This window comes from Struthio camelus, chromosome 17 (genome assembly GCF_040807025.1).
Source record: "Struthio camelus isolate bStrCam1 chromosome 17, bStrCam1.hap1, whole genome shotgun sequence".
NCBI classification, from domain to species: Eukaryota; Metazoa; Chordata; class Aves; order Struthioniformes; family Struthionidae; genus Struthio; species Struthio camelus.
The window spans coordinates 2,809,094-2,881,182 of NC_090958.1; positions in this window are offsets into that span (position 1 = coordinate 2,809,094).

A 72,089-nucleotide genomic window follows, 5' to 3' on the forward strand; every position below is an offset into this window, starting at 1 on the left:
ATTTTGTACCCTTGCTTTCCAGGTTGTCTACAATTTTTCTAACCTCTAAGGCATTATATAACTTTCCCTTTTTGGAGTGTGCACCTGTTTTAATAAAAATAAGTTACCAGTAGAATATAAAATTAATGTAACAACCATCTGACTTTCCCCCTACAGGAATCTTGCTGTTTATTTGAAGGAGGGGGTAGTGGAGAGCAGAAGGGAAAGCATTTCCTAAGTGCAGCTGGATAGACCTCTTGGCACCACCAGCAAAGTGAGGGGAAGATGCAGGCCCTTACTGTGCACCAATGTCTGCTAACCTGGATCCCTACTTTTCAGCTACAGCAGTAGGTCTCAATAGGGAACCCACAGTCTTAATTCATAAGCCTAGACTGGACACCTATGACAACCTCCAGAAAATAATTTGCTGATCAGGTTAGCTCAGTTTCTGCATCAGATTATTTCTCATTGTATTCAGAAAGCCTGTCGCTGTATGTGAACAAATTCTAAAATTGCCCTCTTTCAAGCATGAGTTATCTGCACCAAAGTCACTTTACCTTCATTCTCCATTTTTTTCTTCTTAACCCACATTCAGCCATGGAGGAACAAACCTTCATGAATTAAATCTCATGGGGTAGGGCCCTAGAAGGAAGAGGGGTCCAAGAAAGCTGGTTAATATTCAAGCATCACTTCCTCCAGGCTCAAGAGCGGTGCATCCCTCCGAGGAAGAAGTCGAGCAAAGCGGGCAGGAGACCTGCCTGGATGAGCAAGGAACTCCTGGCAAAACTCCAGCAGAAGAAGGAAGTACACAGAATGGGGCAAAGGGGACAGGCCACTTGGGAGGAATACAGGGACGTTGTCAGAGTGTGCAGGGATGTGACCAGGAAGGCTAAGGCCCAGTTGGAATTAAATCTGGCAAGGGTTGTCAAGGACAACAAGAAGGGCTTCTTCAAATACATCCGTAGCAAAAGGAAGACTAGGGAAAACGTGGGCCCGCTGCTGAATGGGGCGGGTGCCCTGATAACAAGGGATGCAGAGAATGTAGAGTTGCTGAATGCCTTCTTTGCTTCAGTCTTCACTGCTAAGGCCAGCCCTGGGGAATTCCAGACCTTGGGGACAAGAGAGAAAATCTGCAGAAAGGAAGACTCTCCCTTGGTCGAGGAGGATCAGGTTAGAGATCTTTTGTCCAAACTGGACATCCATAAATCCATGGGCCCTGATGGGATACACCCACGAGTGCTGAGGGAGCTGGCGGATGTTATCGCTAGGCCACTCTCCATCATCTTGGAAAGGTCATAGGGATCAGGAGAGGTGCCTGAGGACTGGAAGAAAGCCAGTGTCACCCCAGTCTTCCAAAAGGGTAAGAAGGAGGAGCCAGGGAACTACAGGCCTGTCAGCCTCCCCTCCATCCCTGGCAAGGTGATGGAACAGCTCCTCCTGGAGGTCATCTCTAAGCATCTGGAAGACAAGAAGGTGATCAGGAGCAGGCAGCACGGATTCACCAAAGGGAAATCATGCTTGACCAATCTGATAGCCTTCTCTGCTGGAAGGACTGGCTGGGTAGATGAGGGCAGAGCAGTGCATGTTGTCTCCCTGGACTTGAGCAAGGCTTTGGACACTGTCTCCCATCACATCCTCCTAGGTAAGCTCAGGAAGTGTGCGTTGGATGAGTGGAGAGTGAGGTGGCTTGAGAACTGGCTGGAGGGAAGAGCTGAGAGGGTTGTGGTGAGCAGCACAGAGTCTAGTTGGAGGCCTGTAGCTAGCGGTGTCTCCCAGGGGGCAGTCCTGGGTCCAGTCTTGCTCAGCATATTCCTCAATGACCCGGAGGAAGGCACAGAGTGCACTCAGAGTGCACGTTTGCGGATGATACAAAACTGTGAGGAGTGGCTGATAGTCCAAAAGGCTGTGCTGCCATTCCGAGGGACCTGGACAGGCTGGAGAGCTGGCCAGAGAGGAACCTCCTGAGGTTCAACAAAGGCAAGTGCCGGGTCCTGCACCTGCGGAGGAATAACCCCCTGCACCAGGACAGGCTGGGGGTTGACCTGGTGGAAAGTAGCTCTGCAGAGAAGGACCTGGGAGTCGTGGTGGACAACAAGTTGACCACGAGCCAGCAGTGTGCCCTTGTGGCCAAGAAGGCCAATGGTATGCTGGGGTGCCTTAGGCAGAGTGTTGCCAGCAGGTGGAGGGAGGTGACCCTGCCCCTCTCCTCAGCCCTGGGGAGGCCCCACCTGGGGTACTGTGTCCAATTCTGGGCTCCCCAGTCCAAGAGAGACATGGAGCTGTTGGAGCAAGCCCAGTGGAGGCCTACAAAGATGATGAGGGGAGTGGAGCATCTCTCCCAGGCTGAGCTGGGCCTGTTGAGCCTGGAGAAGGGAAGACTGAGAGGGGATCTCATCAATGTGTACAAGTATGCGAAGGGAGGGTGTCAAGAGGATGGGGCCAGACCCTTCTCCGTGGTGCCCAGTGACAGGACGAGAGGCAGTGGGCACAAAGTCAAACACAGGACATTGCAGCTGAACATGAGGAGAAACTTCTTTCCTGTGAGGGTGACAGAGCACTGGAAGAGGTTGCCCAGAGAGGTAGTGGAGTCTCCTTCGCTGGAGATATTCAAAACCTGTCTGGACGCAATCCTGTGCAATGTGCTCTAGAGCACCCTGCTGGAGCAGGGGGGTTGGACTAGCTGATCTCCAGAGGTCCCTTCCAACCTAAACGATTCTGTGATTCTGTGATTCTGTGTAAATGACAAAACACATACCTTGAATCACATTATGGAAAGTGGCTAGTAGCCAGCTGAACTCTTCAAGGCGCCCTGAATCTCTGAATGACTTCATGCAGATTAGCCAGAGAATCCCTTTAAGAAATGACCCATTTGAAGAAATCTGAACCTATTCACAAACAATTTGCTAACCAGAGAATGAAGCCATAGAGCCTGTTTCTCATAACTTGAATCATCCTGAGCAGTATTTTTTTTTTCCTTCTATGAGCTAACCCAATAATTTGTATGGAGTTGCTAGACTATTTTAAGGGTGTTACTCACCAGCTCAGCATGCAGCTTATAATAAATATAAGGAGGGCAAAACTTTCAAAAAAATGCCAGACTGGATCAGGAGCTAAATTTCCCAGAAGCCTTAAGTGTTGAAAATGCTGAGAACTGCAGGACATCATTTTCAGATTCTGTGTCACCTAGGAGTACTTCTCCTTAGCTTTTGGAGCTGTCTAGACAATGCAGGTATATTTGCTTATGCTGACCAGCTGCAAATGCCCAGCCCCTCTCCAAGCTTTAGGTACCTTTTGCCAGCTTCAGGGATGATTCCCTTTTAACCTAGAATTTTCTTCTAGAGCAAAACATTTAAGACAGATAACTTTAGTGGACAGGCTTGTCCTTTAGTTGTCTCCCTCTCTCCATTGACTAGAAAGGAAATTTAGGAGCTTGCTGTAGGAGGACTGCTTTACCCCAGGATAAGTTTCTTAAACATAGGTGCAGCAGTACCTAATTAGATGCTAAAGTTAGTCTCATGGGATCTCGGTTTTTCATTTGAAATCAGGGAGAGATCAGAAAAATCCTTAGAAAGAGGCAGTGAGTGGGGAGCTCTACATCTCCATCACATTCTTGCAGGAGCTTCTTGGAGCTGAATGTCTTGCTGTACAGTGGATCAAAGCCAATGAATTAGAGCTCAGAGTATGAACAGAGTATGAAACACAGCTCAGACAAATTGTTTATCTCCAACTAGAGCCAGCTTAAGACTTCCTAAAGGATCAGCAACTTTGAATTTTGCTGCTCCAAGGACCAGGATACACTGCAACAGCACAGGTGGGATGGGGACAGACAGAACGAGCCTTTGAAGGCCTAGCTGTTACTCTGGCTGCAGTGGAGGTAAGGACTGCTGCTTTGGGGAGCACAGAACTGTCTCCCAAGGTGAGGCTCTCACCTTGGGAAAAGCAGCCTGTTCTTTCCAGAGATCCAGCAGAGGCAAACCAGACAGCACAGTCACAATCTTTTTGGCCAGAGGAGTTGTCTGCTTGATTTTTGCCCATAGCTGACTCTGCCTCCAAGAAATTTCTAAGCAACACATGGTACCAAAGGTAAAGGAAATTAAGGAAACACCTAGGGTAGGGAAGCAAAGCATTTCTAATCCCCTTTAGGACTGAAACTCAAGAAACATGAACAACAGTTGGGGAAAGCTTTAACAGGGCTTCACCCAGCCTCTGCAAGCAATGGGTGTTTCTAAGGAAGGTGATTGTTAGCAGTTCCCTTTCTGTTTCCCTCCAAGCAATAGCGAGCTTGGAAATACTTAATGCATTTATTAGTTCTCTATTAGCACAGGAAGAAGGAGCAGTTGACCATGAAATAGCAGCGAGTACATCTGAAGATGCCTAAAATGTAACATGTGAATGACATGTTTTTAAACAGAGTGCACAAAGGAAAAGCAAAAACTTGGGATTAATCTAAAGCTGAAAACTCAGTTCGGAGGAGTAAGTGAATTTCAGGCAAAGACCAAAACTGTCAATTTGCTCTTGGGCAAGAGGGAGAGGTGGAGCTATGAGACCTAGACCCCTTCCTGGAGAAAGGGATTGAAATCTTCCAAACAGCGGGCACTGTTGGCAGAAAAGGCATTTGAGGCTCTATACCCAACTGGGTTTCAGCTAAAGCAGTATGCTGATCTCTCGATTGTCCAGTGAGGTTAAATCAAAAATGTCACAGGAAGAAAAACTGGTGGGGAAAGAGCTCCTGAGCTCAGCATCAGAATCCACAGAGAACAAGATTGTGCCCTTTCTGTCCTTCATATAGAAGTCCACTTTTGATCCTACTTCCTGGTTCGTAATTACAGAATCACAGAATCACACAGAATGGTTAAGGTTGGAAGGGACCTCTGGAGATCAGCTAGTCCAACCTCCCTGCTCAAGCAGGGTCACCTAGAGCATATTGCCCAGGATCACATCCAGACGGCTTTTGAATATCTCCAGCGAAGGAGACTCCACCACCTCTCTGGGCAACCTGTTCCAATGCTCTGTCACCCTCACAGTGAAGAAGTTTTTCCTCAGGTTCAGATGGAACTTCCTGTGGTTCAGTTTGTGCCCGTTGCCTCTTGTCCTGTTGCTGGGCACCACGGAGAAGAGGCTGGCCCCATCCTCTTGACACCCTCCCTTCAGGTACTTGCACACATTGATGAGATCCCCTCTCAGTCTTCTCTTCTCCAGGCTCAACAGGCCCAGCTCCCTCAGTCTTTCTTCATAGGAGAGATGCTCCACTCCCCTCATCATCTTGGTAGCCCTCCGCTGGACTCCCTCCAGTAGTGCCATGTCTCTCTTGGACTGGGGAGCCCAGAACTGGACACAGTACCCCAGGTGGGGCCTCCCCAGGGCTGAGGAGAGGGGCAGGGTCACCTCCCTCCACCTGCTGGCAACACTCTGCCTAAGGCACCCCAGCATACCATTGGCCTTCTTGGCTGCCTCATGCTCAACTTGTTGTCCACCAGCACTCCCAGATCCTTCTCTGCAGAGCTACTTTCCAGCAGGTCAGCCCCCAGCCTGTACTGGTGCAGGGGGTTATTCCCGCCTAGGTGCAGGACCCTGCACCTGCCTTTGTTGAACTTCAGGAGGTTCCTCTCTGGCCAGCTCTCCAGCCTGTCCAGGTCCCTCGAAATGGCAGCACAGCCTTCTGGACTATCAGCCACTCCCCCCAGTTTAGTATCATCAGCAAACTTGCTGAGGGTGCACTCTGTGCCTTCCTCCGGGTCATTGAGGAATACATTGAAGAAGACTGGACCCAGGACTGACCCCTGGGGGACACCACTAGCTACAGGCCTCCAACTAGACTCTGCACCATTCACCACAGCCCTCGGAGCTCGGCCCTCCAGCCAGTTCTCAAGCCACCTCACCGTCCACTCATCTAGCCCACACTTCCTGAGTTTCCCTGTGAGGATGTGACGGGAGACAGTGTCCAAAGCCTTGCTCAAGTCCAGGGAGACAACATGCACTGCTCTGCCCTCATCTACCCAGCCAGTCCTTCCATCAGAGAAGGCTATCAGATTGGTCAAGCATGATTTCCCTTTGGTGAATCCGTGCTGCCTGCTCCTGATCACCTTCTTGTCCTCCAGATGCTTAGTGATGACCTCCAGGAGGAGCTGTTTCCATCAGCTTTCCAGGGATGGAGGGGAGGCTGACAGGCCTGTAGTTCCCTGGCTCCTCCTTCTTGCCCTTTTGGAAGACTGGGGTGACACTGGCTTTCTTCCAGTCCTCAGGCACCTCTCCTGATCCCTATGACCTTTCCAAGATGATGGAGAGTGGCCGAGCAATAACGTCCGCCAGCTCCCTCAGCACTCGTGGGTGCATCCCCTCAGGGCCCATGGATTTATGGATGTCAAGTTTGGACAAAAGATCTCTAACCTGATCCTCCTCAACCAAGGGAGAGTCTTCCTTTCTCCAGACTTCCTCTCTTGTCCCCAGGGTCTGGAATTCCTGAGGACTGGCCTTAGCAGTGAAGACTGAAGCAAAGAAGGCATTCAGCAACTCTACATTCTCTGCATCCCTTGTTATCAGGGCACCCGCCCCATTCAGCAGCGGGCCCATGTTTTCCCTAGTCTTCCTTTTGCTACGGATGTATTTGAAGAAGCCCTTCTTGTTGTCCTTGACAACCCTTGCCAGATTTAATTCCAACTGGGCCTTAGCCTTCCTTGTCGCATCCCTGCATACTCAATATCCCTGTATTCCTCCCAAGTGGCCTGTCCTCTTTGCCACATTCTGTAGACTTCCTTCTTCTGTTGGAGTTTTGCCAGGAGTTCCTTGCTCATCCAGGCAGGTCTCCTGCCCGCTTTGCTCGACTTCTTTCTCGGAGGGATGCACCGATCTTGAGCCTGGAGGAAGTGATGCTTGAATATTAACCAGCTTTCTTGGACCCCTCTTCCTTCTAGGGCCCTGTCCCATGAGATTCCCCTACGTAGGCCCCGGAAGAGGCCAAAGTTAGCTCTCCTCAAGTCCAGCGTTGCAATCCTACTTATTGCCCCGCTTCCTCCTCACAGGATCCTGAACTCTACCTTCTCATGGTCACTGCAGCCAAGGCTGCCCCCAGCCTTCACATCTCCAGCCAGACCTTCCTTGTTTGTTAGTACAAGGTCCAGCAGCACACCTCTCCTTGTTGGTGTCTTCCCCACCTGTGTCAAGAAATTATCCTCAGTGCTCTGCAGGAACCTCCTTGACTGTTTGCATCTAGCTGTGTTCTCTTCCCAGCACGGTGGATGTCACGGTGGTTAAAGTCCTCCATGAGAACCAGGGCCTGTGATTGTGAGACTGCTTTCAGCTGTCTGTAGAAGGCCTCATCAACTTCCTCTTCCTGATCAGGTGGTCTGTAGTAAACCCCACCACCGTGTCACCCATGTTAGCCTGCCCTTTAATCCTTACCCGTAGGCTCTGAACTTGCTCTTCATCCACCCCGAGGCAGAGCTGCATACATTCTAGTTGCTCCCTCACACGAAGAGCAACTCCACCACCTCGCCTTCCCAGCCTATCTTTCCTAAAAAGCACATAGCCATCCATGGTATTCCAGTCATGTGAGCTATCCCACCATGTCTCTGTAACTGCAATGAGATCATGGCCCTGTGACTGCACACAGATCTCTAATTCTTCCTGTTTATTCCCCATGCTGCGTGCATTGGTGTATAGGCATTTCAGAGAGCCAATCGAGCACGCAGGCTTCTCAGGAGAGGTGCAAGGGGATCTTTCATAGCCATGTCCCATGCTGTCTCCTGTGGCTGCATGTACCCACAGGAGGCATCCTAACTTGAGCAGTGTTGTATTGACTACCCTGTCTCTGTAGCACTCCCCTTCCCCCGCGTTTCCCATTTTAAAGCCCTCCTTACCAGGCTGGCCAACCTGTTGGAAAAAACATGTGTGCCCCGCTTAGTGAGGTGAATTCGTCATGCAGAACTTCTTAAAAAGGCATTAGAAAGTAAAGGAAAGAATCCTTACTTCAGTAGACATCACTTCTACTACTTCTTCCCTCTCAGTGGATCAGTTATCCTAGCAAAGAAAGGAATTGGTCTAACTTGACATGATTTGTTCTTGAGAAATTCATACCTGGCATTTTTATTATCTTATCTTTCGGGTGACTGTAATCTAATTGTTTAATATTTTTTTTCCTAAAAATCTCCAGACTCTAGAGTTAAACTATTTGGTCTATAATATCCCCTTTCCATTGTTTCCTTTTCTAAAAACAGATATTGTACTTCTCTTCCGAAGACCCTGTCACCCTCCCCTATTCCTATGACTCCCTAAAGGTATAGCTAATAGTTCAGAGAGTTTGTCAGCTGAGTCCTTGAGTATTCTATGGGGAATGTCACCAAGTGCTGTATATTTGAATACCTCTATTCTGATTCACTTGTCTTTAACTCATCCCTTCCCACACCTGGCTTGTCTAATCTCTTTGTAAAATTCATTGTCTCATGCAGGGTGTTACAGTTATCGTTTTATTCTGAGTGTTGAAGAATACACTGAATTCTTCAGTCTCATCTGTGTCATCTGTCGTATGCTGTCATGGTCTCATAGGACTAGACTTTCCTATGTCATCTTCTTGCTTAGAAGGTATTTCTGGAGCCTTTCTGTTGCTCACTAGCCTGGTGCATGTTGGGAGTGCTGCTTCTGTTCCAGTGTGATTGTACTGCCAGTATACACTCTCTGTACTCACATGTCCTTACTCCCATTTACTGTGTGATTCTTTCTTATTTTTAAGTCCTAAAGAACTCCTGATGCAGCCATAATGGTTCTTATTATTCTTATCTTTCTTCTGCATCAGTATTGTTTGCTCTTAAAAGTAAAAGGGAAACATTTTCCACTGCCAGCAACGGAGAATTATTTGGGGAGCTGTCAATCATGTAGACGTGCTCTGAGTGGTCCCTGGGTACTGGGAGGGCACAGTTTAAGATAGCCTTTCATTGAGAGGGTTTGTGGAAGGGAGCAGGCAAAATCCTAGCTGCAGTGTAGGATCATCTGTGATCTGCACTCTGTTCCATCCCTTTTGTTTTGATAATCTCACCTCCTGTCAGTGGCCATCTGGGAACAAACTTCCTGCCAGGCTAATTAACTCTTACGGCACTATTCCCTTTTTCCTCATCATTTTGCTATAATTCAGTTTGGTGCAGATATTGGTGGGAGGTACTTTTAAGGTGAAGCATATTATGCTAATAGGACATGATACCTCTGGTAACAGTGGACTAGCATGTTGATTTCCTATCTCTTTGTCTGTCTCACAAGAGATCAGGCACCTGCAGGGTCAAAGGAAATATAGACTGAGCTTGCCTGAATGGAATTTGAACAAAGGACCAGCTCTTTGTGCTCTAATTTAGGGTATTAATACAATGTGTCTAGGGCAGCATTTTTCTTTCTGGTATCTGTTTAACAGGGATACTTCAGTACAGGGCAAAGCACTGTGATCCCAAAAGTGTTATAGAAAAATGGGCTTAAAGGCATATGTGAAGGTCATTTAAAGACTCCCAAACCGAAGAGAAGGGCTCGAGACATTTTGTGCCAGCTTCAAAGCAGTACTGATACTGAGAAAGCATTTGGTTCATGCTAAAATGCATCTTAATACAAAAGTAGAAGACATAGATTGGAGAGCTGCATAACTGATGTCTAGCAGATACACAGGAATATCCGTTAAAAGTTGATATGTTCTTTGAGGGGGTTATAGCTGACCTGGACAGGTCAGAAATGGTGCCAGAAATACAAGTCTTTAAAAATAGGAATGTAAATATTTACAATCCTTTCCTACCTTTAAAATGGACTTTCTGCAGTCTTCAGCTGGGTTTTCCTGGCTTGGACTTGGATCAGGCTTGGCACAGGAATGCTCTGAAATCATTCAGTTACTTTGTGTCCTTGGACAAAAGTAGGCATTTTTCTTGGGCCAATTTTCAATCCAAAATCTGCTTGGCCAGGAACTTTTAATAGCTTGTAATCTTTCAACTGGTCTGTCGTAGCAGAGACACAGGAAATAGATGTTGATTTTCACTAGCATAAAATACAATACAAGATAGCTTTTCATTCACCGTGATAAACCCAGTATGAAGGTCACGAGGTTAACTTCTGAATTTTATCAATGTAAATGTTGATAATCCAGCTTTCAGCAAGTTAATTCAGTTTTTTTTTCTAGTCTCCAGAAGCTATCTGGCAGTTGTGCTGGGAGACCCCAGTGATTTTTTTTTTAGCATACTCCTGCCTAGCAACTTTGTAAAAGTAGAAGAAACAATGATAGAACAGATCCAAAGGACTGGCTATGAAGAAACTATGACATAATTTCAGTTTATCAAATTGATCCAGGTCATAGTTTAGGTTCTTGAAAAACAAAGGCTCATTCTTGAACTAGAGTTTGGACCTGGAGCTCAGTTTCATAGAATCCAAAAAGCATTGGTTGAGATGGACCTCTGGAGGTCTTTAGTTCAACGTCCTGCTCAGAGCAAAGCTGTCACCAACATTAGATCAGGTCAGGTATATTTTTCTCTTGCCAAATATGGAAAACCTCCAAGGATGGATATTCTCCCACCTCTCTGTGATATATTCCAGAGCTTCACTACCCTCACAGTGAACATTTTTTCCTAATGTCCAAACTACAATCTGGCCATTGCCTCATTACCCCTGTTATATTGTCTGATGCTGCTGAGACAACTTTTACTCTCTCATCCTTGTGACTACCCTTTCAGTAGCTGTAGGCTGCTCTTACATCTCTGCTTAGCCTCTTTGTCACTGGACTAAACAAGCCCAGCTCTCTCGAACTCTCTCAACAAGCCATGTGCTCTGGACCGCAGCCTGGCTGGTAGCCTCTGCTGGACCTTTTCAGGTTTCCCCAAATTCCCCTAGAACTGAGGAATCCCAGAGCTGGACGTGGTATGTCAGGTACAGGATTGTCAGTGCTGAGTAGACAGTGATGATTGCTTCCCTCCATCTGCTGGACAGGCTCCTTCTGATGTAGCCTAGTATGTGGTTTACCTTTTTGCAAAAAGAGCTCACTCTTATCTTGATATTCAGCCTGTTATCCTCTGTAACCACTAGGTTCTTTTCAGCATTGGTAGACATGATTTTGATGGTAAATGAATGGATAAGTTGGGCCTGATATGAACTGTTAAATCTCCAAGGTGACATTTCATAAATTAAATGCTTGCAAAATCATGGAATATTCAAATCTTTTTCAGTCAAGATGTTTGCTCCTATCAGAAAACACAATTGGGATACCATTCTTGGAACAAAAACTAGGAAGAACTTGGATGGCTAGGCTTGTTCAGAGCCTTTGTGGATGTTGTTTTGGTTCCATAAATTTGCAAATGCATGGACTGAAAACTGCATACCTTGAAGTAGTTGAGTGTACAGGGCACTGCTGATATAAACGATGATCTTAGCTGGTTCTAACATTCGTAAAACCCAAGTATGACTCACTGTGATCCCTACCAGGACACAAATATGTAGCAAGTTTGGTTATGGATTCAGGTTCAGCTAATGAGTGAAAACAAGGAACGTGTCCCTGTGTTCTGTAGGGCGTTTCTGTTCAGCTATCAGCCTCTCCAGCATTTCCTGGACTCTTGGCTGTTCCAGGCTCCTGTTTATTTTGACATTTGCAGGCAGGCTGTCAGCCCACGATGAGTCACACTGACCCAAAGGTCCATTTGGCCCCTTATTTCCTTTTTCTATTACCTTCAGATTGGTATTTTTGCTTCTGAAAAAAATTACTTGTGTTAAGCTCATCATTAATCCACTTTGGAAAGCAAAAATATGACAAAAAAAAAAAAAAAAAGGACAAACTTCTCTCTCCTGACACTCTACAGAGTTGCAGAAAACATGCGGTCCAGTGCCAAAGCAGGGAGGCTAATGCTCCAGTGTTGCTGTCTTGAATCTGCTAGGGGCTCCACCTGATTTTTCTTCTTCATTACTCTTTCTCCTGCATGCCAGACGAAGTGTGAATGGGATATTAATGGCAACAACTTTCATTAGAATATCCATGTCCTAGCCCTAGTTGCAGATAGCAGAGGCAGCCATCAGTGCAGCAGTTTATGCAGCAGTTTGTGCAGCAGTGCACAAAAAAGAAGGGCCTGGCAACACATGAAATCAGAAAATGGTTGAGGTTGTAAAGGACTTTTAGAGATCATCTGGTACAATGCTCCTGCTCAAGCAGGATCACTCAGAGAGGACAAGAGGCAGTGGGCACAAACTGAAACACAAGAAATTGCAGCTGAATACAAGAAAACACTTATTCACTGTGAAGGTGACTGAGCACTGGGACAGGTCGCCCAGAGAGGCTGTGGAGTCTCCATCCATGGAGATTTTCGAAACCTGACTGCACATGGTCCTGGGTAACATGCTCTAGGAGATCCTGCTTGAGCAGGGGCCTTGTACCAAATGATATCTAAAGGACCCTTCCAATCCTAACTATTCTGTGATTTCATGATTCTGTGAACTTTCCAACCATATTCCATTTTACTCCTCACTCCCTTTATCTTCCTGGTCCCTTGTGAAAACTCAATTTTTTTTAAACACTTTCAGGATAACAGTAGCCATTGGGCCTTGCCTGCCGAATCTCACTCCTTCTACAGAGGATTCATGTCACTGGCTCTGTTCTCACATGGGAAGGGGATCTTATGTGTCTCTGCAGCACAGTGAACTTCTGTCCCCTTCCAAACCACAGACAGCTCATGGGGAGCTAACTGTGACTCAGGGCCCCCTGCATCTGCTTTGTGGGCCACAGTCTGGGCAGGATACTATGATTATGGCACTATTAGTCCCCTCACTGATGCTGTGCATGGTGCTTATTCACTCTGAAGTCCTGAATCACACAGACCAGGCATTCCTGCCAAATGACTTTTCATAAAACGTAGATTCAGTAAATGAAAACAGCAGAGCTTACAGAAGCAGATTTGTGAAGACTGAAAGCACTGGAGAGTCCTGAACACTCTCAGGTTTGATAGTCCAATGGCTAATTATTCTAACAAAATTGTGTTATATTTCAGGTGGCCTGATCTGATTTCAGAATTCACCCACAGAGTCTAGTTTGTCTTCCAAATTGAAGAGCCCTCTTCACTTGCTTTCAGAAGTATCTTCACCTTCTATCTCATGAGCTAAATAGGCTGAGCTGCTTTGGTTTCAGTTTTTCAGCACTTAAAAATCATCATCTGAGCTCTTTTCTGAACACTTGCCGATTTTTCATCAGCCTTGTGAAAGCATGGACTCTCAATCTGAACAGAGCCCCTTCCTTTTGTCTCACTGGCTGCTGGCTGCAATGCGTGTAAGATTGCTTTTGGGGATATTCTTTAGACCAAGCTTCCTGGTTGTCCTTGAGGCTCAGCACTTGGGGGTTCTCTGGAACATCACTCAAGCACCAAGTAGTACACAGGAGGGGGGAACCTCGAGGTATCTAAACCTTCCAATGCTGGAAGACCTTCTGGAAGATGACCTGCAGTCAGACAGCACCTGTCCATAAAACCTGGAGCACCCGCCCTACACATTCCATAGACAGTATGACATGGCTTCTGCTCACACTCTCAGGACACTGGGCCGCTTCACTTATACCAAGCATCATCAAAAAATCCCCAACATGGGCCACACAAGTAGTCCTTTTGTTTCTGATGCTGTTACAACATTGCTCACAGACCATGGCAGGATTCAGGCATCCTTCGCACACCTCAGTCACCACAATGCACAATAAAGTCAGTGTCCTAGGAAGGGGAAAGGGTGTTAGTCCGTCTCCAGTGAAGATTCCTGATTTCTGAAACATAGATGGAGAGAAGTGATGGAGATCTCAGGCATCAAGCAGTTTTAGCAGAAAAATGAGCAAAATGGTTGCATTAAGTTCTATCTGCTTCTCACAGTGAGAAGTCAGACTACTAACAACTTCTTGAAACAAGTTTATGAATAAGTACTCAGACAAGGACCAATTATGCAAACAAACACTGAACTGGTTATGCTGTCCAAAAGAAGTTATTTGACATCTGACATTCCTAGATGGTCTGATATTCCTGGGTTGATGTGTCCATGTAATACAGTTTATCCTTTCCCTCCAAGCAAAGATTGCAGGTTTTTTCCTGCCTGCAGAGCTCTTTATATCCTGCACTATGCAATTTTTCTTGTAAGGCGTATTTTCAGACTAGAAATTCTCCCAGCAAGAAGTGTTACAGTCATGCCCTGATTCTCCATCCTTATTCAGCCTTCACCCAGGATGCTTGTGGGCAAATGTCAAGGCTTAGCCATCTTAGCATATTTGAGTGGATCAGCAAAGCCATCTGAAAGTGGGATCAGTCCAGCAACAAACTCAGGGCTCTTTGACAAGCATCTTAAGTCTTCATTGATGCTGTGCTGAGGCAAGAATTGAGGGGCTGGTTCAAGTGGTGTCATGACATTAGTGTGCACAGTGTGCCAGGAGCAATGGGTGAAATCCTGGAGTGGGGATGGAAAAATCCTGCTTCTGTACATGGACAGTCCATGTGTCCTGACACTGGTGTTTGCACAGGGCTCTGCCATTTCTGCCACCTGCTAAGATGATGTCCAGGACACTCCAGCGGACAGGGGGGATAGCAGATCTTATGATAATGAGCAAAATCATAACGGACTTGCCAAACTGCTGAGCCAGGGACTGGTACCAGTCTGCCCTGCCTAGCTTTTGGAGGACTGTGTTCATCTGTGCTGGGGCACAGAGATGCCAGGAAAAAGGTGTGTCAGGAAAAAGGAAAAAACCTCAGGCTTGATATCAAGTCTGAAGGTGGGCATCCACTTCTGGAAACAAGTTGCACTTGCTTGGTGGACTACCACACCCGGAGGACAGGCCTTTGGGTGTTGACCACAGCAATGTGACCACCCTGTCAGTGTGCTGCAGAAAAGCTGCCATGTGGCTAGTTCTCTTGAAGGTCCCCGGCAGAGAGGGCTCCATGCGGCCATGTCTGATAGGTCCTTGAGGGGGTTGGAGAGTGTCTAAACTCATAGGGCAAAAAGATCAGCAGCCTTGGGATTTATTTATTTGGACACACATCAGTGTTACAGGACTGTACAAGTATGTGAAGGGAGCATGTCAAGAGGATGGAGCCAACTAACTCTTCTCCGTGGTGCCCAGTGACAGGACAAGAGGCAGTGGGCACAAAGTGAAACACAGGAAGTTCCAATCTGAACGTGAGGAGAAACTTCTTTCCTGTGAGGGTGACAGAGCACTGGAAGAGGTTGCCCAGAGAGGTTGTGGAGTCTCCTTCACTGGAGATATTCAAAACCCGCCTGCATGCAATCCTGTGCAATGTGCTCTAGAGGACCTTGCTTGAGCAGGGGGGTTGGATTAGATGATCTCCGGAGGTCCTTTCCAACCTCAGCCATCCTGTGATTCTGTGATTCTGTGACCTCATGGTAACAGCTATTGGGTGCAAAAATAGGAGACCTCATGAGATGTTAGACCGATACTCAGTGGTGCAGGAAGGAGTCTGTGTCTGTGGTCTGTGTTGGTGTCAGTGATGCAGGGAAGGGGAGGACAGCTGGTCTGTGGTGGCAGCTGTTGAAATGCTGCTAGCTCCATGAGCAATGCCTTAGAAGCAGGGATATCTGTGAGTCTGTGGATGGATGTGAGAGCTGTGCACAAAGGAGTGATTTAGTTATGTCTGAGGTAGGGGAACTTCTGGGATGGGAGGAACCAGAACAGTAAGCCTGGGCAGCTGGCCTTGAGGGCTGCAGAGCAGTGGGAGCTGGGGGAAGCTGACAAGTGAACCTGATTTGTACTGATATGATGCATGGGCAGAGGTGGCTAAAGTTAAATTCATCTCTAAAAGGGGCAGGGGAAACTGAACAGCACAATCAGAACAAAAGAAGGCAGATCAAACTGTCTGCAGTGCCAGGTGTCTGATGAATGTTATATTGAACAAAAGAACAATAGCAAGACTTATCAGTGCTTCTACACCAATGCCAGAATCCTGAGAAATAAGAAGGCAGAAAATATGATGTGTGGTATCAAACAGCACCCTGAAATAACAGATATCTGTGTTCTGGTAGAAGGAGGAGAATCAGTGGGATATAGCATTTTCAGGATAGCAGATTCACAGTAACAGCAGAGTGGAGTACACAGGTCAAGGGGTGGCACTGTGTGCAAGAGAGTATATAATGTGTAATAGAATAAAAAATGGTGGGCAAAGAGATGCATTGGGAGTCCTTTAGGCTGGAAATCCCAGACTGTATTATCAAAAATGTGGTAAAGTAGAACCTGGTGTACTGCTACCTTTGATTAGCATGGTGACAGTGATCAGGAAATGCCCAGTGAAATTAGAGAGGCTGCAGGTTTAGCATAGGTAGTAATAGAGGGAGATTTACAATCCTCATAGAAATTGAGTCACTACGTAATTGAGATGAGATGCACAGAGAGTTCTTGGGCACAACAAGTAATGCTTATAATCCACAGAAAATGCCATTCTGGATTTGGTCTTCAGCAGTGCACAGCACCTCTTTTGCAAGTTGTTAGTGGGTGAGTTGCTCTGTAATATGGCCACAATGCAATTAGATTTAACACTGTGGCAGGAGAGAGCAGGCTATATAAATCTAGCACACATATGTTCAATTTTACAAAAGGGAGCTATGTAAAAATGGAGCAAATTGTCAAGATAATAATAATAAACAAATCCATCCTAAAAGGAGCAGCCCAAAGAACAAGAAGCCAATGAGCAGCCAGGAGATTTTTGAATAAAACAAAGTGGCCTAATCATAACCCTGCCTGACTCAATGGGAAAATTCAGGAGGCATCAGAGGGAAAAGGTCAGCATTTAAGAAATGAAAAGCATGCCTGAGTAAGGACACAGAAGCCTGAAAAAAGGCAGGTAAAATGTAAACAGGAAACTGAAGGCCAGAAAAGATGTTGAAGAGCAGCCTGAAAAGGATGCCCAGGGCATCCAGGGATTTAGTGTAAAGGTGTAAAAGGGGTGCTCAGGCATGTTAGAGAACTCAGTGAATGCTCTGTGTTGGTCTTCACTACTGCAGACGTCAGTCAGGGTCCCTGCCTCAGCAGATAGGCCAAAGGGGGACATCAGAATAAGCTGAGTGCCAAGAATCCCCCAGGACCAGATAGCATGCCCCAAAAGTCGAAAAGGAACTTGAATGGGAACTGCTGCTTGAATGGGAACTGCTGCTTGAATGTAGAGCTGCTGGTTGAGATATGTGACTTGCCACTACAAATGCTGTCATGCCTGGGGACTGGCAGGCTGCCAATGCATCTCCTGTTTCCAAGAATAGCTCTGGAAGTGATCCTGGGAACTCTGAACCAGTGAACCTGAACTCCATCCCAGGTTGATGGAAGATTCTTAGTGATGGCTTTTCTGGAGGGGATAAGGTCATGAAACTAGGTAACGTGATCTAAGCAAGGGCATGATTCCAGCTCAGGAAAGAGCTTGGAACTGTCACAGGAAATTCTCTGAATTCACTGGTTCACAGGGCAGCAGTAGCAGAAAGTCAACAGTGTTGGGCACAGTTGGGAAGAGGTTGGGAACAAGAGAGTGGGTGTTGTTCTGCTGCTCCAGAAAACTTGAGTGCATTCATGCCTTGGATCCTGTAAACAATTTGAGTCCTGCGTATCAAAACAAGTTAGAGCTGGTGCAGAGCTGGCTTAAGGGGACAGAGCTTCTGCCTTGGGAGCAAAGGTGGGATGACTGGGACTCCCCAGTTTGGATGTGAGGAGGAAGGGCTGATATAAGGTGCTGGATCATGAAGGTGGTAGGTGAGCTGACTGCAGAGCTCATGTTTACCAAATCCTACAGTGAGAACTGGGGTCATGTGGTGAAACTGGCAAGTGAGTGGATTGAAGCAGAAAAAGGAAGTTGTTCTTTGCCTGGTGGCACTAAACTTGTGAGATTTGCTCCATGGGCAATCCAACACAGCAAGTGCTTGGTAGACTGGCCAGGGGCTGAGAGGTATCCCTACATAGCAGTTCCTATTGCCACTGTTGGAGTTGGGACACTGGGATATGTGAGCCACTGCTCTGACCTGGTGGGCTTTTATTATATTTCCTGTCCTCCAAGTGACGTGCCCCAGGTCCTAGCCAGAAGAGGGCTGGAAATCCACGCTGACATTAGTCTCCATTCCTTTTCCTCTTTCATCGTAACAGATGGGTCATACTTTTCACTGTAATTCAGCTGGTTTCCTCATGATGAAGTTTCCCAGTCCTCTCTCCTGAGCTGGTAGCATTAACTGAGAACCAGCAATTTAAACAGGCTGATGCTGTGAGGCCAGAGAGCCTGGCCTATGCAATCAGTACCAATCTGACCCATCTCCATGACCCTGAGGGACCATTTGTATTGACTTTCTTTTGTCTGGAGATTTCAGACTCAGTCTCTCCTTATAGCCCAGGAATTTCTAGACTTGATCCTTCACAGGCCTCATCATCTCTAGAACTGGTCAAGAATTTTCTTTCAAGAATTTTGCTCTTCTAGTATCATCAAAACTAAAACTGTCAGTGAAAGGCCTGAGAGAAAACACCTTAAATCTTAAGTCCTCTGTCAAGGAGGGAGATCTCGGTGGTGTGATATCAATGTCCTATGAATGAAACCTAGGAGAGTCTATGGACAGTTATGCATGTGATTGCAAGGCAATAAAACTATGAAGCAAGTCAACGGAGGGCCATCGAGTGAGGAGGCATTGGTCCCTGCCTAACTAGTTAGTCAGCTCTTGGTTATTGGTTTGTGTACGAGTGGTACCTCTGGCTTTTTCCTACCCTGGTGACCATGACCAGAGGTTGGTAGCTTCTAAGGGAAGGTTTTGATTAGGGAGATGCTTTGACAAAGCAGGATGTAGAACTCTCTGCAGCCTGTGTGCTAATGATGTGATAATTTACTGCAAGGGCAGAAGAGCAGAGCAGAGCAGGCATCCAGCACTGTCATCAGCCTTTGCCATCGTTGCTGCTTTGGGTTATGCTGTCAGCAGCACACCTGGTCTCCAGGATGCCCCTTGCCACATGCTGTTTGTGGAACTGGTGCAGGTGCCTGAGGCTGTAGTACCAGGTGTGGGACAGCAGCTGCCATTCATGTGGGTGTTGTGCTGGAAGACACAGCTATATTAACCTCTCCAGGTCGTGTGAATGATAGCAGTGAGGGTGAGCACAGTACATCCTATCTTTTCATATCAGTGAACAATCAGAACAAAACCTATGTCTGCGAACTTCTCTTGCTAGTGGCACTCTCAAAGCACTGGAACTGACTCAACGCATGGGAGATCTGCACTTGCCCCATTGAATTCCCATGGAATAAGGGAAAGCTGGTTAGACTTCAGGGTTTCAGTCTAAGCAGATACCCAGGGTTAGAGAACCAGAACAACTTAGTGTTTGATTTAGGTCAGTAATTATCTCTGTAACACTTCTCACCTGCCATATGCCAGCATAGAGGATGAGCAATCAATGCCAATAAATTAAAGAGTCTGTAATTGATGGTACAGGCTTAGAGGTGATGGGAGACAGCCTGAAGGCCACTGCCCAAATGTGGAAATGGCTGAGTAACTACAACAGGCTGAATTCCAAGTCTGTTCAGTAAAAGGCTTTCTTCTACCATAAGAAGATAGCAGGAACATGGAAATAATCCAAAAAACACAAAACTCTTCTACAGGGATTGTGGCAGGACACAGGACAGAAGTTTGGTGGAAACATTCTCTCCTGGCAGGTCCCATGGGCAGTAGACAGCCGACTGTGAAAACAGGTTCATCTCATCTAACTTTACACTCTTGCAATGCAGATATATGCAAGTGAGCTGGTCATGTGGGGCTCTGGTAGGGTGTGATTCTCCTGATATTTAAAGTCTCTTGTAGAATGAGAAGCAGCACATTTATTTCTCTCTACTAACTGCAGAGGAAGACTGTGATTCAGTTCTAGATGGTTGCATTTGGTAAATGAACTCATCCACTGTGAGAAGAAAAAGAGTGGATAAACTCCTTGCATAGCTAAGGAATCATAAAAGCTTGCTTATGGAAAATAAAGCATTTTGAATTGCTGCAGGACGTCACTGAGACCTAGGACAATGAGAAGGAAATTCTTCTTTCCTGGGAGATGTCGAGTCTCATCTGCTTTGTATCCAACTATCACTACCCTGTTACTGGTTGCTTTCCAATCTGTTATGCACAGACACACAGGAGGATGGTGCTGTTTTCTGCATTTTCAGAGAAAGAGTCTTATAGCACAGAACAGCCAGAATTGCATCTTTGGAGAGTTCCCTATGGTAAGGGGAAGAAAATCACTAGCTGGAGACCTCACCTCAATGAAGGGCCGCTTAAAAGCCACTAATCTTCTCTTTACTGGAAGGAAGATGAGGTTGGGATAGCAGGAAAGCTCAGTGATGTTAGTTCAGCTGCTTGAACTCAAGTTTAGTGAGGAATGGATTCATGAGATGAAGCTATATTAGGGGGTAAGAAGAAATCCAAAAGGCAAGTAAAGAAGGAATTGAGTACAGCATAATGAAAGATAAAACCTGTGGCCAGAAAGAAGAGGGCTGTGTGTGATACATTAAGCTCAATTAGACTTGGTGCAGGTCAAAGGATGTCCCTGGGGCTGCACCAAGCTTAGCAGACTATGAGCTTTGTGGACATCAGCATGGCAAAGAAGAAGTGAAAGCATGATGTCCGGCGGAAACAGTAGAAAGAGCCTCAGAACCTGAAAACCAGAGATGACCAAACGGAATGGGATGCCCTCAGCTGAGGCTTAAGGGCTGTAGAAATATAGCTGAGAAAGTTCTCCAGTAACAATAAAATCAGAAGACCAATGCTAGAGGATTTCACAGAGTGGAGATATGAAGTGTTTGCAGAAATATTGGAAGAGAACAATACTGCTAGTGAAATGGATCCTTCACTGGCTGAGAGGCTGATGAAGTTAACAACAGCTTCAGTGAGCTAAAGTACTGCTGTTTTTGCAGTTTTTTTCTTTAATGGAAAAATGGAGTAAATCCAGACAACACAGAACTAAAAGCAACTTTGCAAAGTAATTCCTTGGAAAAGGCAGGTTTGGAGATCCTGGGAAAACGCAGAGAAAAAATGACTGAGTTAGGGTGAATTGGTTGCGGTGAAGCTAAAGGAAATAACTGACGAACTTGTAGAGCAACTGCAAGTAATAAAAGCATTTTTGAGGGGGTGGTGCAGTATGTGTGTTGAATGCTTTTGATTCATTTTGAACCAAAACAATGAATCTTTATTATCATAGACTACAGCTCAGGAACATGGCCTAGAATAACTTGCAGGACTGTAGGGTAGAACAGGGGACTTGTAGGGACTGGTGGGTGGAGGGTGGGCAGCTCTTGGAGGTTGCTGTCTATGTTAGTAACTATGAGGCACTATTCTTTGGCCTGGGAGCCAAATGGCTCAGTTCAGTTCAAATGTACACAACTAAACAAACTTTTCTCCTGTGCAGGATGGCTGTACCCAGACTGTCTTTGGGAGCATTCTCCAGCTTGGGCTATGCACAGTATTACAACTCACCATTTTTCTGGGTGAGCACTTAGTTGTCCTGGGCTGAAGCTGAGCCAAAACCCATGCAAGCAATTGAGTATTCTGAACATATGTGGGACTGAGTAAAGACTCTGTCTAAGTCTTCTTTTATTTACTAGTAAAGAAAGAAACTGTGAGTACAGATCCTTGTTTCTTGCAGCTGTGCAGTTTGTTAGGTATCTTTGTAGGGCTCTCAGCATTCAGATACAACTAGTGCAAAAGCTGTGACAGAGACTTGGTGAATCTTGCGAGGAACCTATCAGCCTAAAACTCTTGGCTACATACATACACAGTACGGCAATTAAAATGCTGCAGGCCTCTGATTATGCAGATATACAGGCTTATTCCCACAGAATCATAGAATGGTCAAAGTTGGAAGGGACCTCCGGAGATCATCTAGTCCAACCCCCCTGCTCAAGCAGGGTCCTCTAGAGCATGTTACCCAGGACCATGTGCAGATGGCTTTTGAGTATCTCCAGCAAAGGAGACTCCACAACCTCTCTGGGCAACCTCTTCCAGTGCTCTGTCACCCTCACAGGAAAGAAGTTTCTCCTCATGTTCAGAACGGATCTTCCTGTGTTTCACTTTGTGCCCACTGCCTCTTGTCCTGTCGCTGGGCACCACGGAGAAGGGTCTGGCCCCATCCTCTTGACACCCTCCCTTCACATACTTGTACACATTGATGAGATCCCCTCTCAGTCTTCCCTTCTCCAGGCTCAACAGGCCCAGCTCTCACAGTCTTTCTCATAGGAAAGATGCTCCAACCCCTTAATCATTTCTTAGTAGGCCTCTGCTGGACTGTCTCCAGTAGTGACATGTCTCTCTTGTATTGGGGAGCCCAGAACTGGATGCAGTACCCCAGGTGGGGCCTCCCCAGGGCTGAGGAGAGGGGCAGGGTCACCTCCCTCCACCTGCTGGCAACACTCTGCCTGATGCACCCCAGCATACCATGGGCTTTCTTGGCCACAAGGGCACACTGCTGGCTCATGCTCAACTTGTTGTCCACCAGGACCCCCAGATCCTTCTCTGCAGAGCTACTTTCCACCAGGTCAACCCCCAGCCTGTCCTGGTGCAGGGGGTTATTCCTCCCCAGGTGCAAGACCCTGCATTTGCCTATGTTGAATTTCATGAAGTTTCTCTTTCCTGTCTCTCCAGCCTGGAAGGGGGTCTACTGAAATTATCTTCTCTGTTGGCATAGCATCACATCCTCAACAGGCACCGTTACATCAGTGCAAACTCTGAGCTTTGACTCTAGGAACATTTAATCCAAATGCACAAAACAGGGAAAGAAAGCAGATATGAACCAGAACTAGGAAGAACAGTAACACAGTGAGTGGATCCTATGCTGGTAGAAATAGAAAAGACTAGCAAGAAAGGGAAACTGCATCTAGAAATTATGATAGACTTGTTAGGAGTTGCCAAATCTGGTAGCCCAATAGAGGCAGGGCTGCTGCAGCTGTGTGTTCCCAGGTCCAACCAGTATTGTAGCTGAGTATGTATTCCCAGTAGGCATACTTGCACACAACACATATATACAGAGCTGACCACACAGATCAACACAGACAGGAAGCAGATCACTCATGCAAACACAGACAGCACTGGCAGCCTCATCCTGTTCCCTCTCTGGCTGATCAGGATGAAAGCCCATTAGTGGAAAATTTATATATATATATATATTCATGTATACAATATGGATCCCTCCAGTAGCTGATCTAAGACACTCATTTTATCTGGTAGCTGGCCCCTGGTCTCTGCGGTTGCTGGCATAGAGCATATGAGCCCATGAGGCCCACAGCCTCACTCCAGTTGCTGGTAGTCAGATCCCCTTGCACACACATACACATGTGCAAACACATGCACTATGGATCCCTCCAGTAACTGGCCTTAGACACTCAGTCTGCCTAGTGGCTAGCTGTGGATCACCTGCATCTCTTAAATGACTCAGGCACATATGCTCACATATGCCAACAGGTCTCTGCAGTATCTGGTACAGACTTATGACCTTACCATTAGCCAGACCCCAGACCCCACAGTTTCTCCACTAGCTGGCTTCGATGCCCTCCAGTAGCCAACTCTCAGATCTTCTGATGTCTTTCCAGGATCTGGCCCGGACTTGTGGCTACTTTGATACATGGTTCCCAAGCTTCTTATCCTACTTACCAGCTAGTTTACTAGTGATTACATTGTGTCACTATGTATTTGAGTGCACTCACACACAATATGCACACACTTTGCTCTCCCTAGTTCCTGGCACAACAGGTGCATGGGCCTCTATGCCCCATGGTCTGACTCTGTTTGCTGGCACTTAGACCTCCATACACTGACATGTACACAGAATGCAGAGAACCTAACCCAGGAAAATCATCAGAAATGGAGTTTAATAAGAAGATATGGCAGTGTGGTGATCAGGTGCAGGGCATGGCCAGAAAAGTGTACTGACTAGCAACCTAGTTATGCGTAATCAGCTCATTTAATCTCTTTAGCATTCTTTTTTCCCACAGTTGTTTCTCCCCAAAGCACCCTGATCCTTCTATTTCCCCTACTTTACTCCTTCCCTAAATGTCCTATAATAAGTCTTGTGCAATCCCAAAATAACTGTCATGCCATAATGCCATAATGCCATAATGAGTCTCATACCCTCTAAGCAGCAACTCTCTCCGTCTGTGAGGCGATCTGGAGAAACACTCCTGTTGACTCATCTGGTGGGTGCCATCCCTGGCCCATGAGGCTGATGACTCTCCTGGGACAGCCCTGGGAGGAGCTGGGGCAAGGTGCTTTGTTGGCTCTGATGAGGGTAGTGAGGTTCCCTTGCCTTTTATTGGTCCTGTGTTCCTTTATGTTTATGGAGATGAGCCTATAATCTAACAAGAATTGCAAAATCTACTATTTTTGAGGAAAAGTAGCCCGAAATTGAACTGCCTCTTAGAGAACAGTAACATTGAGCAAGTTCTTGCAGTGTTAATGGATGGAAAAATAAGATGAGGATAAGAAGAAAAGGTTAAAACTTATAAATAATCAGCGCAGATGATATTAACAAAAGCACGTCAACATAACCACACTTCCCATTGTATCAGAGACAATATGTCTATGATGTTGGAGCACTTGACAACAGCTTCTCTTAGCCAGGGCTGAGAGCAGCTCTTTGATGGGAGCTGCTGATCAGTAACGGCAAAAATGGATTTCTTCTCAGCAGAAAGTTTGCAAGGAAGTGAAATTCAGTGAGAAGTCCAGACGGCATATGGGGATTTTGCCGAGTTCTTGTTGAGGCCCATCTTTGCGAACCTGAGGTAATCTAGCTCTTGGGAACAATGACAAAGAGCCTCTACTCTTCAAGGGCTTCTGGAACTGCACAAGTGCACTGAACATTGTCTGGCAGGTTGATGAAGGTGTTCAAGAGGAGTGACATGAGTGTTTGTTCTCACTGGGGAGAGAACTTTTTTACTTGAATGAAAAAGCTTTGCAGACAACACCATTTTTTCTTAAGCATTAAGCAGCCTCATCCTGAAAACTGGATGATTACTTTCACAATAGAAAGAATAGATCTAGGAGTTCATCTGGAAAAAAGATTTGTATCTGTATCTCAGCGACTGTTGTCCCTGTAAGTCCTCCTGCCTCTTTTCCAGGTACATTGCTTGGTCCTTTTCCCAGTTTGCCTCATGTTTAATGCTCCTGGGTTATATTGACACATGCCTTCACTTCAGACAGCTGCTGCAGTCGTGTGTATCCACTTTTCGATGACACTACAGGGTGATGCTCTTTTCTTAGTGCTACAGCTATTGCTCTGTGTGCATCTGCCTTTGCAGAGATCGTGGTTTTCTTTGAAATCTAGGGCAGAGGTTGGCTGCTTTAGATTCTTGGGGAATCCCAAGATAAATGACCATAAATTGAAACAAGGAGAGAGGAGTCACACATGGGACAAGTTCTGATGTTCTAGCAAACATAAGCTCCTGCAGAAGCTTAAAGCAATAATGAACAGTAACAGCCTCTCAGAAGTGCTCTGCTCCTTGTCCTTGCTATCACAGGCTGCTCCAGATGTTTGCTAAGGAGGTCTTCAGGGAATGTTGATGTCCTGTAGTCTATATGAAATGTCTAAGGGATGGAGAATTGACCCTCGACTTCAGTAAGAAGCAGATTTCCTCAGGTACTTAGAGTTTCTTGCCTGTGACAGATTTCAAAAAGGAGGCTGCTGCCAGTGCCCAAGCAGATGTCCAGATTACAGTGTCGGGAAGGGGGACAGTCCTGGTTGGGAGCACTGGCCATACAGTGACAAATCTTTGAGTCCAGTCCCCTGTGACTGCTGTGATTTTGGGTGGATGTGAACATAGAGGGTTTCTAATCTAAGTTTTATGGCCTTTACTTTCCACTTGCTGTACTTCAAAGTGTGTCTCTCCAGGCTGCAGGCCATTATTGTTATAAACTATTAGTACCTTCTGTCTGTTAGTCATTCTGATATTTTCCAGCTCCCTTTCATGTCCCTCTTCATGTGTCCTTGCCTTCTTTGCTGGCTTTCCTTTCCTCACCGGAATGCTATCTACAGCACTAGGCTGAGGGTGACCCCATGCTTACAGTACCTCTGACATAGGAAAAAATTGCCTCCTTGCTGGCCTCTCACTCCTCTGTACTTCCTCCTGCTGAAGCTGATGATGCCACAGGGATTAACAAACTAAACTTTTCTAATGTAGGCAAATAGAAAAAGGAAAACACAGGATAAAAAGATCTTTGTTGCACACTGAGAACAATGCCTTGAGCTTTCGGCTACCTTAACATTTTATGAGATATATCTTCCAAAGTGAGACATTTCAAAATATGTGGGGATTGCAAGATACTTAAATAGGACTCCCCAAGTTATTAACCCCTTTGATTCAGAGCAATTACAGCAAAAATCTTTGCTTTATCTTTGTAAAGCACTTTGTGGTGATAGATGTTTTGGCACAGAACTTATGGCAAAGACAATATGTTGTTTTGGCAAGAATGTTTCAGCACAGTGACAGCTTGGGGTTGGGGCTTTCTATTCCCATATTATTATCTTTTCACTTCAACAGCTCCGGGAGCATCTCTGGGAGACAATACTGTGCCTGCATATCCTTCAGGATGTCTGTTACCTTCTGAATAAGGCCTTTCTCTGCGTACAGGGCGCATTCTTCAGGGTAACAAAACTGATCATCTGCAGAAGTGAATGTCCTATTCCTAATCCACTCCCTATTTGTCCACATTTAAGGTTTGCACTGTTCCTTTGCTAAGGCAAAGAAATCTAGAAAATAGCTTACCAACACGTTGGAAGAGCCTGAGTGTTTTTCCTCCTCTTTCTACCTACCCCTCAAAGCAACACTTGACTGTTGTTATCATGGGATGAACCTTTGTGTCATTGTGTGTCAGCTCTCCCAGGCCCCGCCTCTGACATGTAGTGTTGCCTAAGGACAGAGCTGCCATCATTCTCTGCATGGGAAAAATATAGGGATGAAGAGGAGGGAGGAAGAAAAGCAAAATATGTGGGCATATCATGTCAGTTTGTAGGTAATTGCTGAGCGGAGAAAAGGATAGGGCAGAGATCTCCAGCAGGAGACATGTCAGCAAGTCACAGCTGTTGGAAGTCAAAGGATATGCAGAAACTGCTGTTGCGTTAAGGTAGGAGCCAATAGATCTATTGGAAAAGACTTGGGTGGGATGCTCCCACTGCAGTCACAGGTCTAGACCACCTGCACCCAGAAGGTCCCGCAGAATGGTGTGCACTCAGTGCACTCTAATTTCCAGCTCCTTGCATTTCTCTTCCCGGCTCACAACAGCACCACAACCGCCAAGTCTGCACATACAAGCGATGATGTCTCTCATCTTCACACGACCCCCCCAGATGAGACCAGCAGGTAGAGACCCAGCATCCATCTGCACTCAGGAGCAGAGCAGCATCACCATCTGGGTAGTCAGTGCTTTCAAACAGGTATATCTCATCTGTGCTGTTATGTCCTATAAAATGTACACTGCTTTTTGTTGTGAGTTATGTTTCGCTGTAAAGCTGGTTTTGCTATCTTCAATTACATTTTTATTATTTTCACTGTTTGATGTTCATTAAGGTCAAAGGTTCAATGAAAGTTATACAAATGCCTTTCACCAAATAAAATTGGCTTTCATAAAAGTGCTGCACAAAGGATAATGAATGTTTCTTCAGCTCTTGCTCTCATAGTCAGAATAGCTCTTGCTCTCATAGTCAGAATACCCCCATCTCTCCTTTCTATTTGCACTAATTTGCTGGGGGAATATCTTGTAGCACTGAAGGTCTCAGTACCTTTGCATTCTGCACTGTTTAGGCTCCCAGATAGCATTCAGAATGCAGCAAACAATTGGCAAAGGGAGCAGGTACTGCTCCTGCCAGCATCATCATCTCCACCTTACTCTTCCCTGTGCATGTGTCAGTGCTGATCTGTAACTACTCAGGCTATTCCTAAGCCTGCTCTTTCCTCCTGTCTGAGTGCTGAGGCAAAGCCTTCATGAGCTAGACATAGAGGGCAATTCATCCTAAAGGCTGTGAAAATCATGCCTTGATAACCAGTAAAAAACACGGCCTTTTCTGGAGAAGCCACAGATGTTTCTGAATGTCCCTTGCCCAATCCAAAACTGTATCACAAGAGCACTCAGGAGTCCCCAGCCTTGAAGGAACACATTTTCAGTTCTGATCCCAAAGGCAGGGCTTTGCACGATGTTCTTACCAAACTCATGCAGTTACATACAGCCTGGCAGGGAGGGATAGAGCACTCCCTCCATGCTGCTTGCTTCTGTTACTGCACAGAGGCAGCTCTTTACTCATCCCTAAGACAGCAGACTTTGGCATCTGTATTAGAGCTACTGCCCACAGATCCCTCTCAGACAGCATCTACCTAGAACTCTCTAAGAGTCTGTTTGCCTCTTGGTGTGGAGCTGATCTAAAATAGCATGAACTGTTTTAGCCAGCATTAACATCTAGCACTGACCCGGGCACCTCTTTCTTGAGAGATACAAACTGCTGATAGAACTAAAGAATTAACACTTGTCTGGCTAATTTGTATCTGACGCCACCTGAATGTGTCTGGTGCCAAAGACCCATGCATGGGTCACAGGATGGTCTGGTCACTGTCAGCTCATGGACAACCTCCAGTTGCTGCTGTGGTGTGCAGTACACTGCCCACAAGGCACATTGCAGTGTAAATGACTTCTTGGCAAATGCTAGGAAGCTGAGCCCTTGAGCCTCAGTAGACACACAAGGCTGTATCTGCTTAAGCAAAAGCCATAGCCTTGCAGAGACAGATACTGGGACTCTGATCCACCACTGAGAGTCTGTGGTATGGAAATTCAGGCTATGGCTGCACCATTTTATCAAATCCTAGGTAGGTCACCTTGAACATCTCCCCTCTTCACTACACAGATACCTTTGTGGAGCATAGAGAGCAGCTACAACAGCAGTGAACACAGAGGGAAAGAAGAGATAACAGCAGGGGCCCAGCAAACTTTTAGATTAGAGTAGGCACACAGCAGCAGCTCTGTCATGAGTGTTACCATACAGTGGGATTTATGATGAGAGGTGAGTTAGCTATTAGCTTCCTGAAGAACGTCAGGTGGATCTGCCCTGCCTTCTCTGTACCAGTTAGGCACTTTAGCTGGGGGTGTTGCTCAGGAATCCCCTTCCCCCATTAGTCAGGGAACTCCACAAAGATACCTCAGGGGATCTTTTCATTACTGTGAAAGCAGATGTTTCTTCCAGTAAATTACCCACAAATGTGGGATGAGATTCTTAAGGAATTCAAAATATCCTAAAGGCTGGGACAGAGAAGGTCATTACCTTGTTGAACACTAGAGTACATGTAAGTTGAATCTCAAGGAGGCCCTGCTACAATCTGGTGTAGATCCATCTCCCTGGGTCCTAGTCCCATTTTATCCCCAGATGTTTAGTCAGCCTGGGTAACCCCAGGGCCCACATCGGCCTGGATGAAATTCATCTTCTGCCAGCAGATGGCACAGAACTCAAGCAGCACTTTAGGCCTGTTTTGAAGACCTGAGTGATGTTCTGAGTTTGTCTCCCCTTTACTAACGGAATATTTCCTTGCTCTGTAGAGTTCACTGTCCTCAGGATCGCAAGGGAATGCACGTGCCCACTGGGGAGCTGCCCTGTTTTAATGATGCCCATGTGATGAGTCCCAGAACAAGAGGAGATGGGCTTGGAAGTGCATCTAACATGACCCAGAACACTTATGGAAGAGGGCTGTTTCCCTGTAAATCTATCCTTCACTGTCCAGATTGCTGATCAGCATTGCTGTAGCCACTATGGGAGGAAAGCAGGACTTCTTGACTTTATTTAGAGAAGTCTTTCAAAAGTCTGTTAAACAAGTGAAGATGCAGTGAGCCTCTAAGGCTGCTGGGAAAGAGTATGCACCAACATTAATCTATGTATTAACTGCCTATGCATGTCCCCAGACAAACATAGTTATGGAAAGAACTTTCTGTGACCAGTCATTTGTTATGATATTGCCAAGATGTAACAGTCATGTGAAGCACCTTGGACACCAAAGCTATTTCAGGCAGTCACTGCTGTTAACAGGACCATGCAGGAGGAAGTCTGTGGAGCTTCCAGAATTTATGCTAAAGCAGCAGTCAAAAAGATGTACCTCTCTTTCCTCATGATTTGAATTCTGTGCATTTGTAAAAACAAAGACTCCTCTAACACTTAAATCTAAGTCGTTATTCATGTTTAGTTTAGTGTTTGTCGTTTTTTTTAACAAAACTGATATTTATCATAAATTTTTCATGAGTAAACAATTGTGCTAATCTATTTGTTAAACATGGCTGTTGTTTGCAGTACTGTAGAGAACACGAAACGAGGAAAGTCTGTCTCTGGCACTAGTGTTAGGCACACTTTAAAAACATCCTCCTATCTGCATTTGGAGACATGGAAAAATCAGGGGCATAGACTGGTGCAGAAGGACTATGAGGCAAGGCTAATTGAGTGAGTATTGATGCATCCATTGGAGAAGACAGATGACATGTTATCATCAGAACTCCAAGATGCCTTTCTTCCAGGAGGAAGAAGCAGCTAGTTTTTGTTGGAGGTCACAGTGCCAGACCACATGCGGCAGGCAATGGGAGCAAGACGTGCACTAGAGGAAACCAGGCCTGCCTGGGCACCCAGTGCTCGCCCAGGACATCCTAAGCACTTACACATTTCATTGTGGGGTTTGTCACAGGTTGCACTGAGAGGGAAAAAGTCCTTGCTGAGGAAGTCTTCTACCAGTTGCTGCTCTCCAGATTAGAGGAGGCAGTGCTAGGATGGAGGGATTCGCTTGATGCATGACGCTTTTGTGGTACTTGGTAAGGCTCTGTGCCCATGTCTCCAGCAGGTCTGCAGAAGTGGTGTGTGGTGCCCAGTATGCATCACAGGTAGCTGACAGTGCTGATAGTGCTTCACAGTGTAGATGGCACTGTTGCCCCAAGCTCAGAGACAGCTTATGCCTGAGCCTTCACCCACCAGTCTTCTTCACATGTAAAAACACCCACAGCCAGGCTTGGTGTGCAGAAGAGACCAGCCCCTGCATGGAACATGGCCTCAAAACTGGTCAGCAAACACTCTTCGTATTCCTCACCTGAGACGTCATGGACTTGCTGTTTTCTCTTCCACATACCCAAGGGTTGGCCAGCACCAGCGTGACCAGCTGTGATAGCCACTGTTCTTTTCCTGGCCTTCTGCTCTTTTCGATGGGGTGCCTTGTCCCAGCACAGACCCTACCTCCTAACAGGCAGCCTTCTTAGCCAAGCCTGAGACTGTCCCTTAGGGATGGCCATGCCAGGGCAGATCCAACGCCTGTCTAGTGTAGGGTCAGCTCTCCAGCAAGAGTAGCCATTGTGCTTGCAGGGGAACCCCACCGAGCATGTCTAGGACTCCTTCCCTCATACAAATCCCACTCCAGCCTCCAACAGTTACAAATTGGCTGAGCCTTGCTGTAGGAGGTTTAGTAACATCCTTTCCAAAACATATTCTGTTAAGTTTGCTAATTGGATATTCTCACTATCCATATGAATTCCACTCTCACTAGGGTTCTGTGCTATGAATGTGCAAATTTAACTTTACAATCCACTGCTCTGGCATTTCTGGGTTGTGCTCAGCACGATTTAAGTGAAGAACAGTAGTGTATGATGACTGTAAAGGAATCTAAGTGTGCTGGGAATTTAATCCAAGCTGCTCAGACACATCTCTTTGAAAAGTGGTTTCTCTGGGAAGGAAAGGGCTTTTCAGAAAGAATTTCAGAGAGCTAATATTAAGTCAATTTGACGACTATAAGCTCCTTGGGAGAGAGAGCATCTATTCTTGAAGTTTGTGCAGTTCACAGTACCATTGCCTTGATCCAACCAGTGCAGTCATTTAATGGGTTTGTGACTGCCACTGACTGAACACTGTCCTCCCAGCTCACTTCCTAGAAATTACTTAAATAGCGCAATCAATTGCACTCCTTGGCCAGCTGAGGGCTGAATGTACCTCCTCATATTTGCTCTTGGATGTGAATCAGTCCCCAATGTATCCTATTCTTGAATGGGAAAGTGCTTGGAAATTCCCTGTATTGTAAGACCCAGTCAAGATATGTGAAGCTAATGTAGACCACAGAAATAGAGAGAGGTGTAAGACTTGACACAACTTCGTTGTCACCACTGTTTTGGCAGATGGAAGGGAAAGGGCAGTGATATCACCAAATGGGATCAGACCAGTCTGGGTCTGCTTTTCACTATAAAAGTGATTTTCCTCACTGATCTTCATAAACAGAAAAATTCTCAAAATACCCAAATATGCATTAGTTGGAGATATTACAGATGTAGCTATTTGTTTTCAATAAAAAAAATCCTCAGCATTTGAAAAAAAATTATGAAAAGGGGGAGGAAAGAGAGAGCACAATTTTTGATTTTTTTTCCAGCTCATTTTTGAATTAGGTCTAGAAAGCATGACTTTGCTAAAACAAATTGATGCAGGATATGTTTGTGTGGTTATTTTGAAATACCTGTAATTTCCCTCCTCCAGTTCATAAAAGCCTCAGAATATGATCAGGGAACAAAACCAATAAAAAGCAATTCCAGCCAGTTCCCTCATTTACGGGATGAATCTCATACTGCGAATAATGAAAAGTGAATAGCTGAAGTGAATAGTTCACAATCAATCTGCCTTGTGTGGCGCAGCAAATGCAATCAAACAACATGCAGTATAATACAGCTGGATGCAAGGTCACCATCTAGGAACAAAGAATGCCAGTTGCAATTACGCAATGGGGGATTACATCTTGGAAATCATGGAAGACGTTGTGGTCATGCTGGAAACTAAGCCAATCCGCAGTGTGGTGGCTATGAAGATGCATATGATCCAGTATGGATAAATAGCACACCATCAAATCCAAGACAGAGGTGCTTTCTCCTGTACGGACAGCAAGGGAAGGTCATACGTTGTTACCAAAAAATTAAGCAAAGTATAAAATGCAAAGCCATGGCATTACCTTCTGCATGGGATAGACTCTTTGGAAACCTGAAACAATGGAAGACATTGGTCTTTAGCTGCTTGGTCATGCTCTTTCAGTACACCTAAACATTGGCCTTTGATGTGTCAGATAGCCCTTATGCCTATTAAGGTTTGTCAGGAAATAGGTGAGTTTGGTCTCTTGGCTGCCTCCTGAAAATCCAAGGACATTGGCTTCAGCTCTCAAAAATGTATGACACCATCTGAACACTCATGAGGAACATCTTTTCCCCACTTGGAAGCAATGAGTCCCATTGTTTAATTAGAGAAGGGAGATGCAATGAAGCAAACTGGGAAAATTGGACAGGTGGCGAATGCTGCTGTCCTACGAGCCCTAGGGAGGTCCCTGACATCAGATCAAGTTTTTAGCGGGATATCAGTGTTCTAGTGTGACAGTGTTCCTAATATAGCCACTGCCTCCTCCAGGAAAAACATGCTTTTATCAAGCACTTCTCTTACCCTCGTAAGTGAAACTCAACATATCAGTCAACATCATTTTCCTGTAAAACTGCTTCCCCTCTGAGGTTCTGACCCTAATGGCTCTCCCAGCCGAAAAGCACATCCCACACAGCCCTGACTAAAGCGTATGGCAGTGAAAGTGTGCTGTGCAAACACGGTTGGAAAAGACTGTTGAGAACTGAGGTTGCCAGGCCAAGCTAGCAGCTGGAAGTGGAAGGCAGCCAAGCACAAAATGGAGATAAAGCATGGAGCCAACAGGGGAATTTAGCCCTCAAGCAAGTCATGGAAGGATATGGTAAAGCCGCTTGCATGTGCTTAGCATTGTATTGCCCAAAAAGCAAGACTGATGAAGTGAAAATCAGGATCTGAGTGCTAGTGCCCAGTGTGTGCCATCCCCCTGGTATTGGCTCACTACACTGCCAGCATTTCTCTGTCCCATCCCTGTGAGCCTGGAAAGCAGCTACCTGGCTGGTGGGGCTGTGAGAAGCAGATGTCAGGCTAGAAGAGCACCGAGTTGGTGACTGTGTGTGGCAGGAAGCTGATGGCTCTAAAAGAGCCTGATGATAAAAAGATGCATGGCTCAAGGAGGAAAGCAAGGGAGTACAGGGAGAGAGAAAAGGAGGATGTGGGGTATCTGCTGTCTTTGACAAGGAGAGAGGGAAGCAGGCAAGAAAGGTATGGGGAGAAGGGATGTAGTTGAGGAGTGGGAACAGGCAGGGCAGGACAGGGCTTCTGGCAGATTCATTCATGGCCCTGTGCATCCTTTGGCTCAGAGAAAGAAGCAAAGGGGAATATCTGGAGTTTGTATGACCTGGAGACAGTCCATCATTGGACATCAGCAGTGGATCTGTTTCAGCACTCCCATCCTCCCTTCTTTGGAGCTGCAGCCCAGCAGAAAAGCAGAACACAACAGCAAGGATGTGTCTGGAAGCACAGCCACTGAACACAGGTACTTGTGAGTATCTTAGAAAAGAGAGCGTAGCGCTCAGTTTTGGATGTGCTCACAGGCCCAAAATGTGCCTATCCTTGAAAAAAATGCAAATTAGAGTTGAACATTGCTTTTCAGGGAAGTCACCAGCATTGTCTGTGATACCCTAAATTTAGGTGGTGAGGTTTTGTAGGAATAACTTGCTGCCAGTGATAGGACTCACTGTAGGCAATATTCACACGTTGTAGAGCATAGAGAGTTAAACCCTGCAGGTCTCAGATCAAGGAGTATCTGACTGGCATTGCCTTTCCAAGGAAAATGATGGATTCTTGGCAGCAAGCTAATAAACCAATCAGCAGTAATTAGCATCTTTTGAGGAATGAAATATGTGCTGGCATTCATGGAGTAGAACATCTTGCAAAATAAAGTGTGAAAGAACTGTGGTGCTGTCTTTTGAGGTGGATCTCCTGAAATCTGGTCCAGATATGGGAAGCCCATAGTCTTTGGGCCTCATCTGAGTGTTAGTTAGCACAAGCCCCATAGCTGTAGCTACTGTGACTGAGAAGGCAATTATGATTGACACTTCATGGGTTCTAATAGAGCCTGATAAAAACGTCTTATCAGGAAGCAAACTTGCTGTGCCATTATTTCCAGACAGATACCTAAGAGAAGGCAGGCTTTGTTGCACCGTTAACTTTCGGTAACTTCTCTTCAGAAGATGATGTATCGTTCTACCAGGATTTGACTGGCCCCTGCAATGTTGGGTTATGAATAAACCCCTGCTTGAAGCTCCATTAGGGAAATTTAGCCCACGGTTACTCAGAGAGATGGTCTCCCCCACTGCCACTGATGAATTCATGTTGCAACACAGCATTTCACTGAGGAAGAGAAGAGGTCTCCAAACAGTTCAAAGTAGTCTCCAAACAGTCAGTCCAGACTGTGTACACAGCATTTTGTGAAAAATTCTCTCCTCTGTTTTCCTTTCTGGGCTCTGGTTTTGCATTGAAGGTGGTAACCCTGCCTTGAATGAAGAAGGTCACTCATTTTCACAGAATCACAGAATGGTTGAGGTTGGAAGGGACTAGCTACAGGCCTCCAACTAGACTCTGTGCTGCTCACCACAACCCTCGGAGCTCTGCCCTCCAGCCAGTTCTCAAGCCACCTCACTCTCCACTCATCCAACGCACACTTCCTGAGTTTCCCTGTGAGGATGTGACGGGAGACAGTGTCCAAAGCCTTGCTCAAGTCCAGGGAGACAACATGCACTGCTCTGCCCTCATCTACCCAGCCAGTCCTTCCAGCAGAGAAGGCTATCAGATTGGTCAAGCATGATTTCCCTTTGGTGAATCCGTGCTGCCTGCTCCTGATCACCTTCTTGTCCTCCAGATGCTTAGAGATGACCTCCAGGAGGAGCTGTTCCATCAGCTTTCCAGGGATGGAGGGGAGGCTGACAGGCCTGTAGTTCCCTGGCTCCTCCTTCTTACCCTTTTGGAAGACTGGGGTGACACTGGCTTTCTTCCAGTCCTCAGGCACCTCTCCTGATCCCTATGACCTTTCCAAGATGATGGAGAGTGGCCTAGCGATAACATCCGCCAGCTCCCTCAGCACTCGTGGGTGCATCCCCTCAGAGCCCATGGATTTGTGGAGGTCAGGTTTGCCCAAATGATCTCTACCCCAATCCTCCTCAACCAAGGGAGAGTCTTCCTTTCTGCAGATTTTCTCTCTTGTCCCCAGGGTCTGGAATTCCCCAGGGCTGGCCTTAGCAGTGAAGACTGAAGCAAAGAAGGCATTCAGCAACTCTACATTCTCTGCATCCCTTGTTATCAGGGCACCCGCCCCATTCAGCAGTGGGCCCACATTGTCCCTAGTCTTCCTTTTGCTACGGATGTATTTGAAGAAGCCCTTCTTGTTGTCCTTGACAACCCTTGCCAGATTTAATTCCAACTGGGCCTTAGCCTTCCTTGTCGCATCCCTGCACACTCTGACAACGTCCCTGTATTCCTCCCAAGTGGCCTGTCCCCTTTGCCCCATTCTGTGTACTTCCTTCTTCTGCTGGAGTTTTGCCAGGAGTTCCTTGCTCATCCAGGCAGGTCTCCTGCCCGCTTTGCTCGACTTCTTCCTCAGAGGGATGCACCGCTCTTGAGCCTGGAGGAAGTGATGCTTGAATATTAACCAGCTTTCTTGGACCCCTCTTCCTTCTAGGGCCCTGTCCCATGAGATTCCCCTACGTAGGCCCCGGAAGAGGCCAAAGTTAGCTCTCCTCAAGTCCACAGTTGTGATCTGACTTATTGCCCCGCTTCCTCCTCACAGGATCCTGAACTCCACCATCTCCTGGGCACTGCAGCCAAGGCTGCCCCCAGCCTTCACATCTCCAGCCAGACCTTCCTTGTTTGTTAGTACAAGGTCCAGCAGCACACCTCTCCTTGTTGGCGTCTTCCCCACCTGTGTCAAGAAATTATCCTCAGTGCTCTGCAGGAACCTCCTTGACTGTTTGCATCTAGCTGTGTTCTCTTCCCAGCTGATGTCAGGGTGGTCGAAGTCTCCCATGAGAACCAGGGCCTGTGATTATGAGGCTGCTTCCAGCTATCTGTAAAAGACCTTATCTACTTCTTCCTGATCAGGTGGTCTTTAGTAAACATCCACAACAGCCTCACCCATACTAGCCAGCCCTTTAATCCTTATCCATAAGCTCTCAACTTGCTCTTCATCCACCCCTAGGCAGAGCTCCATACATTCTAGTTGCTTTCTCACAGAAAGAGCAACTCCATCACCTCACCTTCCTGGACTGCCTTTCCTAAAGAGCCTGTAGCCATTCATGATAACATTCCAGTCATGCAAGCTATCCCACCATGTCTCTGTAACCGCAATGAGATCATGGCCCTGTGACCGCATACAGATCTCTGATTCTTCCTGTTTATTCCCCATGCTGCATGCATTGGTGTACAGGCACTTCAGAGAGATATTCAAGCATGCTGATTTCCCTGGAGGGGTGCAAGAGGATACCCAAGAGTAATGTCTTGTAGGCACTTCTGTGGCTGCATGCAATTGCTTGAGGTACCCCCACTTGAGCCCTGTTTTGCTGTCTGGGTGGTCTCTGTAACTCTCCCCTTCCCCCATCTTTCCTAGTTTAAAGCTCTCCTTACCAGTTTGGCCAGCTTACTGGCAGACATGTGTGCCCCATTTAGTGAGGTGGATCCCACCTCTCCCAATCAGCTGTTGATCTTCAAACAGGGTCCCATGGTTCTAGCAACCAAAACTTTGTTGCCAACACCACTGGCACAGCCAGTAACTGTTTACTTGGAGAATCCATCTACTCCTCCTCCCATCCTTCCCCCTAACTGGCAGGATCAAGGAGAAAATGATCTGGGCCCCTGGACTCTTGACCACCATCCCCAGAGCTCTGAAATCCCTTTTGATAGTTTCCAAATTGCCCTTGGTATTGTTGGTGCCCACGTGGAAGAGCAGCAGGGGGTAACAGTCGGATGTATGGACAAGCCTCAGCAGTCTTTCCATGATATCTTGCATTCAAGACCCTGGCAGGCAACAAACCTCTCTAGACAAGTGGTCAGGTTAGCAGATGTGCGCCTCTGTACCCTGAAGCAGGGAGTCACCCACAACAATCACTTGCTGCTTCTTCTGAGTGATTCTGCGTGGCACAGGGTCCATCGGCTCACTTGAAGCCGTGCCCAGCTCCTCCTCAGCTTGGAGGGCACTGAACCTCTTAACTGCAAGTTTTCAGGAAGAGCAAGAGCCTTTCTCCTCATACAAGTAGTGAGGAGTTTCTAGCCTTCATCTTCTACAGACTTATGACTTACTGTTCCACATGGCACACAGCCTGTCTGCATCTCCACTGCTGTAGGGGGTTGAAACTGTTGAAGCTGTAGGGTCTCTGAGAATATCCTATCTATCGCTTGCTCATCTTCACGGATGCTACACAGCCTGTTCACTTCCTTCCATAACTCCTTGACCTGGCGACACATCTCATCAACAACAGCACACCTTCTGCAGAAGAGATGATCATCAGCCTCTGCTTCATGGAGAGGCCCCAGGCACTTCCTGCAGAGCTACATCCACTGTCAGAAGGTCTGTCTGGGTGGAAGGCTCTGACACAGCTGATGCAGCACCTGATGCAACAGCTACCAGGGAATGTGCTCTGCAGTGTGTCAAAATCATATCTGAGGAAGTATAGACTTCTAAGAGTGGAGACAAAGGGGCCTTCTTGTGCCCTTCTGCACAAACTGCTGCATCTGTTCACTGCACTCTGGGAGCTGTGCACTAGGCCTGGCTCTTATAGGCTCCCTAGCACTGACTCACAGGGTGCTTGACCCAACCTAATCCAGGGCTGGCTGGAACAAAGGCCCAAACTCCCTCTGATCAAGGTCAACCAACAGAGATCGTAAGCAGCAGCTACACCTAGCTAGAGCTTCTGAGGAGAAGTTAAGGCCTCCTGTAGTTGTCCTTGCCTAGCTCCCCTTCCCTGTCAGCAGCAAGCACCCTCTAGTTCCTCAGAGTCCCCAGAAACCCCCCATAACCTCCAACAAGGTTCTCAGAAGTTCTAAGCAGATCCCAGACATTGCTACGCAAACTGCTGCATCTGTTCACTGCCTCTGTTAGCTGCACTCTTTTGGGCACATTTAGGCATGCAGTTGGCCCAGATATCGACCTATTATTACATTGGTATCATTTTTTGGAACTTTATAGAATGCTTAGATTTTTAACAGAAACACACCAATAAAAAATAAAATACAAAATGCAAAAACATCAGTTCAAGGACTGACCACTGGCCCCTTCGTTTTCTGGCCTACAGACTGAAATCTTCACTTTCTGTGCTCCTGTGTGCTCTGAGAGTGGTTGCTCTGCTCTTGTACACCTTGGATAGTGATGTACCATGGGGATGGCTCTTCTGTCCCTCAACTGAGATTCTCATCCATCAGGCTTCTAGAGCTGGACCCACCACAAGAAAGAAGTAAAACCAGTCCTTGTTTATGACAATCATTTCATTGCTGCTGGATCAGGTAGAGTCCATAGAAATATGGCTGCAGCACAGTCTCATGGGCTGTATGGCTGTATGGTGCATATAGTGGCCTGAGGGTTTCAGAGTCGATAGCAGACAAAATTACTACAGTTCCACAGGGGCAAAGAGCCCCTGCTCTTACTGCTTAGAGAAAAGAAAATAGCTACTGTAACAATAAAAAGGCCAAGAAAGGGAGGTGAAGAAAGAGAAAAGAGAGAGAATCTGGAAGTCTGAAACATTACTTGGAAATACTCCGCTTCTGCAGTAAGCACTCAGAAAGGTAGCTGCTCTCTGGCACTGGTGGCTGCAAAGTGCAGAGCACTCATACATGCCCTGCAGCCTCTCTGATGGGCTGTGCTAGGCTTTTGCTTTTCTCACTGACACAAGGAAAAGTGCCGTCTAAGCTGGCCAGTGTGTCCTTTGGGAAGAGGAAGACCATTAGGAGCCCCTACACCAGCAGTAAACATTTCCAATGGAAAAACTACTGGGTTGAACACATTCAGATTTTGGCCAGAAGAAGTTCAACTTTTCAAGCAAGAAGGAAATATTCTGGAGTAGATGAGGCATTTCCTATGGGGGAAAAATATCCTTAGATTTTACAGTGCACAAAAACAAATGATTAGGCCACCGGTGTCTTCCCTGTCCCCCATCCTGGTGACTGACCTCCTTTGTCCTGCACATGCTGGGGAAGGGAAGACAGAAGATGTTGGCAAGGTCTCTGCTGAGCACACACCAGTACTGCTCTGTTCCAAGGATCAGAATCTGGGTAAAGTACAAATACAAACCCCATGGCTTCCCTGCCTGTTGACCTTCTTCTCCCATGGTAGTCTCCCTGCAGAGGGGTGCATGGTTGTTTTAACGAAGTGTCCAGTTTTGGATATGTGGGCTAGAGGGAGGCCCCTCAGGATGGTAATGTGCAGCATATGGCAGGCATACTGTGACATATTGCTAATAGACCTGTACTTACAGGTCCATTAGTCTCAATTAAAGTGAATTGGAATATTGAGCACAGGTTCAAATAAGAGTGACTGGAACTGGTGTATTGGGGCTCATCAATGTGGCTAGTGGAGCTCACCAGAAGCCAACAAGAAACGTCAGACCGGCATGAAACATCACAGCCAGGGTGAGGAGGGTGGTGCTGCAAAAGAAGTTGCTGCTGTCAGGGGACCTTGGAGCTTTTGCATGTCCATGTGGTTGTTGTGCGTCAACCCTGCAAGGCTGGTCTTGAGGCAAATGTTGCAACTTGAGCTACACAAGCAAGCGCAGCAGGGAGCCAGGTGGGATAGTGGGTGGAGCTGGCAGCCAAGCAATGGGATTGAGTGAGCAAGCAGAGCAGCAGGTCTGCCCAGCCCTGAGTCCTGAGCCCAGTGCTCCACAAGCAGTACCATAGCTGAAGACAGCCAGGCAAGAATGGGCGACTTTCTGAGTTTTGCCTGATGGAAATAGGGGCCTAAGGTTTTAGCCTACTTTGCCCATGCAAGCACCCCATATCCTGAAGTCACAGTCCTGCCCCGGCAGTAACCCACAAATTTCCATTCAGGCTCTCTCCGTAACACAGTCCTGTGTATCACCACAGCAGAGCAGCTCTGAGAAATTGCGACACAGCAACAGTAGTTAGTGCTGATCCCACAGACTGGGAGAATGGGACCTAGGGGCTTGCCAAGGACATATGGAGAAGTCTACACAAAAGGAAGCAATGAGCCCAGACCCAGGAAAGACCTCAGCCAGGAAACTATCGTTGCCTTCTCGAAAATGCAGACATACTGCAAACCCTGCTTAATTCCTTGCTCTGTTTAATTGCCTCTGTGGGATACCGTAAGAAAAAGAAAAATAAACATTAAAATACACAGTGGGATGAAGATGACAGTTACTACCTCTGTTGTGATTATGCAGTAAGAGAGAGATGAGAGAGTCTGGCCACAGGCTGTGTATCTTGTTGCCCCGGTGATTAAGTGTGGCTACAGTCCTAGCCCTTTTCAAAACAAACTACAAAGCTCATTTCTTGAACTGTATTTTCTCTCAATGTATTGTTTGTGCATACAAACACAGACATGCATGCACCTGCTGAGCAGTGCAGGACCAAAGAGGCTGGTGCATGCATAAAATTATAAACTGATCAACCTTTTCCTTTAGAAGCTGGAAAGAGAAAGAAAGTTATTATGATATTTATTTTTAAATGCTTCATGCAGACACAGATATGAAGGAGATGGAAGTCAGGGAGGTACCAGGGAAAGATTATATTTCTTTCTTAAATTTCTAATGAACTAAAGACATGAGTATTCCTCAAACTGCTCCCTATGCACAACACACAATACTTTTATCTGAGCTGAATTGCTTCCTGTCAAAATGCTCAAAGTGGATCCTAACACGTCTTAGACACGTCAGATAGATAAATCATGTATTTAACCCCTAAAACCTTCAAGAGGAAGTAGAGCAACTAATACCTTTGGTGATGAGGCATCGCACCTCCTATGCGCCACCTTGGCTTCCAGGAAATGCAGAGCTTGCATCACCCTTTTGTCAGGAACAGAGAGGAATGAGGCAACTATGAAATGAGGTGACAATTTGATCAACAGCTAAAAAGAGATTAGACAGGCCCAAATCCTTATGAGACAGAACCTATGGGAAAGTCTTTGCAAACCTTCCTGCCTTTGTCTTGTAACTATCTGCTACAGCCCAATCTCAGCTCCTGGCAAATGTGAGCATGCATGTGTATGCAAGAGCTGACACAGAGCATGAGATGGCCTCTCCTGAAGGTGAAGCATCTTTTGATCAGATGTTCACTGAAATCTGCCTGGACGTGATCCTGGGCAATGTGCTCTAGATGACCCTGCTTGAGCAGGGGGGTTGGACTAGATGATCTCCAGAGGTCCCTTCCAACTTCAGCCATTCTGTGATTCTGTGAAAACATTAATGGTGATGCTGGGCTTCTGGATGGTGGCTCATTTGATCTACATATGTTGCCACTTTGTTTAATAGCAAAATAAGTAGGGAACGACCATATTTGATGCAATTAAAGCAGGAGGATCTTGTTTTCGGTCGTCAAGTGGCTGCTTAGGGTGTATAGAGTCTGCAGCTAAACCACCCATTATATTTAAATTAATGTGATGGTAATAAGACTTGTAGTTAACTGGCCAGAAATTATTTCTATAGCAAATGCTCAGAGACCAGAAAACATTGTGTGGACACTTAATCTATCCTCTGAGACACTTAAATGAACCAATAGTATCTGGAGCCCTACTAAATCCACCAAGAAGCTATTCCCTTCAGAATCTGACCTGTTTTTATGTTTCCCAGTTTGTTGTTTGAGGGCTAAAGAAACAATTTTTTATCAGTGGATGTAATACCAGTTATTGCACTGTCTGGATGGCACATCACTAGAATCTGCTCATTCTTGTGTGACCTTTCCTTATTCAACTGTGCACATAAGGAGTGACTGGCTTAGCCAAGGAAACAGAGCATTCCCTCCACCTTTGGGCTCAAAAATACAATGGATTGGCCAGCGCAACCTTGTTGTAAATGTGTGACTGGTGGATTTTCTGTCTTTGAAATGATGACTCCAAAGTTACTGGTATTGTGTCCTTTTTTTTTTTTTTTTTTTTATTCCCTGGATCTGTGATTTTGTGTCTAAATTGTAACTGAGTAAATGAGGATAGTTAAGTGTGTCATGAAGATATTTTATCTTGCTAAAAGTTGAAACAAGGTACAATGAAAATATCAGAAGGGTGGAGTAACCAATTGAAAGCACTGAACAAGCAAAAAGGCAACATTCACTCTCTTCTCTGTGCCTGAACACATATGATTAGTATTGCCAAATTACTAGCCCAGAGAGAGGGATCCAAGGGTCTCCAGCCCACTTAAACTGCTTATTGAGGCCTTTTCTGTGCCTTCCCTTTTGATGGAGTGTGGAAAGCTGAGTGAAGAATGGGTAAGAGATTGCCTGGATATTTATCCATTTTGAAAGGGAGCTTCTGATGAACCCATCTTCATGAAACCTTCTCAGATACTCTCTGCAAGCAGTCAGGCTTGCTAGACTTACCTAAAACAGGGAAACAGTTGGTTCCTAAAGAAATTTCTGGGACCAAGCCCTGAATGTGGCTCACTCCGTTTAGTAGATGTTTGATACTCTGTATGATAATTTGGGTATTTAAACATTTTTTGTGAAAGCATCCTGATATTTACAAGGCAGTTGTCTCAGAACCTGAGACATAGTGCAAATACTTAAATACCTGTTACGTTAACAGGCAATATCCTCAACATTCTCTAGATCAGCCAATGAATAGTTTCGGCTAATATGTCTGAAAGGATCAGACAAATTTACCATGTGAGATTCACCACGTCACAGAAAAAGTGAATTCCTAAAAGAATATTGTTGTCCGTGTCTAAATCAAGCAATGCTATTTCTAAAAGCACATTCTTAGCCCAGATGCTGCAGTGTTCACCAGACTGATTTCAGACCTTATACTGTACTGGAAAGCCTGCACTTGACATTGCAATCACAAAACATTAGATTTCATCAAAGATCTACCCAGGGAAGCTGGCATGCAAGGCCAGGCTACAAGTTTACAGTGCATTGATTATAGCACATTAACTCTGCGTGCACATAGGGACTGGGATTCATCTCCATGAACTTTAGCCCTCTGAATATCAGCTGTCTAGTTTAATCTCCTCCATAGTAGAAACAGACACCATGTGGGGCAAGTCATTCTACTCAGCAGGTGTCATGGTGAAGAAGAGTTTGAAGAAGAGTTTGAGGGAGAGAATCAGCTGAGTCATACATAGAAATCCATTAGGAGGCATCAAAGACATAAGACAGAACTTCTGCTCAAGATGACAGGAAGCTATTCAGAGCTGGGTACGTAAGCCAAATATGTATATGGCTGCAGATAAAGTTCAGAGGGAAAAGAGAAGGAATCAGGACTAAAGCCATGAGGAACTCCACAAGAAGCTGGAAAATGAATGCAGGAGATCCTCCAAAAGACACACTGTGGGAATAATTAGAGTAGAATGGAGCTAGGGAGGGCTTCAAGAAGGCTCTGGAGAAGAGAGGAGGAAAAATGGGGGGAGGGGGGGAAGATCACTTTGTGTTTTGTCAGTTGTCTCCTAAAAAAATTTAGGAACAGAAGGCGTCTTTGGTGAATCTGATTCACCATTCATTTGCTACCTAGCACATACCCGGACAGCTCAGCCAGCATAGAGCAGCTTGCTGAACATATTGAACATAAACTGAACATATTCATGAGCCAGAGTCATACATACTGGCTAAATGGCAGGGGGGCGTATAGCACTGGGCAATGCTGGTGATGGTCAAAGAGGAGAGCTTAGCATCAGGGTCAGAGACAGAGCAGAATGGGGCAAAGATGACTAACCAGCTCTTCTGGTCAAGCCAGGACTTTGAGTCAAATTAGGAGATCTGGGAGGAAAAGCAGGCAGCCAGGGGGTCTCATTTGTCCCTGACATGTTACACTGCACTCTGAGGATGACTGAGGACGCACCTGAGTCCAAATCAGGAAGGATGGCTCCTGGGGAGGAAAAGAAGGGAGCACAGGGAAGAGGAGCAGAGAGCTTGGACTCTGAAGAGAAGAATGAGCAGGAAGAGAAAGACTGAAGTGTTGGAATCAGGAAAAAAAGGTGAAAGCACCTTTCTGCACCTGGGCTCACGAGAGCAGAGGGAAGTGTGCTTTCATTCTGCAAGGGAGAGCAATCTGCTTAAGGGCTGGGGAGATCCCTGTTACTTAGTGCCCTGGTGTTGTTTGATGCTGAGTGGGGATCCTGTCTATGTTATATTGTGGAGTGCCCTGCTAGAGAAGAGACAGGGATACATTCAAGGGTTCTAATGTCTTCTGTGCCCTCCTTTGTGCTGCCAGAAATTGCTGCAAGTGGACTGTTGAGCTTGTTTTGACTGTGAGGTGGAAATGTATGGTTTTCTCCCCAAGAACTTTCCTTTCTACCCTAGGAGGAAAGAACTGAACAATGCAAAGGGGACACAAGTTCCAACATGTCCTGCATTCTGGGTGTCAGCCTGCAAGCTGAAAGGGAACCCAATCAGCATGTGTTCAGGCCTTCCAGGCACACAGATTCACAAGAAAAGTCACAAGATCTGGTCAAAGTAATCTGAATTCAGATTTATGGGACATCGTTTCCTAGCACTCACTACAATAGCACAAGTGAAGAGAGGCACGTGAAAACTGAACATGTTCAGGGTATTGCTGGTGGTTCCTCAGTGCCTCATGAAAGAGGCTCTCCTGCATCGTTCTTCATAGTTTCTTTCCTACATTAATTTTTACATCTCTACTTTTATATCACTTCATCATCCTCTCCATGGCAGAGCCTCCAGGACCCTTCAGAGTGAGTGCAGGCCCACACACATCTCCATTCAATGACATGGTGACATTTCATCCATCCAGCACCGTTATCCAATGAAACTCTTGTTTCACTGTGATAAATGGGACAGGCAGAGAATCAATTTCCTTTGTCTGCCTGCAAGGCGTCAGAGGACTGATTTCACCAGGAGGCCGTCTCTCTGCCTCAGTGCTCAGATTAACTTATTAGGAGTTAATTAATCAGGTCCATTGATTGACTGTCACATTGCTGAATGGTTAGTCTGCTCTCAGGTCATGAGGTCATATCACAGAAGTTCCTTCTGTCCTCTTAGTTATATGATGACTGTTGTCACCAAGGGAGACCAAGTGACAGTGAGCTGAAGGAAGGAGAGGAAGATGAGGGCTGGTCTGTTTGCCAACAACATGGTCAACAGCTGATTGGAAATGTAACTCTATCTGCCTTGCATTGTGTTCGCACAGTGTGGTAGGGGAGAGGGTAGTTTCTGTAAGACCTCTCTCCCAGAAGGAGCGTGAAACATGTGGCAATGCAGATGGGCAGATAGAGCCTCAGCTTGCCCATGGGTGTGTGATGGTGTTTGTGGCTATAGGGAGCTGCTGTGGCCCCCAGGTGGGACGTTGCCCTCAGTGCAACCCTTACTTTCTTGGCTTTAGCGTCCATGAGGCAATGAATAGTGGGGTTTTGAAGTGTAAAGGCTTCAGGGATCAACATTACCTAATAGGAGTAAATGTGTCTGTCTATGGAATTTCAAGGAAAAGCTAAATAAAGAGAAAGGGTTACCCTCAATGGAATCTGGATGGGATTCTGAGACCAATGACCCTGGACCCTGCAAGATATCCAATAAGATTTTTAATGATCACGTGGCTGGCATCTCAGATCCTGTCTGAGGGGCTAGCACCAACAGCATAGCATACTTACTAAGAAGCCATATTGCTTGAAAACCTACCTCAAAGCAAAACACTGAACAGGTTTGGTCTGTTCTGTATATCCAGGCGAGTATTGGGCAATGACCTAGTAAAGGTTTGCAATGATCTGCATGGGAGGGGCTTTTCTGACGGTAGAGGGCTCTTCAGTAGCACAGAAAAAGGTTTAATTGTGTCCAGGGTTGTGAAACAGAAGCTGTACAAAGTCAGACTAGAAATAAGTGGTAAGTTTTTAGAAGAGAGGAGATAAACTTCCAAAACCTTCCTTGAGAGGTGGCAGATTCTTCCCTCTTTTGATAGCTTTCTAGAAAGAATAGGTGAGTGCGAGACAAGGGCTGCATGGAGGCTTTGTCCTGTGCTACACAGCCTGTACTTACTTCTTGGCTGAAATCCTGCAGATTTGTGGACCGGAGCCAGGCTGGCACCTTGGCTCAGAGCCCTACCAGACCTACCAAGTATTTAATGCCACCACCCTTGTTACATCTGACATCTGTTTCGCCTACTGAGTCATCCAGAATTGCCCCACTCTTGTGTGTTTCTCAGCAAACTCCATCTTCCTACTGGAAAAGCAAGTGGTTACAGCCAGGGGCAATTGATCCTACCACCAGTGACAGACCCACACCAGAGGGGTATCTTTTTCAGGACACCTCAGCTCAGCCCCACAAGGCATTGGCTCCAATAGCCCTCACCACAGGGGATGATCACATTCCTCTGCATAGGGACCTCTTGCTTAAAGTGCTGAGAGGAGCCAGTGAGCCTTGTGTGGCAAGGGATGGTCAGACTTGGTTGGCCAAGAGTCTGGAAAGATATTTTCCCACAGAGGCTGCACACTTGAAGTGGGAGAGCTTTGTTCACAGAATAATAGCATTTGTTCACTTCCTTTTCAAGAGAGACTTTCTCTCAACACTGCACATCCACTACCATTTGCTCTAAATGATCTAAAACTGATCATGCATCTGCAGGACCTATTGGGAAATCAGTCAAACAGTTGAGGTGATTACTTCTTACATTCTCTTAACCGTGGTTCCAGCCTCAGCATTTGGGGGATCAGCAGCAGTCAGTGCTGCAATTCTGGATGTACATTGTTAGCTCAGCCTCTCCTTTTCTTTTTTCTTTCTCCAGGAGTGTATATCCCATCAAATCTGACAGTGCAGACATCAGCAGGGGATCTGCAGGGTCATGCTCCCATCACTCAGCTGTGCTCTGCTGCACGGGGATCTCATGACTCATCTGGAAATAAAAGTGAAGGTGCATTCTCTGGGGTTTTCATCACACACTAGGCCTGGATCCTCAGTCATTTACACCATGAAGATGTAGGGCTTAGAACAGTATAACTGGAGAACTGCCTCTTGTGTGGCTCCTAGTCTCCTTTCACAACTGGTCTGCCTGGTTGGCTGCATCTGTTGAGATGTACCATATACCCTACTTTTAGGGAGGAGGGAGATTGGGGTAATTTGAGAGTTTTCTAGATGGGAGAGGAAGAAACCAGCTACAGCTCCCAAGATGCAGTGTGGAAAAGTATCCATGTGGAGATGATGAAAAGCATAGATTTCCCTCAGAAAGAGATACATATGTGGAAAAACACAACGCTATTCAGCTTAAACAAAACAAGACAAAACAAAACAAAACAAAACAAAGCAAAACAAAAAAACAGCCTAAGCTCCAGTCTTGTTTCAAAAACCATTTGAATGAAAATGCTTTAATTAGACTTGTGCCACAGCATAGGGATTAGAGAGTGTCATTTGGGATCCATGTTTTGCGTTTTTAATGTATTATACAGCTACCTCTATGAGGAGGCTTCCTGCTGAGGTGCTCTGGAGCTGAGTTCCAGTGCTACCTGCCATTCAGTCTGTCCTGCTATCACTAGAGAGGAACTAGGCTTCCTCAGCTCTGCAGGGCTCCTGTGGGAGGATGCAATAGAAACAACATTAATAAAGCTTTATTCTAAGGGTGCATTTTTGGCAAATCCTGCCTGAAACCACATCTTGATACAGAAAAGTGCCCTGGCTTGGCTAATAGCTTGTTGACCAGTGAAAAGAGCAAGATTCTCCTCAACATACAATAAACAAATCAAACTCCCAAAAATATTTTCTGCAAGGGAAACCAAAATGTCTCGAGCATCAATCAGAGAGACCTGCCACATGATAGGAGCTTGAGAATAGAAAGCAGGGCTAGCCTGGAAGGCTTTGGACTTCTGCCAGCAAAGTTTGAGATTCCTAGCTGCAGAGCTGCAGCCAGGTTTGTGTACAGTCAGATAGTCCATGCCATGTGAGGCCTCCTTGCTGAGTAATAAAGCATTACAAGAGCATGTCTGCAGTGTGGGATGTCCTGCCAGTCCTGTTCATCCCAGTGCTATTCTCTGTGCTTCACATTCATATCTATCCAGGCAGTAAGGGAATTGCACTGTTGGATTCGGGTCTCACACCAGTCCATCTCACTGGGGCAATAGCTCATTTCCACATGAACCAGCACCAGTGTGGTGAACTGCAGGCTGTTTTTTTCCAATGCTGCGTTCTTGTAGTTACCCAGTTCTGAGCTTGCTCACAGAGAGATAATTCCCAGGTAGGAGCTCCCTATCATGCTATGTCTTCATTTGATGTCTCATATGAAGGGACACATTTCTGGGTAGCAACAAAAAGAAGCTGAGCTTCTTTTGTTTCTTTTGCTGCAGTGTGTTTAATCACAGATGCAGGAAAAGTAATTCCTACAAGGCTCCCACAGTTCTGTGTGTACAAAGCCTGCACAGAGGTGCACCTCGACGTGCCAATTACAGCATGTATCATGTATGGCTAAGCGCATTGATGAACACATGAGAAACAGTGCACATGTGCACACACGTGTTTATACAAACACAAAGAAATCCTGACCAGCACCAATAAATCAATGAACAGCTGGAATTTGGTCTGTAGTGCTGAAGCATGTGTGTCCATATTCTAGTTCACCTTGTGACACAAAACCACTCTAAGGGCTGAGACATAAGCAAGGACTAATGCTAATGCTATTCACATAGTCTCGAGCCAACTGCTGGTGCTGTCCTCAACTCAGACAGAAATGTCCATCACCTGGGACCAGATGTGCCACAATCAGGTCTGCAGGAACCTATTGCTTTTCACAGCGCTCTCCCTGCTCATGGGGATATTTGTGGCAGGGATTGGTCCCTGTTCCTATCAGTCTCTAAAATGGACAGCCTGCACTCAACATGTAATCCATGACTGAGTGGAGCTGTGGCAGAATCCACTGCATTGGTAAAGCATTGCTTTCTGCCTGGAGGCTGTCAGAACGGTGTTAGGGGCCATGCTGTCTCTCTTTGGGAATCCTCAGAGCCCGGCACTCCCCCTTGGTTCACCTAATGTATTCTGATCAGTTAACTGAAGCTTTTCCCATCTTCTCTGTGCACGTTAAACAACCTGAATTTCTGTAGCCAAATCTTGTAATGTTGCGTGCATACAGTGCATATCCTGGAACATAGTCCTGAATATATAGCACACAGGGGACATCTCAGGAGCCATATTTATTGACTCTCAAGCTGTGATTTGCTTACCTGGTGGTGCCTCATTCTTTACCTGGTTCTGAATCCTGAGCTGCATTGATTCTGCACAATGCCATTGCCAGTGTGATCACATCCTCACTGTACATCTCCAGAGAGTTTGCAGTCCATTTTACTTGGCTGCTAGGGTTTCTCCCCAGAACAGCTGGGCTGGATTGGCAGTACCACTACTCAAAGTCTGCTCTTTTACGCGAACCATACACTGGCCTGTTTTGACATGAAAATATGGCAGTAGCCATTTCATCATGTATAAATCAAAGCTGTTGCCTAGGTCACATTTCCATGTGGTTCTTTCACGCTGCACAACAACCACTGTTTTGGATGCATACAGCTGAAGCAGCTTCTGGCAGTCATCTGCTTTCAGTCTGTGGAAATAGGGGAAGCCCTTGATGCTGTTCCTGACTTCTACAGGTCCATGTTGATCCCACCATCCAGATAAGCAGGCCAAGGTGGTCTGTCTGACACTCTCAGTCAGGGCTTGATAAACAGTGTATACTAATTAGAATCTTGGAATCACAGAATAATTCAGTTTGGAAGGAACCTTAGGAGGTCTGTAGTGCAACCTCCTGCTCTCAGCAAGACTATGAAATCAGACCAGGTGGCTCAAAGCTTTGTCTAGTCAGGTATTGAAAACCTCCAGGAACAGAGATGTTACAGTCTTTCTGAGCGGCCAGTTCCTTTGCTTGCCTGTCCTAATGGCGACAACTTTTTTCCTTATATCCAGTCTGAATATCTTTTGTTTCAATTTATGGCCACTGTCTCTTGTTCTTCTACCACGTATTATGGTGAAAAGCTTGGCTTTGTCTTCTTGATGACTTTTACATAGACACTGTCAAGCTGCTATTCCTCTATATGCTGCTATTCGCTATACGCGATGCTATCCCTCTGAAGACTTTTCTTTTTCAGGGTAAACAAGCCCTGCTCCCTCAGCCTCTCCCCACAGGGCTCTCATGGGAGACTTCAACCACCCTGACATCTGCTGGAAGAACAACATAGCAAGGCACAAAAAATCCAGGAGGTTCCTGCAGAGCACTGAGGATAATTTCTTGACACAGGTGGGGAAGACACCAACAAGGAGAGGTGTGCTGCTGGACCTTGTACTAACAAACAAGGAAGGTCTGGCTGGAGATGTGAAGGCTGGGGGCAGCCTTGGCTGCAGTGCCCAGGAGATGGTGGAGTTCAGGATCCTGTGAGGAGGAAGCGGGGCAATAAGTCAGATCACAACCGTGGACTTGAGGAGAGCTAACTTTGGCCTCTTCCGGGGCCTACGTAGGGGAATCTCATGGGACAGGGCCCTAGAAGGAAGAGGGGTCCAAGAAAGCTGATTAATATTCAAGCATCACCTCCTCCAGGCTCAAGAGCGGTGCATCCCTCCGAGGAAGAAGTCGAGCAAAGTGGGCAGGAGACCCGCCTGGATGAGCAAGGAACTCCTGGCAAAACTCCAGCAGAAGAAGGAAGTACACAGAATGGGGCAAAGGGGACAGGCCACTTGGGAGGAATACAGGGACGTTGTCAGAGTGTGCAGGGATGCGACAAGGAAGGCTAAGGCCCAGTTGGAATTAAATCTGGCAAGGGTTGTCAAGGACAACAAGAAGGGCTTCTTCAAATACATCCGTAGCAAAAGGAAGACTAGGGACAATGTGGGCCCACTGCTGAATGGGGCGGGTGCCCTGATAACAAGGGATGCAGAGAATGTAGAGTTGCTGAATGCCTTCTTTGCTTCAGTCTTCACTGCTAAGGCCAGCCCTGGGGAATTCCAGACCCTGGGGACAAGAGAGAAAATCTGCAGAAAGGAAGACTCTCCCTTGGTTGAGGAGGATTGGGGTAGAGATCATTTGGGCAAACCTGACCTCCACAAATCCATGGGCTCTGAGGGGATGCACCCACGAGTGCTGAGGGAGCTGGCGGATGTTATCGCTAGGCCACTCTCCATCATCTTGGAAAGGTCATAGGGATCAGGAGAGGTGCCTGAGGACTGGAAGAAAGCCAGTGTCACCCCAGTCTTCCAAAAGGGCAAGAAGGAGGGGCCAGGGAACTACAGGCCTGTCAGCCTCCCCTCCATCCCTGGAAAGCTGAGGGAACAGCTCCTCCTGGAGGTCATCTCTAAGCATCTGGAGGACAAGAAGGTGATCAGGAGCAGGCAGCACGGATTCACCAAAGGGAAATCATGCTTGACCAATCTGATAGCCTTCTCTGCTGGAAGGACTGGCTGGGTAGATGAGGGCAGAGCAGTGGATGTTGTCTCCCTGGACTTGAGCAAGGCTTTGGACACTGTCTCCCGTCACATCCTCACAGGGAAACTCAGGAAGTGTGCGTTGGATGAGTGGAGAGTGAGGTGGCTTGAGAACTGGCTGGAGGGCAGAGCTCCGAGGGTTGTGGTGAGCAGCACAGAGTCTAGTTGGAGGCCTGTGGCTAGCGGTGTCCCCCAGGGGTCAGTCCTGGGTCCAGTCTTGCTCAGCATATTCCTCAATGACCTGGAGGAAGGCACAGAGTGCACCCTCAGCAAGTTGGCTGACGATACTAAACTGGGGGGAGAGGCTAACACACCAGAAGGCTGTGCTGCCATTCCGAGGGACCTGGACAGGCTGGAGAGCTGGCCAGAGAGGAACCTCCTGAGGTTCAACAAAGGCAAGTGCAAGGTCCTGCACCTAGGCAGGAATAATCCCATGCACCAGTACAGGCTGGGGACTGACCTGCTGGAAAGTAGCTCTGCCGAGAAGGACCTGGGGGTCCTGGTGGACAACAAGTTAAACATGAGCCAGCAGTGTGCCCTTGTGGCCAAGAAGGCCAATGGTATGCTGGGGTGCCTTAGGCAGAGTGTTGCCAGCAGGTGGAGGGAGGTGACCCTGCCCCTCTCCTCAGCCCTGGGGAGGCCCCACCTGGGGTACTGTGTCCAATTCTGGGCTCCCCAGTCCAAGAGAGACATGGAGCTGTTGGAGCAAGTCCAGTGGAGGCCTACAAAGATGATGAGGGGACTGGAGCATCTCTGCTCTGAAGAAAGTCTGAGGGAGCTGGGCCTGTTGAGCCTGGAGAAGAGAAGATTGAGAGGCGATCTCATAAATGTGTACAAGTATGTGAAGGGGGAGTGTCAAGAGGATGAGGCCAGCCTCTTCTCCGTGGTGCCCAGCAACAGGACAAGAGGCAACGGGCAGAAACTGAACCACAGGAAGTTCCATCTGAACCTGAGGAAAAACTTCTTCACTGTGAGGGTGACAGAGCACTGGAAGAGGTTGCCCAGAGAGGTAGTGGAGTCTCCTTCCCTGGAGATTTTCAAAAGCCGTCTGGATGTGATCCTGGGCAATATGCTCTAGAGGACCCTGCTCGAGCAGGGGGGTTGGACTAGCTGATCTCCAGAGGTCCTTTCCAACCTCAACCATGCTGCGATTCTTTGATTCTGTGAGGGCAAGTTCTCCAGCCCCTGACCATCTTCGTCACCCTCCACTGAACTCAGTTAAGTTTATCAACACCTTTCTTGTATTAAGGAGCCCAAAACTGGACATAATATTTTAGATGTGTACTAGAATAAAGTACTGAAATAAAGAATAAAGCCAAGTACTGAATAAAGGAGAATAATCACTTCCCGTGATTTCCTGGACATGCTCCTGTTAATACAGCCCAGGATGCTGTTTGGCTTCCTGGCTGCTAGGGCACACGGCTGGCATGTTGATCTGATGGAGCAACAGGGAAAGTAAATGCAAGGACAGTATGTAGGACCCAATGCAATTTTCAATATAATGGAGAGCCTATCAGTGGCTTTTCTGGGACTTAAATCTGATATTTTTCTGCCTAGACAGCATGTTGATGACCAGTCTATAAATGCTACCAACAGGTAGAGAGAAAGAATATGTCACATTGCCCTTTTCTGCAGGAAATCACATTTTGCAGTCTGGGCCATGTTACTTTGTTATTACCAGCACATAAATCTGTAAGCGCACAGCTTATTGAGACTCTCTGACAGCCAGGAGGTGGGGAATTGTTGCCATGACAGATGGACTGACAAGTATATTCCCAAAGAAAAAGCTTTGTTAAGCTAAGTTAGGGCTGTAGATATAGAAACCTTACACAAAAGGAATGTGATTAGAACAGTGCAGATCGAGAGGCCCAGACATTCCATGGCAGGCAGTGTCATGAGGAGGAGCACCACAGGTCCTGGCTGGAGGTAGGGCTTAAAACCAGGAAAACCTGACTGTTTTTTTACCCCTCCGGTTCCTGTGTAATAGGTAGTGAGTATTGCCGGATTGGGAAGGTCTTTTAATCACCCTGAGATGTGTCAAACATGACCATATAAGAACAGAGGTCAGGCTTTGCTTTCATTTGGCTAATTCATGGAGATTTATGGAAAGCACTGTATATGCGCTGGATAATAGCTCTTCCTTGGCTACGTGGGAACAAGAATACACAGAGGTCAGATATAACAGTAACAGAGCAGGAAAGTGCCTGCAGAAGACTTTCAGGGTGACCCCCCCCCTTCATCCCTGTAATGTCAAGGACTAATTCTGCATTTCACTGAGTTTTCAAATTGTTTCATGGTTAACAAGGGGGAGTCAGCATGACAGCTCTGCTCAGTGCTGAATGTAGCCTTGAGCCAAGCCCCAGATTATGGACCTGCAGAGAGTGCAGAAAGTAAGCAAGCATAAGAGAGCCATCCCTTGGCAGTGTGGTGGGTCTGCTGAGGACTACCAGCAGCAGTTCCCATTCATTCTCCCATAGCACAGCTACATTCACCATATCCCAGTCATGGTGGTGTTACTGTCCTCAGAAAGGAAAGAAACTGCTTCAGAAAAGCGCTATCACCTTGGTGCCAAGGCCAGGAAGAAATTTCCTGTCAAAATAGCATTGCAACAGAAAGTAAAGGTTGTAACTCAGCACAGTTTTTGTGGAGGTGTCTGCTGTTCTTGGAAACTTCAGGCTTTTCATAAGAGAAATAATGTGCGCATTTTTGGCTGAAAGCCTAACCTGAATGTCACCCTTTTAGAGCTAGGGCTCTGAAGGGAAAAACATCCAGGTTTGTTCAGGCAGCAGGGCAAGGGTGTGATCTGTCGGGGATCTTACGTCCTTTTCCAGTGCTTTTCTGCCTGTGTGATGGATATGCCTCCTGGGGTGAACCATTCCCCAGGCAGTTGCTTATCAAGTTCTGTGAAACTTTATCCTAGCACAGCTTTAGAGATATTCCTTCTTCCAAAGGCTCCTGCAAGCTCCCACAGCAACAGGGTACAAACAAAGACACAAGGAGCAGAAAGCATTGGCATGGTGAGGTGGATGACCAGATGGGCTAGCAACAGAAGAGCACAGGCTTAAATGTAATCCCTGACTCCACCTATTCTCTTACCTGGCCTCTCTGGACCCTAAATTGAGCCTGTCCTGACTACACCTTGGATTCTGACTTCATCTTGACTCCTGTCTGGCCTAGCAGCTCAGTGAGGCTGCACATTCTTCAGGCAGAATATGCTTCTGAGATCCACCTCTGCTGTGTCCTTCTGCTGTCATCCATGGCTGGTCTGGCTGAGCCTGAGATGTGGTCCTGGACTCTGCTAGCAGTCCCAGGGCCCATTTCAATGCTGAATACCTCCCAGATGTGAGTCACTGTTTACAGTCCTGTCCAGGCCCCACTTAGCTTGTACCAGCGAGGACAGGTGAGTAGCTGCAGTCACATGCCCTGAGAGGAAGAGGCAAGAATGAATTGACCCTCTGCTGCCAAGTGCTGAAGGTGCCTCAGATGAAAATGTTTGAGAGGGGACTAGGTGGCTCCATGGAGGCTCACCCACCCCAGCTCTGTCCTTCACTCAGCTCTCCTCATCCATTCCCTGCAGGCTTTTAGACTGCTCCATGGTGCCTGGCTGTTCCAGGGTGCCATGTTCCCCTATCCTTCTCAGCCATTCAGAGCTAACTCCCTTCTAAGCAAGCCCTTTCCAGGTAGACATGGTAGTGCTGTCTGCAACTCATTACATGGGAGCCCAGTGAGCTTAACTGAGCACCCCTCAGACATAGGAGCCTGTTCCCTTAAGCACCTGTCCTGCCACCTCATGTGGAAGGGTAGCTTGCTGCAGTACGGTGAGGCTAGTCTCATGCTAAACATCTTTGACATTTGATTTTAGGAATAAAGGTCAGGCTCCTTAGAGAATGATAATGTGGGTTTGACAAACAAAACCTGTCAAAGTCTAATGCTGCAGCCTTTCTAAAGGGTAGTCGAATCCAGGGCAGCATGCTGCCTGCTCTGGCGGCAATGGTTAGGGGCACAGGGCCACCACCAGCCTGGCCATGGCAGTCCTTGTAGACGGTACAGCTGGTATCTCACACCTGTGCCCAGCTCTTGGCACAGCCCAGTGCAGCAGGTACCACTGCAGATCTGACAGCGGACATGCTTAGGGTACAGTGTCAGAGACATATGAGGCCTGTCCTACCTCATTCAGGCTGTGCTGTTAGAGGGGAGCAGACAGCCTCTTCAGTTTATTCCCCTCCTGAGTTCTCCTCTTCATGAATGGTTAAGGAGAGCAGAGAAACCTGCCTCTTCCCGAGATCATCCTACAGCATGCACTGGCCCATGGATGGTGGGGCAACACTGGTATAGCGCTATCTGGTGTCATCCAAGGCTTTGCGTCTTTAGCATAGCCTGGTTTCTGTGGCAGCATCACTGGCTGCACTCTCATGGTCACTGGTATCTCAACTCTCCAGCTGTCATATGCAAATGTTTTGTATAAAGTGGTGGGTATAGGTCTGGAATTTTTTTCCTTGGCATAATATTGAGTCAAGACATTCTTTCAAAAACAAAAGTAAAAAATATCCAAAGGAATGTTCTAACATTCCCAAAATGGGGAACTGAATTAGTTTTTGGCCACTTTTTGCCAAATTCAAAACAAATTCCAAAGTTGTTCACATCCTATCTCTTTTCAGACTTCCTTTTCCGTTTTGTTGGAAGTGTTTTGTCAGCTCTACAGATCCCTTTACCCCGTGCATCCATTTCCTTCCCCCATTCCTAGGAGCTGTTCTCCCTCGTCTTCTGCACTATCTGACATCAACCTTGCTGTTGTGTCTAATAATGAGCATCCCACAGCAATTTCATGCTTTTAAACTCACAACGTTGGCACAAAATGCGGCTTTTTTCACACAGCAAATTGTAAATACATGGGTAAATGATGACCAATTTCACATTTGCAGTGAAATACTCCCTCATTTATAGATGTACATATTTTCTGACCAGCGACTGCTTAAACATAGGGCATCTCTTGATGCTGAACAAACTCTTTCAAGTTAATCTAGGAGCCATCAGCAACTCTCAGCTGTCCTTAGCTGGAAATCACTGATGATGTATCCTCCATCCTCTACTTTGCCTTCTTTAATAAGGATAAATGCTGGATATCATGTTTGGATCTGTAAGATAGCAGAGAGGTGCTCAATCACAAAGAGCCTGCCAGCTCCCTATGGCCTAAGCATAAAGGTCTTATTCCTGTATACTTGTGGAATTATATTAAAAAATCTATGCTAAAAGTACATTAATATTCAAAGTCAAGTGCTTTAAGTTAGGCAGTGCCAGAACTAAGGCTTTCCTCAGCTCCAGCCTCTTGAACAGGAGCATTATGCAGTCTTTAATTACATGATAATATACTAGTTCTCCATAGAATCCCTACCTCATTCCATGCCTGGGTAATCATTCAATATTTCTCCTAATTCTCTCCATCTGATGTGTGCCACAGGCTTTTACTGCCTACCTTTCAAATCCTCTGCTGACTACAGAATTACTTGTTTCCTCTTGGGTGTTTCCCTGGTGCTTTCATCAGGGTCTATGAATGTTTCCCAAGCACTAACAAATTTATTTCCACAAAACACCTATGTAATGACCTTGCATTTTTTCCCTCAAAAACTGAGGAAGAAAGATGAACACCACTATATGAGAAGGGCTGAGTTTGGATGCATTCATCCCATCCCACAGAGCAGGCCTTGGTGCATGATTTTCCAGAGGACTTAGCATTTCTTTGTTTCACCTGTTCAAAGTACTGCTCTTGTTGGATTCAGTTTTGAGTGCTCAGCACTTCTGCAAACCTGACCCTAAAGATCTCCCACTGGAGATCCTGGAAATGAGAAAGATACAATTATGCTCAACTCTGAATTCTGGAGGAAAGCCAAGGATAGGAAGGAATCCTCATGAGAACACACTTTCTTCTCATGCAATCCCTTGCTTTGTTTAGTAGAGCTTTTCCAGTTTTCACAAGGAGTGAGAGAAGCTGCTTTGTTATATGGTCCCCAGGGCTCATCAAACCCGTGGGGCCTGCGTGAAAACAGAACATGATCATGCAATTAAAAACTGTAAAAAAAAAAAAAGCACGGCCTTCCTTGCTGCAATATCTTTCCTGTTATACCCCTTGGCCTTAAGATCCTTCTTAATCTCCCTTGAAAGTGACTTCCTTCTGTATCCTGCTTCTTGTACCCCACTTTCACCAGACCTCTTAATTCAAAGCAGTCCACTCTTTCCCTTCCTCATTGCCAGGAGCTCTGGGAATGCAGAAGGCTCCCTTTCAGCTGTCAGTGTCTGGAGCCACCACACCCCTGCGGCCTCAGGGCAGAGCATAGCCTGAGGAAGTAGACTCTTATGGCCTGGAGAGCGTCCTCCAGCCATTGCCTATAGGGTGGAGTAAAGGTGTGGCATCATGAACACTTTTCATCCTTGCTAGAAAGGGAGATGAGGAAAATCATCCTAAGCTACTCAGAAATATGAGAACTGGAGCCACATTGCTCCTCCTCTGCCCTTTCCTCTGGGGCAACTGATCTCAGGTCTTCCCTATTAGCTCTTCCTCCCCTACCCCGAAGTGCAGAGTCTAGCCTGAAATCAGAGGTCTAGTGTCACCCCAGAAACCTAAAGGATAGCAGCAGCATGTGTCCCTACCCAGTATGTACCTTGAATGCCCCAGTCACATGCAGCTCTCCAGACAGGCTGACGCTGATGCAGAGGCATGAGGGTCTTGGGTCATGGCACTACAGGAAACGAATGGATCAGGAATAGGCTCAAGACCCCAAGGCACGGGGCAGCAGGCAGGGGCACAGTCATGGTATCCCTCATGATATCATCACACAGGATGCCTGTGATCCCAAATTTGCCATTATGGAAGGAACTGACTCCCATCCTCATGCTGTGGTGGAAATCCTCCCAGCTCTGGCCTGACTCCTGTTCTCTGCAGGATCATCTCCTATGCCCTTTTTGCACTTGGGGGCACCCAGCCTTGGTTAGGTGCGGAATGCAAGGTTTGGAGGTGTGTGCAGGAGCTCAGTAAGCAACCTGGCTGTCCAGCACACAAACTTCAGCCATGAGGGAGAGCCCAAGCAATAGCTTAAAAGACAGATTCAACCCAGGTCAATCCTGGTGGTTCCATTTCCATCTTACACTGGAGCTTGCCATGATGCATTTACCATTTCCTAGCCACTTTGCAACTTGGCACCTGTGGCAGTTTGTAATGCTGGGACCCAGGATTTTAGAAAGAAACTGGAGGAAGGTTCAAGAGCTGGTGACCCTTCTGCGCTGAAGACCTACTCTGTGCCCACAAACAGGTGCTCTGCCAGGCTGGGGACATGCCTTGAAAGCCTCACACAAGATTCCAAGAGTAACATCAGCGAGAACACATGCCTCTTAGGCCTTCCTATCCCATACTTTGTGTAGATCCTGCTTTTCCTCAGTAGACAAGATCCCCAAAGATCATTGCAGCAGCAGTCTGTCCCTTTCCTTGTCCTCCAAGCAGCTTTGCAACTGTTTTTCTGTTTGTTTAGAAAAGGTTTTGTGTTCACCTTCCCAAACTCCCAGACAACTGCTTTGACATATTTTCCCTGTCAGCGCAAAGACAACACAGTCTGGTGAAACAGCTGCCTGAGCCTCCCAGGTTACTACGTTCTTTGTATTAAAATGCAGTTTTCAGAGGGACTGGTAGGGCAGTCATGAGTCCTATGCAATCCAGGCCAGCACCCCAGGTTATTGCTGGAGCAGCACAACATTTCCACTTGCAGACCCTATTTTCCTGTTTCTCCCAACAGCACTGATCTGTAGCTCCTACAGTGCTGACCTGTCTGCTTTTCAAAGTCCAACAGGAAACACTGTAGCCCAGCTCTCAACAGGTCTCCATGCACAGGCCTTGGGATTTCAATAACTGAGGCACAACAGAAGAATAAGGCCTGGTAGGAGTGAAACTTGCTTTTTGCACATAATGTGAGAGCCCGGAGAAAGAGGTGGCTTGGTGTACTCTTAACTTTCAAGTTCTCACTAATGACAGGTATGGCTGTGCAGCCATACTAGAGCTCACTCTGCCCTCACGGAATAAATGCATATCCGCTCCAAAACAACATGGACATAGCTATGTTACATAGCACTGTACTCTTGATAATACTCATCTTTGAAGTCCTGGCTTTTTTGGACACAGCACCAGGCTAATGAAGTGATACAGCTTCTGGTACCAAGATAGCTCAAGGCAGGGGAAGCATGAACTTAGAACAATGTGCAACAGGCAGTACAGGGATCTCAGAAGTATATACAGAAAGACACAGTTCCTGCAACAGCAGGGTGCTTGGTTGTACAGCAGGACAGGCAGTTCGCTGGAGAGCAGCAGCTCCCCTGCTGCTGTCCCTGTCCTACCCATACTTCTGGTAGCCTGGTCAGGAGTCTTTTAACTGAAGCCTGCTGCTGGAAATCATGCCCAGAGATTTCCAGTAAGAGCCACCTTCTCTCACAGGCTTCTCTTAAGAGTCACTGTACTGCAGGCTACAGTTCTTCCCTACTCTTTCAGGCCCCCAGAAGTGTGCCCTACATTTTGGAATCTTAGATCTTGCATGATCCTGCATTTCAGCTCATGCCAAAAATAGACTCCAGGAAACCCTATTCATCTCTCCTGAGTGACAGTTTCTCACTGTAGTTCTATATTGAATGCTATCTGTTGGCAATGGAGCCAGCTGGAGGCTCTGCTGGTCCATGGACACTTTGTGTTAGATGAGAGGCTCTCAGAGGCTGAATATGGACAGCAGCAGCCCAGGAGGCCACTCAGTGGTGCAGGGAGGCAGTCTGCTGGCCCAGTCCAAGACTGAAGAGGAGTGACACTGTGGCTTGCTGGCCTGAAATATCAAATCTGTCAGAGCTCCTTTTATGAGGACCCCTGGGACAGGCACTGTAGGGTGCTCAAGAGCCCCAAGGTATTCATCAAGCTCTTCATCCATGGTGAATTCATCCCAGAATGAAAATGGCCCTGCCTGGACATCCTACTTGGATCCTGGACTTTCACTGATTTGACAAGTGCTGATTCCTATTTGCCTTCCCAAAGCTATGTGAACCATTTTGTACAGTGCCATTTCTGTGGCATCCCTAAGCCAGTTACTCTGGTGCCTGGCTCCACTTATGAGAACAGTCCTTCAGAAGTCTCAGCATTAGCTGGAGATGCTGGCTGTTCTTAAGACACTTTCCCCAAACTGCTTGAGCTCCTTCCTCCTCAATCGCTACAAAGTGAAAATTCTCAGCCCAAAGCTAGATCTTACTAGTTCTTCTCCAGTCATTGGTGTCCCATGGCTCTGCTCCCCCTGCGCTTTCCTCGAGATAGCACAGTGACAACAGGAGTGGAGAAGGCAGAGAGTCTAATAACGTCTACTAAGTGGGAGAGCTGATCTGTAGTAAGGAAAAGGAATGGACATTCAGTGTATAGAAATGGGGTGATGCACTTTTAACTGTCTGTGAGCCCTCCAGAGATATTTCTTGAGTTCAGGGTTTTAAGAGATGTCATGACCCTGGCAGAATAGCAAATGTGTGAACCATGGCCCACTGTTTTATACCTCTTTAGCAAGCAGGGTCCTTAATAACATTTGATGAAGAGCAAAAGACACAGTGAGTGATTCTGCTCCAGGAATACAGAGAAAAACAGAGGTAGCCATCAACTAAAACTGAAACTAGTCCTTGGGATAACAAATGCAATCTTTAGTCAGAGAAAAATAATCATCATAATCTATACTGTCCCCACTACTCTGCTGTCAGGTCAGGGCTGTCCTTACATAGGTGCGAGTCCTGTGCAGGGCAGCATGCATAGCCTAGGTGGTGCTCAGCCCTGAGCCCTGTGTGCCTGTGCTCCCCTCTTGCTCCGCACAAGCAAGATCAAGGCACAGTGCTGCTGCAAACCTGGAAAACCCTGCTGATAAACAGCCTCAGAGCATGCTCCTTCCCATGTTGGTGGCCAGACAAATTGTTTTTGATTGCTCAGTGATGGTGAGGTTATAGTGTCTGTGCATGCTGAATTCAAGGACCTAGTTAGGACAGAAAGGGTTAAAGTGCCTGGAGAAAATTGACTTGCTTGCTCATTCAACAGAGAGCTAGACTGCTTGTATCGAGACGCTAGAACACTATAGAAAGCTAAAACTATAACTGAGAAAAAACAGGATATTTTACAAAATGTCATAGGGGAATAAAGTCTGAATCTAACTGTGCAGCCCCCATAGCTTGTACATTTGAAATACCATTCTGAAATACACATAATCCCTTTTCCCCACACCTACGAAAGAATTCAATGTTTCACTGTGAAAGATGAACCAAAATGAAATGAAACATTTTTCTATGTGTTGCTGAATTAATGAAATTAGAAGATTGCTATCATTTTGGAGAGAATTTAAATGTTTCATTAAAGGATTTGTTATTGCAGGGTATCTAGAGCAAGACAAAGCAGGAGTTATTGACTGAGCTGGGCTGATTTCTGAACATGCACCTGAAATTGCTGTATCTGTGACCTACCTCTATAGATGCTGGAGAGCTAAAACCACATTATGTGATCTGTACAACAAATTAAATTAATGGTCAAGTGAAAAAGCACAGCATGGGAAGCACTCAAACACTCTGTTTTTCATGTATGAAATAGCCCCGTGCTGCAAATGATTCTTAATTCAGGAACAAATCCTGTAGATATGACACTAAACTGGGGCAAATGTAGAGCTAATGTGCTGATCAGAGTAAAAGTAAAACTTTTCCTTGACAAAGCCAATAACCAGCGATTAATCAGACTGCAGACGAAAACATGAAGCCCACTGAGAATGCCGTAGCATCTATGAAACTGTTTAATTAGGTTAAAGAAACAAGTGGTCTTTGTGTTTCTTTACAAGTGCTAAGTGCAAGACTTGCAAGGCCTGCAATTTCTCCCATTTTGCAACAGGATTACCAGAAGCTACTTAGGGAGCTGAAACTCTAGCAAATCTTGGTTGTAATATAAATGCGTAAAAAAGAAATCCTTGCTCCCTTGTGCTTTAAAGGTGATAGCAATACAGAGTTTCTGTCTAGAAATTTCTGGGCTCTGATACTCAGAGACATGGTCTGTGTTTTTTGTAGAGAATGGGTGGAAGATCATCAGTGGGCTTGTCACATCTGCAGGTTTTACCAAACACAAGGCTCTGGCCCTTCGGTGGGTCAGCCTCTTGACATGGGATGGTAGTGGTGGCATGCAGTTTCCAAATGAAACTCTATGTGAAGTATCTTTGGCAGTGTCACTGTGTGCACTGGCTGCCCAAGGGCCCATGCCAGCTCCTGGTGATCTGGTCTTCCATTTATTTCCAGCTGTGAATCTGGGGCATCTGCATGGCACCAGCAGATGCAGTGCGCAAAACTGCATGAGGCCCAAAACCTTCCAGAAGGACAGCTGGAAGCCCAGCAGGATGCCCAGAGTGCATGGTATAATACTGGATACTGTCTGCAAACCTGAGCACCCCAGTTATGGTAACGGGTGCTCAGGCAGCCTGTGCGCATGGAGGTACTGATGTCTGTGTGCTAGAATCTCAAGTGAATCTTGTTTGTGTGTCTTTTAGGAAAGTACCAGAGCACTGGATACACAAAGAAAACATTGGGTGGGATTAGTTGTCCAAATGTAGCTCTGTCCACCCAGATATCGCCACATGAGCAGGATGCCCAGGTGCACTGGAAGTTAACGGAGGGCGGCAGGCTTGCCAGAACACACTCAGGTTGTTCTGGAAGTACCAATTTCTGTGGTCTCCCATGGCTCCCATGGCTCAGAGACTTGCTTAGCTCGAGACTTTGAAAAGTAGATTTGTGAAGCAAAGTGAGAGTAATCCCACCTTTTGTGCTCAAAGGCAGAAGGGTCCCTTCATTATGCACAGTTCATCTAGAATGTTCTGTATTGCATGGGAGAGGCAGAGCTGGGATCTTGCAGGGCTCTGACTATTTTCAGGGCCAGCTATTCGACAGCCCTAGTGGGGTACAGGGACAAGAAACCTGGCTTTCCAAATCTGTGATGATTTCCAAGGGAAAATTAAACAAATAATAGATAATCAGCCAAGCTGCTTGCAGCAAAGTGCTCTCTTCCTAGAAAAGAAGATGTATTGACCTTGCTAGCTGACAGAATATTACCTTAAAGCTGGAATCAGCTAAAGGCTGCTAATTGATGGAGAGTGAAGACAGACATACAAGGGACTTCAAAATTAGTACTCCAGGCTCACTCCAATATCACAGCCTGGTGTTTGAAAGAGAATCCTCCTGAGATATCAGGAGGTGGGTCATGGACCAGGTAGTCCATCCAAGCCATTGGTGTTATGTGAAGGATACAGTGGTTGGGGAGTTAAAGACAAACACTGAGGTGTGGCTGCATCTGCCCTTGGGCTAGGATGGCAGTTCTGCAGCCACACAAGCCAGTGCTCAAAACACTCTGTAAAAGGATGTTCTATATAGCCAGGGGCTACTGAACACTCACCGCCCAGGATGTCAATGGAGCATTGCTCCCCCAGGCCCTGTTATGATGAAATATGTTAAACCAACATGATAGCAGCTAAATGCAACGCAGCATTTCTAAAGCACCTGGGAACCAAGCTGAGAGCATGGATATATGTGTCATGCTGGGCAGCAGTACAGAGTAACGGTACTCCTTTTAATAACCTGGAGACAAGGATGCATTGCTGCTGCTTGACTGGTATCGCTAGCCATACCCTTCCTCCCCTATTTGGCCAGTCAAGATGCAAGGATGGGACTTGTAGCCTGGTTGCAATGAGAATAAAGGATCGACAAGGATCTCCTGGCCACTATGGGGCTATTATCCAGGTCAGAAGCTGCCCAAAATGAGGGCAGGGAGCCTGGCCAACTGTGTTGGTGAGGTGAGGGGAAGGGGAGTTCTTGAATTACTATGGTACCTGCAACATGTGCAGGAGGCTCCTTATTTTTTCCATACACTCCCCAAAGCCTTTTTTTTTTCCCCGCAATGAAGACAACAGAGACCTGTCACCTTGTTGTGCAGTGGCCTCCTTTCAAAACGAGAAGCCCACAGACAGCCTGGAGAAACCTGACTTACCCCATAACCAGAGCAACTGTCCTCCCTGCTACAGGCATTGTGAGGACACGTCTGGAAAGGAAGTAGAGTTGTGCTGAAAATACAGGGTACCATTTTCAAAAGTCCTTGCGTTACTTGTGGATAGAAGGAGATGGACATAGTGTCCTTCCCTTGCCTGTAGTTTTCATATGGGGTTGCATAATGCCTCACATCTTGTGCAATTGAACACCTCCTTGGAGCAGACTCTGCTTCTCTCACTCTTCACTCCTGCTCATGCCTTTCCTGTGTGTGAGCTGTCAGATCAGGAGGAGCAGAGGCTTGGAAGTGAGAGGGTATGGTCTATATTCTGGTAAGGGGGACCCCAATCTTTAGAGCTAAACAGTGATCCTTACTTCAGAAAGAGAAATTGAAGCAAAAATTGGACTTTTAAAGTTTTTGTCTTTCCCCAGCATTACCAGGATCCTGCTTTGGAAATGGCTGACTGCTGCTGTGAGATATCAGTGGATTACACATAGATAAGAAGGGGACTACTGTTGAGTAGAGCATGGAAGCCATCTCCCCAAGCCTGGGTCTGCTGTTCAGGTTTAACTGTTTGCTGCAGAGAGCCCAGAGTACCCGTGAGGGCTCCACTGGGGTGTGAGCCATCCGCAAACACCACAGCGAATCTTTGCCATTTTCTTGGGAAGAGGTTGTGAGCTTCTGTGTCACATGCACACCTCAGAGCAGACTTGCATTTTCTTGTGTGTTGGCTAAGTGTTCCCATGGTACCTGTCTTCATTACAGTGACGAACTGCTCCTGAAAGTGAATAAACTTGAGCTTGCAGAATCAGTGCCAAGGCTTTTGAAGCTAGTGCATGCTTCTGTGGTGTAGAGAAGTCATTCTCTGTTTTAATGGAACTGCAACCTCTGCTTACCTTTGAAGGTTACTGTATTTGTGAAAAACTGTTTCCTATGGTTACATTGCTTTGGTTTTATGTTCTGTGACAATTTTTCTTTTTTAAAACATTGTATAACTGAAGTGCCATGGTTCCAAGAGCAATGATGGTAGGTGAAATAGACAGTAAGAATTTAGCTAGGCAACGAGATGGCAGCAGTAGGTGAAATTTACCCACTGAAGAGCCTCCACAGTACTGCATGCTCCCACTTAAAGCAGAGCTACAAGGTGCAACATGTGCCCACTATCACAGCCCAACTGTCTTTGTAGATGTGATCATCTGAACATGACTCAGTTATCTGTGCCTCCCACCAAAGCTGGACCCTGCCTTAGGATAGTAGCCTGTGTATCAGATGAGATTACCCTGAAATAACCAGCTTTCAAAGATCTAAAAACCTTGCCCTGAAATAACAACAAAATGAAATGCACAGTTGGGAACTCCCCATGTAACATCTTTCATTTGCAATGTAGGCCCACACCCTCATTTCTCATGGAGGGGAATGCAATCAAAGCCAGACTGTGAAAAGCCGAAAAGGAGGACTCAGTGAATCAGTGTAGTTCTGTGGGTGTTTGCTTGGGCATCCATGTACTCATGTGCAACTAGGTTTCAGTTCTACTCCTTGCTTTGGGCCCAAGGCCAATGCAATGGCTGAGTTGAGGTGGCTCTCCTGTATGTTACATTTTAAGCGAGGCTATTATCAGTTTGGCTCTGAAAGCTGTCTAAGCCACGGTTTCATGCTTCTCTGTAACTCAGGAAGCATCGAGCTTCAGGTACACTGCAGACTGCTCTCAGGGGTCTAGCTATTGGCCCAGGGCACTGACCGGAAGCACTGTGAGGCCAGTGGTGGCTCAAAGACATTGGAAAGGAGCTTCTGCAGACCATAACTTAGAGACCACTTAGAAGCAAGAGTGGGATTTAGGAATAAATCAATTATTGAATTAAAAATAATCTAGAAAACTGTTTGAAATGAGCTTAGTGTTGGTAAAGTACATTGCAAGGAGCTGTGGGACAGGGATATATCCTTTCCTGCTTTTCCCCCAGCCACAGTCAAAGCACAGGATGAGCAGAGATGAGCAGAGATTCTGCTGTTCATAATGCTTGTCTGCCCGTCCTACTGACCCACCAGTCACTTCAGGGCCTGAAAGGTTCACCTCTTCTCTTGCCATGGTGGTGGTGGATAAGCTGACTCTGCAGTAAGCCAGAAGAAAGAGACTCTGCATCTCTTAGAGGTTTGGCCATCAGGCTGGGTTTCGGTGCTACTGAGCAAAATGACACAGAGCGAAGTTGATCAGTGATAAACTCCAGCAATGTTTGATATCTCCTCAAAGTTTCCCTAAATACCCGCCTCAGCTTACGTTGCCTGGAGTTCATTTGTCAGATTGTCCGGCTTTGGGTTACTTACACATCATGAACAACGAACAGAGGCTTTGACAAAAAGCTCTGGTGCCAGGACAGTTGGCCAGGACCCAGATACTGTTGAAAGTCACTCTGCCACATGGCCCAGATCCTCCTTCAGAGAACCATGGGTCCACCTATGCCATGGGAGTTGGGGAACAGAGGGATGAAGGTATGTCCCCAGGCAGTAATGTCTCAGGTGAGATCTTCTGGGAATGTGTCCTGTCTTTGGTGCCAGCCCCCAGAAGAGCTTATTTAGGGGAGGACAGGAGAGCTGAGCAGGATCTCAGGAGACATGCACTATATCCTGAGGATTTGTCTAGGATTTGTCCTATCCCAGAAGGCAGTCTGCTCCCTGGCAGCTCCACACCACATGCTGCTCACCATGGTGGGCTATCATTATTATCCCCTGTCACTGAGGGGACTCAGCTGGGCAGCACCGACGAGGCCAGCCTGGATATGAGAACCACATACCTGGACAGATAACTGAGATGATTGGAGAGACAGCAGAGGGAGGAGAGGAAGGACCCAGTGCCCAGTGTCAAGTCTTGAGAGGACCATGAGGAGCCGTCAGCAGCACAGGAGAAGGATCAGTGAAGAGAGAAAAGAGAGAGCGGGGAAGAGGAGCTAGGTTGCTGCATAGCTTCTCAGGGACAGACAGTGAGTCGGAAAGAGACCACATGTGATGCTGGAGTGGTAGCAATGGGAAGCAGGTGGTGGGGAGATGAGTCAAGAGATGTGAGAGGTGGTAGGGCTAAGATAAGTAGGTATGTGACCCATCTGGCTGTTAGAAAGGGGCATAGATTGATTTCCAAGAGGTTCTCACTGAAAGTTTAAGTAGCACTGACTTAAGACCTCATCTGGAAAGCCAGGACAATAAATTTTCCTATCTGAGCTCTTGAGAGTGAGAGAACATTTCTATGATAGACGGTATCTGCTTTATTTGCCTGCCTGTTTGCAGTCTTTTACATTTGTATGTCATATCATTTCAAAAACAGTGGCTGGGGTATCAACAAGGCGGCACTGTTTGCCCACACCAGCTGCTGCACTCAGGCTAAATGGAGCCTCCAGGGAGCAGTCACTGTCTATCCCCTGGGAGAAATGAGGCAAAGATGAATCAGAGAGAGAAACACAGTGAGAGCAAGGTTAGCAGTAAGCTTGCAGCTCCGCAGAGCCTAGGAGGCTACTAGAAAGAGCAGGGAAAACACACCCAGGGAGGCCTTGAAGGGGGAAGAAAGAAGCAAGGTACTGTGTGGAAGTGGCTGCACTGCAGAGGGGCAGTGAGTTGGTCTGAGTAACACCAGAGAAGAACTGGCAAGGATGCTGTGGGCAAGCAGAGATCTCACTTCAACCCCATTCACAGAATCACAGAATCGTTAGAAGGGACCTCTGGAGATCATCTAGTCCAACCTCCCTGCTCCAGCAGGGTCACCTAGAGCATATTGCCCAGGATCACATCCAGATGGGTTTTGAAAATCTCCAGGGAAGGAGACTCCACTACCTCTCCGGGCAACCTGTTCCAATGCTCTGTCACCCTCACAGTGAAGAAGTTTTTCCTCAGGTTCAGATGGAACTTCCTGTGGTTCAGTTGGTGCCCATTACCTCTTGTCCTGTTGCTGGGCACCACGGAGAAGAGGCTGGCCTCATCCTCTTGACACTCCCCCTTCAGATACTTGTACACGTTGATGAGATCGCCTCTCAATCTTCTCTTCTCCAGGTTGAAACAGGCCCAGCTCTTGCAGCCTTTCTTCATAGGAGAGGTGCTCCAGCCCTCTAATCATCTTGGTAGCCCTCCGCTGGACTCTCTCCAGGAGTGCCATGTCTCTCTTGCACTGGGGAGCCCAGAACTGGACACAGTACTCCATTCTTTATACACGTGCTGAGTTTTCTGTTTTGAAACATTTGCTAATGTTTCCTTATGCAGGTTAGTGGTGCAGGAATCCCTTTCTCTGCTCCAAACCACTGTATTCCACCATCAGCCTGGGCAGGCAGTCCCCTGGTCTGGATCATCAGATCTTTAACCCTCCTTAGGGCACTTCTATATTCGGGAGTACAGACAGATCTTAACCTTACTTTGTTTCTACAATCAGAAATCCAGGGAGTGTACTGCAGAGATACAATTATTGTCTCTGTGCCATTTTATCTGTGGGAAGCAGTGTACTGTGACAGAATGTCAGGGGACCTACGGCGAGCAGTCTCTTGGGAGGTAATAGGGCATCCTGCAGAAGTGGTGACAATTTTCAAGCATTCCCATGAATACTCATATTCATTTTAATGACTTTCTTAGTGGCTGGAATTCCTGAGGTGCATAAGCCACTCAAGAACTTCCTGCCAAAACTGCTCACATTAGAAGAACATTGGATTATAACCAACATGTACCATAGTGATTTTAACAAATTAATGGCAATTATTAAAAAAAAAAATTACGAGGTATCTCAGGCCCAAAGTGGAATTTCTCGTGGAGGCTCACCAGGAGAGCCAGGCTGGAAAGAAGTACCTTAAAATATGTAGGAATCTTAGGTCTGAATCTCTCAATTGCTTCAGAGGCAGCATTTTGAAGAATACCCTTTGGGGTTTCCATCTGGGAACTGGCTACTTTTTAATTCTTTTTTCTTTTTTGCCCCTCAAAATTTGTCCATGGGTCCCCCAACTTTTTGGAGTGATTTTCAAACTGCACCTACACCAGAGGTTTCTAGTGTCTTCTGGCCAGCCCCTTGCTTGGGGCATTCCACTGTACAGCATAGGTTGTGGCTGATGCTGTCCCAGGATTCTGGCTTTCCCATGCTGGTGGGAAAGGGCTGGCAGGGCTGGCTTCCCTGGGAACAAGTGGGCACGGACATGCTGGAAATGCAGGCATGTGGAGTGGGAGGAGGACCCTGTCAGTGTGAGAGTGTGAAGTGCAGGGCTCGGAAAGTTTAAATTTTAAATACAGAGTGCTTCCTGGGGGCATGTGGCTCCTTGCAGCCTCCTTCAGCTTCTGCTCCACTCAGCAGAAGCTGAGCAGCAGAAGCTCAGGTGGCCAACTGAGCTGGTGGTGGCAGACACCTCTGGCATGGGATGCATTTGGGCATCCCTGGGTTGTTATCCTAGACTCGATAAGAACAGAGGGAGAATCATAATTTCCACTTCTTGTTCTGCGTAGCAGGGTTGGGGAGCACTATGGTAGTTGAACTCAGATATATAGAAAGAAAGAGATATTTAAAAAGGGAAGGTTACTAGAATAGGTTAATGTTTCCAGCATGGTACAACTGGGCTTCTACCTTCACTCTATTCATGGTCAGATAGAAAGGACCAGAAAAGGTAGCCCTAGGGGATGTGACCATGCAGAGTAAGGCAGGACTTCTCAGCATCCCCTCAGAGCAACCTGGACCTGGGCTACCCAATCTGATCCTGCTTGCCCATGGATGGATCCTTGCTAATTTACCTTGTTCTGAGGTTCTTCTTTGGCGAGATGAGCCTCAGAACAGAGAATGCCTCTGGGCCTATCATGAGGAATGAGAGGTCTTTGTATTTTGCCCTCTCTGCTGAGCTGTAGCAAGAAGGATCCCCTTTTTTTTTAGACCCTGGAAATCAGAGAGGGGAACGCTCAATCGTGCCATACATTCTTCACTTTTCTTCACAAATGTGTAGGGGATTCTGTAACTTGGAGTTGGTCAGGACATACCTGAAGTCTCAGCGGTGCACTTCTCTGACTACTTTTGTTTGTGGTCAGACCCAGGAGCAGGCAGAGGCCTGTCCATTACCTGTCTAGGGCAGCAGGTGTTCCTACTGTTGGGGGCAGTCCAGATCCTAGATGCCTGCAAATCCGCTCAGCCCATGTGGCAGGTGGTTTTAGGTTCCTTCAAGTATGGAGGCCAAGGACAACTTGTCTGTCCGTCATCAGTTATGGAACCTTGCTGCCAGAGTGGGTGGCACGCTTGAGGGCAGAGGGGCCTGTCACATCTCTTCTGCAAGCTGCTGCAGGGTGTGTCATGATGAAGGGCCAACATTTTCTCATATGTGCCTCAGGGCAGATTACAAGTCTATACCAGACCATGGGCTTGCTTGGACATACTGCATATATGAACTTAACTGTAGGTCAGCTTCATCTTTCTGTCCCTGTGATAGGCCTCACTGAACTTGGTAGATACTTCTTTGACAGGTCCCAGAAGCCCTGTCTGGCTGCTTTCCTAGGGCACAGATTCTGATACTTGTCCATGTGTGGTCCTACAATCAGCCCAGCCTCCATCAGGCCCAGATATAGCTGAGGGCTGGCATTGTAGGTAGCAGTGAACATCTGTCCCAGAGGTTTTAGAGGGGAGACCAGGGGTTTAGTTAAACTTGTAATTCATGCAGGTTAGAGCTTGAG